This window comes from Apium graveolens, chromosome 3 (genome assembly GCF_009905375.1).
Source record: "Apium graveolens cultivar Ventura chromosome 3, ASM990537v1, whole genome shotgun sequence".
NCBI classification, from domain to species: Eukaryota; Viridiplantae; Streptophyta; class Magnoliopsida; order Apiales; family Apiaceae; genus Apium; species Apium graveolens.
In genome coordinates this window covers 214988472-215060560 of record NC_133649.1, presented here as the reverse complement: position 1 = coordinate 215060560, position 72089 = coordinate 214988472, and the positions used below count along the sequence as shown (strand labels likewise).

The following is a 72089-nucleotide window of genomic DNA, read 5'->3' as shown; positions in this document are numbered from 1 at the left end:
ATAGAAAATAATTATATTATTCCACTACTATTCAATCACCAGTTGTGATTCAATGTTCTTATACAATCCTACATAGAAGATGATCAGAGATTTAAACAATTAACCAATTATAAATATAAAAAATTACATTGTTCAACAATAATTTAAACACCAAAATGATACAATGATATAATCGTAGATTGAATATGATTAAATCTTTTAATATACATAACCGTAATTCAATTCCAAACTCGTATATCTTACAATATTTATATATTTGTTGCAACAATATTATAACAAACTATCAAAAATAAAGAAAATGTCAATAATATAAGAAATAATAATATTTTTGTAGATTAAAATTTTATATTTTTTAAAAAAAATTAAAGAGTAAAAAAAAAATTTAAAAAAAATTTGCATCGCACATGCTATAAGCTACTATAATATGATACATCTTTTCATTCCATTAAATGGTTGAGAGTTGAGTAGGTGATCGAGACTCTTGTCCCATAGTTGTTAAATACAACCCCTCTAGAGTGATACCTTTGGAACCGGAAAAAATTATCATTTTAAAGAGGTTATCACATAAGAGAGGTTTGTATTTTTTAGTGTCAAAATAATTTAATTTTAATTTTAATTACTAATATACATTATACCTCTTACATGTCTATATTCAACTAACTAGAATTATAAAAAAAAAGGATTATTCAATACATTTCTATATCCAACTAACCAGTGACTAGTAGTTTCTTAAATTTCTAAAAAAATTAATGACCATTGAATCCAATTCATGGACTTTAGTCTTTTCGATTTTAAAAATTATATGTATAAATTAGAGAATCTTATCAAAATTTATCTACTCTTATAGAAAATATACATCCTAAACAATTTTACCATATTACAATGACTGATAAAATTCATAGGGGACATGAAATATATGTATTTAATTTACATTACCACTTTATGCGAAAATTGGGACCGATATTTAATACTAAATTTTTTTTAAAAAATATTAATTATCACGATAGAGGGGTTATTAATTTTTAATACGGGTCCCGAGTCGGGACCGAAATATTTTATTAATTTAGAGAGGTTATCACTTTAGAGAGTATCACTTTATAAGGGTTCTACTGTATAGGGGTAAACGATACCCAACCGACCCGCAAAAATCAAACCAACCCAACCCTTTTTCGAGCCGAATAACCTGACCCATTCTGAACTGAAGATTGAACGGGTGAATATTTAGAAAAACCAGATTAAATTGGGTTGGGTCAGGATTTAGCAATTTTTAACCTGTGCTCAACCTAACCCGACCGGATTACATATATTAATACATATGTCCATATTTTTTGTGTTTCCTTGCTATTCTGCAATATTTATGCAGTCTTTATTCTACAATGCTAGGTAGACATTTGCAGCAAGGATAAATGGTAGAGTATTTATGGATTTTAGATATAAATAATCGTTTAGTTTAATACCATTTGATTATAGATGTTCATACATGTTGTACATATACGCCATTGGGTTACTGTTTTGGAGTGGTGTATATGTTAAACTTAGTTTGTTATCTACTTATCTTTAATCATCCTAGTTGACCTAAATGTGTATAATGTCTTTTTGCTAAAAGGTATGGCCAAATGACATGTCATTTATTAATTAAATTTAATAAAATTTAATAAATAATTATTATATTAATATACAGTAAATTTTAATATAAAATTAAAGTTAGTTGACGGTAAAAACCAAATGCCATCATAATACTCATTTATATTAATAATTTTTTAGATATTAAAATGTATGTAAATATTTTAAAATTATATTTGTTATTTCTAAATATTTCTAATATTAAAATAATTATTAAAAAATAAAAAAAAATAGTAAAAAGGCATACCGAATCATGAAAAACATGCCTAGATTAACATTATGGTATGCCCATTTTAACAGTGGCGCTGTGACATGCACTCTAATAAAGATGCGACCAATCTCCTGCCATTGAGCTTAAGGAAATTTGAGTTATATAAAAGCAGCCTGTAATGCTATATATGAAACCTATCTTACATAAACATACACTCTGCATCTTCACATTATCTCATTATGTGATTCTCTTCCAAGTTTGCATAATTATACTGCATTGCCATGATAGTAAAATATCTTTTAATGTATTTTTTTTTTAGAAAAATCTTTTAATGTGTTATTTAAGTGTTATATTGAACTTATGTTATGTTGATTCACTTGATATATAATATTTATTTTACTTCTTTTCTCCATTTAAATTTTGATAAGATTATAAAATCCAATTAATCAGACTTTATCCGACCCGGCCCGATCCGATCTGATTATATAAATAATAGGATTGGGTTCGATAAATATTTTTGTGATAACGGAATGAATGTTTTACAAATCTATCATATAAAATTGGGTCACTTTGGCGATGTAATTCATACCTTATAAATATTTTTTTTATATCTACACACACGCTCATAGTTAAATTATTGATTTTTCTGAAAAAACCAAGAACTCGACCCGCTCAACGGTCATTTTAAACAATTTTTTACGTGAAGATTGGAATAAATTGCAAGATTGAATAATTAGGCTAATTTATTTGAAATTATATTTAGCGAAATATACTTAGATTTCCTCCTACCTTTTATTGAAAAATTACATAACGAACACCAGTATAAATAAAATTCCAATCAATATATTATAATACGAAGAGGAGAAAAAGAGGAGGAAAGATAATGGCTTCTTCCAATTAATAAATTAAAAAACTTGACACACTTGTATCAAATTTTTCTTTCGATTAATAAATGTAGAATAATGTTGCATGTTTTAGAAATTAAATTTTAAATCATAATTTTATTTTAAACCAGTTGAACGAACCTGATTTTAATATAAATTTAATTTATTTCATAACATTTTTGAATTTAAGTTCAAACTTGGTTAGTGTAAAAAAAATGTTGTGTCCATTACCGATTAAAAATCAATATTTATAAGTAGTTTGCTAACACTATTTAATAAATTATCATATTATTTTATTCAATATAAAATTTTAATACACTCATACATTTGTCCTGGTTGCAGAAATCGTAACTAATTAATTTAGATATTGATTTGTGATAAAATAATCGATTTGTGATTTATCATGCAATTTTTGAAAAATTCGATTATTTATCGGTAACTTTTCAGTCATTTATGGAATCGGCTAATATTTTGAACGATTTATCAGCATTTTTTGAAAATCTGGCAATAAAGTAGATGAATTCATGAAATCGAAATTGTAATTAATTTATTAAATTAAAAAATGTACGAGTTCTCATTTATTTAACGGACTATATTTACATTCAACCATTTATGAGTTTTAAGTAAATTACCTTCTTTTTTCAACACAACTGTCCTATTTTATTGCTGAAAGAAAGAAAGTGACATTTACTTATTATTGCCGGCGAGAGAGGGAGAGAGAGAGGGAGAGAGAGAGAGAGAGAGATTTGGTCATCAGAGGCGAACGATTCAACAGCAATACTCGCACTACTACTACTTCTACTTTCGCGGCTAAATTCAGGTATCTTACATTCATTCATTCAACCCTATACTTACAACATTACTTATACTACATTTAATATAACTAATCTATCTCTCTCTTCCTTATTTCTCTCTCTACATCTTCAATTACTCTCTTCATCTACCCCCCCTCTCCCCACATTTTGCATTTTCTTGATAACCCATCTTCTCATTTCTCTTCTTAGGGTTAGGGTTTGTTTTAATTACACTTTCAATCAAGATTATTATTTTAATCTTTTTATTAGTATTCTATGTTTGCATTTCAAGAACTGAGTTTTTTGTATTTGTGAAAAAAGATTGATTGAAGTATTATCAGGTCTTCCTCAAGAAGATCTGAAGCAACAAAGATGAGTGCTTCCAGGTTCATCAAATGCGTTACGGTTGGCGATGGTGCTGTTGGCAAGACTTGCTTGTTGATTTCTTACACCAGCAATACCTTCCCCACTGTTAGTGCCATTTTTATTTATGTTTATCTGTTTTCCATTGTGGGTATTTTTATTAATCGAAAGAATATCGTGGATTGTTGTTGATCATTGCCCGTTGTCCCATTGAATTTTGAGGCGTCTATTCAAAAGATTAATTTGATGTACATTGTATTGTTTCATTCTTGGATGTATTGATTGATGACTATTTTCATAGGGTTGTTACCTTCTGACAGTTGACAATGTTCTGTCACATATGGTAAAGACTTTTTACAAGGGGTTTCCTTGTGTTTGGTGCTCTTCATAACATGCTTTCCGTATTTCTATGTTTCGGAAAACAGGATTATGTGCCGACTGTGTTTGACAATTTCAGTGCAAATGTGGTTGTCAATGGGGCCACTGTTAACCTAGGCTTGTGGGACACTGCTGGTAAATATATGAGATATATTTCAAATCTTTAGCTTTATAAATAAATCTTGATGTTGTTGCGTGCTTGAAATGATTATGTAAAACAGGACAGGAAGATTACAACAGGTTAAGACCTTTGAGTTATCGTGGAGCAGATGTTTTCATTTTGGCCTTCTCTCTCATCAGCAAGGCTAGCTATGAAAATGTTTCCAAGAAGGTGAGACTTTTGTTTTATTAAATTCATTTTTTTTAGTTTACAGTTAGGTGTCCTTGTTCGCTGTTTTGACATTAGCATTTATTCATTAACATTGTTTTGGTGCCATTTTCAGTGGATTCCTGAGCTGAAACATTATGCTCCTGGTGTTCCAATAGTACTCGTTGGAACAAAGCTTGGTGAGATTACCTTGCCCTCTTGGCAATGCTAGTAGTTGTTGATTCATTATGTGAGCCATTAAGGAAACCTTTCTTTCCTGGGGATAAATGAAGCCTCTTATTTGATTTGAGCAGGGCAGCAATAAACTGTCTGCCCTTCCAGCATTCATGTTCCATTCAATCCAGGAACCTTATTTACCAAGTGCATAATTTCACAAAGTATCATATTAAATGCATACTGGATCACCTAAACAATATATCTTGATAACATTTTCCTAGATATAGTAAAGTTTGATTACACATTTTCTTGTAATTCAATAATATGAGTAATATGAGCCGCTTGCAATATCCAAGGCACTGATTACCGCATTTCATGTTCAGTTACCTTGTTCTCAAGGCTTTTAAAAAACTGTTTTGTTGATCATTAAGTATCATGAATGTCTAAGCCATTAATGTCAATTTCAATTGGTTTCAGATCTCCGTGACGATAAACAATTCTTTGTTGACCATCCTGGTTCCGTGCCCATAACTGAAGCTCAGGTTAGAATTTGGTAGTAGATGAATGAATTTATTTGAATGTACATCTTATTATTGGCATTGTTTAATATATTGACTTGAAGGGAGAGGAGTTGATGAAGATGATAGGAGCACCTTCCTACATCGAATGTAGTTCAAAAACACAGCAGGTAACAGAGAGCACTTGATGAGGGACTTGTATTAATTATGTTCTCTTGTAGAGAAAATTGCTTATAGATTATATATTTTTGTTTACTGCTGCTGTTCTATTCCACATCTGATTGCGCTCATAAAGCTGCTGTTTTTTTCTGCTGTTGCAGAATGTAAAGGGAGTTTTTGATGCTGCCATTAAAGTTGTCCTCCAGCCTCCCAAGGCAAAGAAGAAGAAGGGAAAGGCAGCTTGCTCTATATTGTGATCACATTTAGGATCCAGAAGATAACTTCTCATCTGTTCTTGTTGCTTTTAGAAGTCTTGTCCTTTTATGTTCCCTTTGTCTCGAAGGAAGTTAGAAGGGTCATGATATGATGTTTCTCGGCTTGAAGTAATAGTGATCAAAGCGAAGAATCAGCTGGTTTTTCTCGATTGCATATTATTCTGATCGTAGACAAACACTACCTAGTACTACTACCTAGTCTGTCACTTTAAGTTTGTTTCAAGTATTAATTGACTTGTGATCCAACTAGGAAAACTGTCTTTCATGCATTCAATACTACTTTATTTCAATCCAAATAGTTGAAGATGTTTTATTATCTTTTTATAAATGTGTAGTTAGTCAAGAAACTCGGTTACTCTAAAATACATAACTGCAAGTCTGCAACTGTTTCTGTTGATTTGTCTGCCTTAATCGTATATCCAGTGTTTGTTCTTTGGTGGTCTTTGGACTCCGAAACTCTCTAAAGACGTGACTGTTATAGCTTGGCTAGTATGAACCCTACCAGTTCATACTGAATATTCTTGGAAGATTTAGCTTGTATGTGTGATCTTGAATAGCTACCGTGAGTCTGCCGTGAACTATAATATAGCCTAACCATCACGCACCTCGGTTCTGTGGTGGGGGGCTGATGGAAGATCAAAAGTAGTAAAATGGTGCTTAGGAGGTAAATTTGAAAAGGGTTTTTGCAGAACTGGAGGCCTTAAAAAGGCAAGAATATGAGAGTTCAGAAGTGGCAGAGGTTTGTGTGCGTGCGTGTGCGGTGTGTCATAGTGTTTAGTTCATTTGAAGCAATAGCAATAGGCATCTTGTAGAGTTGAGAATAACAAAGGATGGAAGCGGAGGAAATTGATGGGCATTAAAAGATGATTCTTTACATATTTGGGTAGGATGCAAATTGGCAAAAGGCATTACTTACACCATCACCATCCAAGGTAGCTAATAGTTAGTGTTCTGTTCACCATAACCCACTTTTCAGATTCCTGAGAATGGGGGGTGGCTGGAAACATGTTATGCGAGTTACGGAATACCGTATACGAAAGCAGCACTTGGGCAATTAGATACTTGAAGTTCGCACATGATTTTCGAGCACTTGAAATCTCCCAAATAGAAAGTGCTTGTAAAATTAAAGATAATGACATATCGGTCCATTTTCTACACAATTACGCTTCTCTTGCAAAGTTGTGGACACAGACGAGTTGAAAAATCTCTTCAAAAAATAGGCATTATTATGTTTTAGGCTCGATACTCGAATCACTCATCCGCGCGATCGGTTAAACGTATACTCCTTTCCAAGGCATATAAGCTTGGAAAACAAATGTTGTTTTGTCTAAAAATGCCTATGAAGTGATATGCACAGGTTCTGGAAGCTGTTTGCTCTATTCTAAATAAAATCAGTTGTAGTTTCATTGACAATTGTCAACCTTTTTGAGATGCCCATTACTTCCCATTCCTATCTTTCTTTCTATGTATCATTATCTATATTGTTCATTTTCATTTTGAACATTCTCTTCCACTCGTGGTGGTGGCATAAAACTTGCGGAATATGGTCTGTTAACCAATGACCCATTGCATCAGTCTCAAAAGTATTACATTCTATTTAGACCATGTTAATATTCTATGCCCACTTCTCCACTTATCATCATTTATCCTTCCACAATTTCTCACACTCTCTATCTCTATATATAACTCTCCATAGCACATCACATATATCATGAATTCCCGGTCTTTATATAACATATAATCGACCTACAATTTTGATCAACAATAAGCTTGTTGGAATGGCATCAAGAAGAATTCTCAAAGAGCTCAAGGACTTGCAACGAGATCCCCCGACCTCCTGCAGTGCAGGTTTATACTTAACTAGTTACTAGTTTTATCTTTTCCGATATTACTTCTTTCTTTCATCATGATTTTGCATATCTGAACCAAGGCTTATTTATATTTCTAAGAGATTTTGATATATAATGGTGAGTATAAATTTCAGGACCTGTAGCACAGGATATGTTCCATTGGCAGGCAACTATAATTGGTCCGAATGATAGCCCCTATTCTGGTGGTGTTTTCCAGGTCACCATCCATTTCCCACCTGACTATCCATTCAAACCTCCCAAGGTTAGCTTCAAATTATATAAACACAGGCAATACTTACATCAGTTACATAACTCAGTTTTTTTATCAAAATTTTATCTTCATTGGCAGGTTGCCTTCAGGACCAAAGTTTTCCACCCGAATATAAACAACAATGGAAACATCTGTCTCGATATACTTAAAGATCAATGGAGTCCTGCACTTACCATTTCAAAGGTCATTTATATTTAGTATAAACATATTTCTTGATCCCTCTTCATATCTCTCTTCCTGCAGCATTAGCAGTGATAGTACACAACTCATTATTGTTATAATTTGCATTATGCAGGTTTTACTATCAATATGTTCGCTGCTCACTGATCCTAATCCTGATGATCCTCTAGTTCCAGAAATAGCTCACATGTATAAGACAGACAAGAACAAGTATGAATCCATGGGACGCAGTTGGACTCAGAAATATGCAATGTTCTGAATGATGCTCATCAGATTTCAAAAACATACCAAGTGCGGATAATAATGCATAATTTTGTTGTAAAAAATATATGCGTTCGCTCAGCCTCATTATAATATTATCATTTTCTTTTTACTACAACTTCACACAAACTGCCAGGCTATGTAATATCTACAGAAGATACAAATCTGATGTAATTCCTTTTCTACTTGTGCCAACTAGCCAAAAGCTAAAATAGCTATCATTACATATGAATGTTTGTGTTGCTCAATAATATTTACTAGTTTGGAACAAGATGCACATCACTTAACAATGCAACCCATTTTTCAAAGCAGATTACTGAACAAGCTAGTTGGCTTTTATATCAACTTTACCTCTAAAACAGACTCAGTAAATGACTGTTTTAAAGAGTCTCATGTAAAAATAATAATTTGAATTGCGGTACTCAAAATGAAAATTTAACTACAATAACTAACCACTACCCCTCAACTATTCTCTAACAGGGTTAAAATATATATCCTCGATTCTTTACAAATATCCTGTACAAGCCAGATCAAGTACTTTATCACTGTTTCCTACAGAAGCAACTGCACTCGGTTACTTCCCTCAAAGTCAAGCGACTTGGAGACTCGCCTTATTGGGCAGTACGTGGTGTATCCATGGACCACCTACAGGACTATAACAGCTGATGGTAGTACCTCCTAACGTAGCTGGTAGCACTTGACAACTATGAAATCACTAGCAACTACAATTAAGCAGACATCAACCTTTTTCACCCATATCATATATTAAAATTGACACACTAGTGTCACTCAAGAGCATATTATGTTATATTCACATTCTATTTTTTTGGTTTTATTGCAATAGGTGTGTTAATCTGATACCTGATTGTACCTGATAAACTCAAATAAATCTCAACTATTTACTTGCCCATGGGACAGCACCATATTATCATCAATATATTCCGAAAGCCTAAGAATAGAGTAAATATTCTAGGAATGTATGTTTTTAAGAAATCTTTCGTTCATCATAAACTTATTACTTTATTCACTCAGAAAGGTAAAGGTCAACTTGATGCATTCCTTTGCAATGTATCAATTCATTTATATTAATCTTGTGAAGTCAAATTACAAAGCCCTAATGGCCTTCTGAACATACAGAACTTCTCAAATGTACAAGCACCTATCTAGAGTATTACATTGCATTTAACTTAAGATTCTTTCAAATAGGATCATGGAATATCTATAATTCCTTCACTAAAACCAACAAGGAAACAAACCCATACCTTTTAAACGAGTAAAAAATTTGTGGCTGCGAACTTAAGAATGTTCCACAATGGATCCAGTCATCAAGTAGGTTCATATCTTAATGGACTCGTATTTCTCTCCTACTGCTCCACCTTTGTCCTTTTGGAACTGAATGTACCGCATCGTGCTGGCAAAGAAAGCATCTGCAGCTGGATCTGAAGTCGTATTGTCGCTTTGCATTTCAGTTGTGATCAATTCAATTAGTCCCTGAATTGAAGCAACTGTGACCTGTGGGTTCCCTTTCTCAAAGAAATAGAGATACCTGAGATTTTATAAAAGATGTTATTTCATTTTCAATTGTAAGTGGAGAGTATCTGGAGATGTAAAGACAATAGACAAACTAATTACTTGTTCAGTATCTCGATAAAGAGCATGACCGATCCACTGCTACCTCGTGTTGCAGTAGCCATTTGTTGAACAGCATTGGCTATTCTCAATGCACGTTTTAAGCAAAACATGACCCTGGATCAGAGATATGTTTTAAAAGAGATATTTAAGTAAAAACACAAGAGATACTTGAGTCTGTCCACAGCCCAAAATGTCTTAAGAAATTTAGATACAGAAAAACAAACAATAAGAGACTTCAGAACAAAAGGATCTTGAATTTCATAAACACATCAGACCCATGACTAAAAGATCCACAAGAAATGCAGTTGATGATTGCAATGTCATGAAGATTTCAATGCTAAACAACTTCGTAATAAATGCTAAAAGGTGCTGTAATGCACCTCTCCCCATCTTTGATGCTATCTTGATCGTCAACCCAAAAGAGATGTGAGCACGCATAAACAGCTCTGCACTGCTCAGGCTTCTTCAAAAGCTTTGCAGAATACTGCCCAAGTAAAAAGAAAATCCTTATATGAAGCCTGGTTATCTGGACAAAACACAACAAAAACACCATTTTGTACACTTACCCCAGTAGCCTTGTGTGTTAGGGTATCCCTATTTTCAACACCAAAAACATGTAACCTTTGCAGAGAACCTATAATTAGGTGTATTGCTGTCACTTGTGCTTTCGAATCCTATTAAAATATGAAAAGAAAAAACAGTAAGCATAACTTGACAATTCTTTGCAGGCTTCAAAGTTGACTGTTCATGAAAAATATATCTTGACCGCATACCGATATTTCTTCCTCGTAGAGTATATATGCTTGGGTGAAAAATTCATATGCTACAGGCTCTAGGTCACAGTCATTGGCTGCCTGAGAATCAACAAAACATCACAAGAGCAGGTACAGTTAGAACAGAACATTGACATTCGGTGATGATCGAAAAGGTATAGACTGCTTGTACCTCAGCACATTGTAGGTATAATCGCAGAGCCAGTTCAGGTACAGGAATGACAGATAGAGCCTCGATCATCTGCAATACATTACCACACACATTAAGAGCATTTGTAAAATGACTGCAGCAAAATACTAGAATTTGGATAAAGAGTTTAATGCAAAAACAAAAGACTTATATAAAACGATGTTTAAATTAGAGAAAAAAGGATTGGAAATTGATACAGGGAGAAAAACATTTATACTTTTATTCGGACTACAATGATCAGGGTAGAGCTAAGGTCGACTAGATAACTAGTTAACATTCATATAGGCATGTTGAATCCCATAACCTGAGTTTCTAAAACAAAGGTATATATCTGAGTTTACCATGATGCCTCTTGTAGCACAGACTATGAGATGCCATTTCTTGATTAGTAGAGTTTACCTGGTTCAGTATCTGGAAAATTTTCTTTGGCGTCACTGCTGTATCTTCCTCTTCTTCACCAGCATTTTCATCCTGGCTCTGCAGCCGCCTAACCAGCTGCATGTAGGACAATTGAGATGTCAGCATACTGCAGATAAGAAACAGTGCAACAGAAAACATAGAATGTGGCAATTGATATTAGTTGGGAAGACCTACAAGATACTAGGGCCGATCAAAATTATTTCTATTTAGCACACAAGACACTAGAGACCCTCTTATCAATACTGAGTAACAGTTGATTTTATTTGCTGCTGCGCATTCGCAATCCATAACTTTGTTAACAACATACATTTAGGTAAAAAAATTATAAGGCAGAAGTACAGAGAGGTCGTTAACAGTCTTACCTTGAGAGAACAAAAAATGAGGGGAGGGACAGTAAAAGGAAGCCGTTTTGCTCCTCCTGCCATGATATGCTTTTTCATAGTACCTATGATCTGAAACACATAATAGAAAGAGGTCAGGCGCCAAAATCATTACAGTGACAACAGAATTTGCAATGAGAAGTTAACCAGCTCAACCGTTAGTGTGTCATGTCATCTGACATGCATATTAATTGGTACTTCAGAACATAGAGGTTAATAGGTTATATAGGATTAGATAATAGATCATGGAACACAAAAAAAATTTATAGTAAAATAAAGAAACTTGTTTCATCACCAAAAAGGGATTGATAATAGAACTAGTAACAACTGAGATATGCAACTGATGTGAAAACCATAAACGTGGAGCCAGTTCAGGCTATTCAGCTAAAACTTAAGACAAATAGGAGCTATTTATCCAGGACAGACAATATTCCAGAATACGCATATTAAATACCTAGGGTAGACACCTGATATGGAAAAATATTAAGCTAAACAAATACGAATTTAATTACAGTCACTAGCAAACACTCTCAGCTCCTACAAAGGGACTAAACATGTGTTTAGATTGTGGCATAGAAACCATACCAACCAACAAAAGGGCCTATGCAAAATAGAAACATGGGAGGACTTCAAGAAAGAACTTATGAGACAATTTGTTTGCGGAATGTGGTCTACCAGATAGGGAAAAAAACTGAACAAGATGTGATACAATTCCTTTATAAAGGTTGATATAGCTTTATTTCATAACATAGATCCTGCTATTTATTTATTTTGGCAAAAAACCATTAAGCACAAGAGTCCAGTCAATGAGTTTCAGGTGGTGCAGATTATGTATAAAGGTATGCTTCAAATTTTCAAACTGGTGACTTCACATTGTACAATTGATAATCAAATTGAGTGTTTTAATTATTCCACATCAAATTAAGTATGAGTGATATTAGTTTATACTAAGAAATGACCTAGCCGTCACTGGAGCGCCGAGGAGTCTGCACATAAAATGTACCTCAATGCAATAAAATTCTTCTCAAGTACGAAATCATAGTGTTACCTTTAACATCTCTTTTGGATCATCATTATATAGCATCTGGATAAGGCGTGCAACAGCATTCTGTTCCTCATTAAAATCTTCATCATCAACCTGAGTATGGGAGAAAAAGTTCTTAAGACATACTTACTTTCAACCAACATAAGTGATCATTATGGATTTAGTATTAACATATAGATTAAATGGAATATCTCAACTCTGCAACCAAAATGAGAAGTCCTGACTTCTATTAGACAGAATAATTAATAAAATTATAAAATGATATATAGTTATCACCTCATCAAGATTTCCATCCAAATCCTTAATAAGCCCCTTGATTAGTTCAAAAAGAGCTTCAACCTACAGAGAAACACATAACCTGTTATTTAAGAGTTAAACCTACGAGAATGGATGTATTGTGATAAACTGACCTTGTCTGCTGTGGAGATGCAAGTCTTGTTCTTCATGATAGTTTGAACGATAACATTAGCCATCACTCTATTAGTTCCTTGGTCCAGGAACTCTAACACACGGGGGTAGTTGGTAAGTTTTAATGCAATGTCTATATCATTATATTTCTCCAAAGGAGCACTTAGAAGAGCAACAATCTGCTTTGTGGCTTTACTATCTTCAAGCTTTCCAATGACAGAAAGTTTACCTACACATGCACCCTATAAAAAAACCTAATAAATTCAGCAATACAAATAAATTTAAACGTACATGTCATTATATATTTCATAGGACTACTGTGTAAAGAACTAGATCATTTGGGAGGAGAGGGGAACAGAGGCATGAAATCATGCTCAGATCCTTGCCATACTGAACTTTCTGGTTCTGAGTCAACCACTATGAAAACAAACTGATGACTCGATCGATGAATTTAACCAAGACAAGAGCCAGATCTACTGGAATTGTTGGAGCTACTACGTTTTGCTAAATGAATATTCAAGCAAGTAACATGCAGTTCTTGCTACTCAGGTTTGACTCAGCTCTGAAGAGAATACAAAAGATACACTTCCTGTGCTCAGGTCTCAACCATGGGTGAGCAATTGATTTCGAAATACTATATCTTCCGGGTCAGGATAATCATGAACCCTTGCAAGTAACATGTTTAAAGTTTAAACACGGCTTTTCTATAAATTAAAGATTAAAATTACAACACTGTAATCACCAAAGTAAAGTTGCGTTTCAGTTTTATATCTCTCTTCTTTTCTTAGTTTACAGCTATAATTCCAGATAAGGAGGGGCAGTACTGAACTAAGAGTAAACTAAACGAGCTTTAACAGATGATTGATATGACGAGCCTGGAAATGATACTTGTAAGCATCTTAGCAAAAGCTTCACAACCTTTTTGCACGACGTTCATATAACACTGTGGCTTCATGCCACATATAGAACAAAGGAACATGTCTGTTGCATATTTATTACAAAGGTCAGAAATATTTTTAATTAGATTTATCTGATTTTACGAAACTTTTATATCCATTCAACACAATATGTCTGGTAAAATATGTTGGATAGATCTTATATAATGAGTGTTAGAAGACAATACTAAAGGTTGTATAGCTAAATCAAAGATAGTCCTCCAAACAATAAATTAATTACAATGAGTATTCGCGAAGCTCTTGCAGTTATTTATCGTTAACATGAGAAAGTAGAGACTTTGCAAGAAGGCAGCTGACCCACAAAAATCATGATCTTTAATATTGATATATTCTGAAGGCAAAACCTACCAAAATTTGATCCACATAGTCAAGACGGTCATGGTGGACATGAAGAGTAAATGTCAGCAGAGAAGAGTATAATGTTACAACTCCATCAATAGGCATGTCATCTTGAGCTTCTATGACCTGCATCAACACAGAAGCTCAAACAAGATATATAACATACCTAGAAGCAAAAAGATAATGTGAAGCACTTGCACTGAGATCAAAAGTTTTTGTCAATGTCAACAGGTAATTACAATACTAGCAGACAGACAAAATTGGAAAAACATAATAATAATGATAATCAGAGACTTCTCGAACATTAAATGTTTATATAAATATTTATGAAGTCAAAAATGTAACATCATTTCGAGATATCACAAAGTTTCTAATGCGCAGAATCTTAAACTACTGAAATTACCTTTCCTATGGCGTTGCTCAGTTTTGCAAAAGCTTCCACTTGGAAGAACTCAGGTAAAACCTACAGAACAAATCATTAGGCTCTGAAATACATACGTAGTTCCTGAATTCCAAGTCAAAAGCACAAGTTACTCACCTCTGAACTTGAAGCGGCATAATTTGAAAGCCTCTCCATTAATCGAGAAAGAATAGTTTTGATATCAACGGATGGCTGAAACAAACCAGCCAGGCACAAAAATTAGATGGTTCAATAAATAATTCTTTACGATCATATATAAGATCACGGAAAATTATAGATATTTCATTCTGAAAGCAACTTCTGTTCCAATTGCAATTTAAATGCATCTAAAACCAATGCCATTTAGTATATTGATATCGTGAAGAAATCACTGAATGAACTTTTACAAATTAGGGACATGTTGTCATTACAGAAATCTTCAATACAAATCATAACTCTTTTATTATCACATGCATGCAAGTACGGCCTGTAATGTGCTTGAAGTTCAATATTTGATGATGTGCCCATATCATATTTCAGTATAAGTCTCAACAAAGAAGCTTTGTGATGCGCAAAAGAAGTCATCCAACCAACCTGAAGCTGGGGGCAGGCACCCAATATAATTTCAAGAGTTTGCAAGTGATAATCATCAGGAAACACCTGAATGATGCAATCCATCAAATAGTATTGTGCAAGCTCATCTTTACAATTCACGACCTATAAAAACATGATTGCCATACAAGATCATCAATCTATACTCCAAGAGCAACCTCGTAAATTGTACAGCTTCTAAAAATAGAAGTAATCGATAAACAGCACTTGCCTGCTCCAAGATTCTTGGAAGCACAGTATCTCTATACAAATCAAGGTCAACACCTTCAATTTGACCAAGAACATGCAAATTCTTTCCTACCTGATCAACATGGAACAGAAAAATAACCTCTAATAATTGGAAAACAGATATCAATCCTAACATGATTTTCAAGTGAAATAAACACAAGGGCTAAGATTACTGAAAATTACAAGATCACGAAGCTCGCTTCTTTCCTTCTCTCTTTTCTCCTTCTCCCGTGCAGGTCCCTGCAGACCATAGAGGTCAAAGACAAGCCTCAAATATAATCAGCTAACAGTAAGATGATTGAGAATCGCAAGAACACGTGTATAACCACAAAGAATGCTCTGGCATTTTTTTGTGCCCAGGGCAGTCATTGTGACCTCATGCAAGTCTAAATGAGAAAGCATATAGCACAATTAATAATCCAACCAACCTGATGTTGCATCCGGACCCAAAGTTTGTTCATTTCTGTGAAATTCTGAAGTACAAACTCTACAGCATCTGAAACTGTATCTGCATCACTGCAGAAATTGGGGAACAAATAGATATCAGATCGTTGACATGACTCCCCAATGGTATAAAATGTCGAGGATATAACATATTTATTGCCATAACTATGGAGTCACAACATTCAAACCCTGCTTCTATCCATCTATCTCTATCTATCAATTTTGTCAATCAATCTATGTATATAAGGATATACCTTTCAATATTCAGAAAATGTAATAGGTGACACCTGATCTACTAAATGCTGGAAGCAAGGTTATCACGGCGCCAAGTCGACCCTCGAAGCCTGAGTACCTTCGTGAAGACTAGTCGACAAGTCGTCCGACTAGTCGTAAAAAGTCGACAAAGTGTTCATTATACGTATAATTACTAGATTTAATATATAATATATTTGAACACGTTAATTTTATAATTTAGATTAAAAGTAATAGAATAATTAGTTCAAAATAAGCATGGTACATCACAATTATGGTTATGAAGCCCCCAAGTCGGGCTACGAGACTCTTGGGTGACCTTCACGTCAACTAGTCGACGACAAGTCGGGTTTGAAGACTCTTGGCGCCTGAGTACCTTCGTGTCGACTAGTCGCTGACTAGTCGTCGACTAGTCGTCTTCGTGATAACAATGGCTGGAAGAAGGTCTAATAACAGACTAAAGCATTTCATTCCAGATTCAATTAATTAGAACAATTGACAACTATAGCTGACACGTCATGGATTAGCTCCGCACAAGTGTTAAATAGATCTTGTTGAGCTTATGCAAAGGAAACTAAGTCTCAAAGCAACTATACAAGTAGGTGATGGTGATGTACCTCTAGTCAGTGCCATTATAAGAGCACGAGCATTTTGAGATGTCCTAGATTCTGCAACTTTTTTAACACCTATAAAGTCTGTCTACGTGTTAATATATGACTTACAAAACATCTATGTTACTATTATCTTTGTTTCACCTTAAAAATGCATGTGGAACACTTGTCATTTCGCACGATATGGGCAGCAAACAGCCTAATTAGGGCAAAAACATGTCAATTTTTACATGTGTTGCCAAGTCCAGCGCTTGGACACGTGTCCATATTAGACACTGAATCCAGGGAACCCACAGATTTATTTCAAATTAGACAGTTACCAAAAAGCTACACAAAAACATTTCATTAACAAATTAGTGTAGCTTGCAATCTTCAAAATCAACATTTTATTTTAGTATTCCTGTCAACCTCAGCAGAAAATGTTCTCAAGTCGGACCGTTCTCCGCAGGAGATGGAATTTTTGTGATGGTTTCTTGTTTGTGGGATAGGACTTAATTGTTCGGGTTGTAAAAATATTATTCCAATATTTAACTAGTATCTAAAATAAAACAAGAAACCAATCCGGTCTTGATACAATCACAGCAATTTCTTGAAGCATAAACATATGGATTACTCTCCCCTTATTTTGCATTGACGGATTTTATAAGAAGTTAATGTTCGTACCCTTCGTACTCGGAACCGATATCAGGTAACTTGTCCCTGCTAACTTGGGATAAATAACTCCTAAGGAAAAGCCCACGTAGCGGATGTTGTATTCCACGACACATTTCCACAAGGTCTTTTAAAACATCCTTAGCAGGAGCCTCCTTAGACCTGATGTACACAGATCCCACTGTACAGAGGAGATACCTGATGCCAGAAAAAGAAGAGACCATAAATCTATTTAGCATCAAGGTTTGACTTGTATTTAATATAATCCTATTTACTTGATAATCCAACATGCAGCTTTTGAAGGAAGCATGGTTGAACTCAATAAACTTAATATTAAAAACATAAAAAGTAAGTAAGAATATCAGCTTCTTTTAATGTATGCTATTCTGCAACTTGCTTCTTTAGAGGGGTCTAAAAAGGTAGTTTCCGGAATAAGCGGTCATTTGAGAGAAGGAAACATGCCTATTTGGGGTGGGAAAACACTTTTCTTCAACTAAGTACTGATTCTGTGGACCCCCACTCCCAACAAACATCCTCCAAAACTTATAACAATCATTAATTGGGTAAAAATGAGCTAACTATTACTACATCAACATATACAGGAAAATTGTTTCCCCTGCGCTTAAGAGTTCCAAAAATAATATAAACACGACCGTTCCAGAAGTAAGCAGAAAGGCTAATACTATTGGGAATCAACAAGTACACAAATCAGGATTCTTTGTAGTCATATAGGGATTACAAATTTAATATGAAGATTGGTTAACAAGTAAACATCGTATAAAGATTAGTGAAATATGGAGCCACTAGCAATATTTGATCAGAATGAATTATGTGAATTAAGTCGTAGTCTCAACAACAGGCCTCCATGAATTAATGCATAAAAGATTACAATGCAGTCACCATATATTGATATTTAGTTAGGAGTTAATGCGATCCATTCAAACCGCATATGTTGGCTTAAGAAATTAGCACATAGTCAAACCGCCTTTATGTAAATGGTATAACATTGCAATACAAGCTTATTGGTAGTCAAGGGAGTAAGTCTACATATTTAAAACAATGTAATCTATTTTGGAAAAGGGAATTAACTGTTTTTCCACAACTAGGCATGTAGTTGATGGGAAAAAAGGCATACAAATGCTTAAACAAGACATAAGAAGTTTGTAGATGAGTGGGCACGATATGCATCTTCAGGTCTTTACTATAACAATAAGTCGGCCTCTTGATCTTTATTATCTATTTACACTAAGTAGTCTAATATGAAGCCTGATATACAGCATTTTTGGTGTAGTACAAAAAGTGAACCCCTAAAACCAAATTTGACAAGTACAAATCATTCAGAATTCAAAGAATGATATAGTAGTATAATTACGCAATGTGAAATTAGGAAAGGTTGGGGGTAATATAACTTACAGCCTGGGTAAGATGTTACCGGCATGCTGGACAAGTTCATAGAGCTCAATAGTAGAGCAACCGCGTTTAGTCTCTTCTCTGAAAAACATCTCGAGCTTTCGGAGTTCATCAAATGCTCGCATATCTAAATTAAGTAAAGGAGATAGGAAAGTTAAAAGTAGATAGGGAGGGAGGGAGGGAGGGAGCGAGAGAGAGAGAGAGAGGAGGGAGGGAGAGGGAGAGAGAGAGAGAGAGAGAGAGAGAGAGAGAGAGAGAGAGAGAGAGAGAGAGAGAGTACAAAGTTCGTAGTATTTGTGAGGGGAGAGCCTGGAAGTGCGAAGCTCGGAGAGCATCTGAGCGGAGTATTTAAGTGCATCTTTGAGATTGTTAGAATCCTAATTGGATCCAATTCAAATGTTAATATCAGTAAAGAATTAGGGGCAAGCAAATCAATTAGTAGCAAGTAGTACACGTATAATAGAAATTAGGGGATGCATACAAGAGCACGATGCATATAGAAAGCATTTTGTTGAAGTCCGGCGATCCCAGCGGCTAGATACTTCTCTTCTTCATCTACTCCTCCGTCTGATATCATCTTCTCTCTCTCTCTATCTCTCCCAATCTCTCCTCTCTCTCTCTCTGTGATTAATCTGAATTGTTCTTATTTCCTGGTCTCCGCCTTGCCCACTCTCACGCTAACATGTACTGCCTGTGTATTGTTGATTCTACTGTCAACTCCAATGCCTTCTTTTTTATTTCTTTATTTTATCTTCTTCTTTTTTTCGAGAAATTATTTTATCTTTCAAATTCTACAGTCCTGACCTCTTTATAATAAATGAACCCAAGCCCAAACGTTACAAGTTAACTCACTCTGGCTGTCTGCATCATTTCTATCTATATAAAATTGGGCTGACAGCCCATTGTAGCATTTCAAGTCCAAAGCATGTTAAATTATTTATTCACTTCAAAAAGAAATTAGATGACAAATCTTCTCCGGCCCAGTCACCAAGGCTTCGATTTGCAGTTTGTCCCCCACCATACAGATATTTTATAACAATATTTTTGACACATCTGACTTGGTTAACATTGGTGACCACTTGAGACCGATCTTAAAAAGAGCTATATTAACAGTCAACCAACTCTTTGGTAATCCGAATGGCTATGATTCGACTCGAAGTCTAGACCACTGTCTAAACTCAACTCGGTTACTTTTTACGAGTCGAGTCGAGCTGGTTTTAGGGAGTTAATATTAAAGAATTGGCTCGTTTAATTTTATATTTAATCGAGCCAAAATCTCTATTTGAACTCGAATCGTCTATTTTCACGAGTAAAGTTGAGACAACTCGTTTAATTAAACGAGTTGAAACCTTTACTCAAACTCAACTCATTTAACGAAACAAGTCGACTCGAGTTTATTTAAACGGATTCGAGTTGGGGACTCGAACTCGAAGTCGTCCAACTCGAATTACAGTTCTAGTAATCCCTTGCATAATCTTGGGCAACCATATTCTTGATCAAGGTTCAAAATATCACGGCAGTATAGCTGAAAGTAACATGACCCCTTGAACATCCCATATGTATAATATAAGTTACATAATTTGGATTATGTAAAGTACTAATCGTTACTTGGGGAATATTCTTAACTTTTTTAGCCAACAATTTTGAAAGTAACGGGAGGAATATATGGTGTTAGTTGTTAGGTACTGAACTTAATAAATCAAGATATTTATTCTAAAATCAAACGCGCAAGAAATGCCAAGGGTTAAATATTAGTAAGTGAAACGGTAACTAAAATTGATCCAAAAGTTGTAGAAATTGATGATTAACTCAGATTATTTGGAATCAGAGAGACACCAAGTTGGTACTTAAACAAAATTTTATATATACGAGCACTGAAGCATAAACCTGTTAGATGTTCAGGTTTATGATGATTGCAGATAAACAGAAGATAAAAAGAATGCAAGTAACCGAGATTCAAGCTTTGCAGTTTGTTCAGATTTTCCAGCAGTGGCTATTTCTCAGGATTAGGTTTGTTAGGGTTTTATGTATATCTTGTTTATCTGGATAAACCTTATCTCAAACAAACCTACCACCTTATCTTATAAATCAAGTTTAAATCTCTCAAGCCTTATCTTTACTTGATTTATCTTTTTCAAACGTACTAACAGATTAGTTTCAAAGTTTCATTCAAATATTTTCAAACAAACTTATCTTCCAACCTTATCTTGTGTTTGAAAATAAATCTGTTAGAACTTTGCTTATAAATACAACTCTTCATTTCAGATTTGTAGCTAACACTTTCACGAGAATCTTTCATCATCTGAAATCATTTTCTTGTTTCATACCCGAGATATTCATATCCAGAAAAACAAGAAACCTAGTTTGAGTTGTAATCAATTTGTTTATTCTTGTACTTGTGTATTCATATCAACTTTGTGTCGGGTTGTGGCAAGCTTGATTTCAAAGTATAGCAAGGTAGCTAGAAGGCTAAGGAATAGCAGTGGGCTAGGTAGCAAGGTAGCTTGGGAAAGGGTTTCTTTCAGGTGCTATATTTGTAATCAATGAAAAGACTGTAAGTTCTTTTATTAAAGTTGATATAATACATTCTCTATGCTAGTTGGCATGGGGACTTGGATGTAGGCCATAGACTAGGTGTAGGGGCCGAACCAAGTGAAAACTTCTGGTGTTTTTACTTTTCAGTTCTCAGCATTCTGCATTTTATTTCTGTTATTTATTTTCTGCAGTGTTATTGAGACTGTCCCATACCCTGTCTCATTTGTAAAGGGACTGTCCCATTTGCATAAGAGACTGTCCCATTTTCCTTGACAGTTAGAATATTATTTTATCTATCGAGCCATCGAATTTCATTTGGTATCAGAGCAGGTGCATTTAATTCTCTTTTTAGTGTTTATTTTGCTAGCGATCCATGGCTCAACCAGATAGGTATTCAAACAATTATCCACCACTGCTTCATGGTGCTGAAAACTACAATGACTGGAAGTTTCGGATGAAAATTTTTCTCCAGCGTGATGCATTTGAATGGGATGTTGTAGAAAACGGTTTCACAATTCCTATGAAAGAAGGGAAGCCAAAATCTCTCAAGGATCTCTCTCCCGAAGAAGTGAACGCAATGAATTCCAATGCTAAAGCTATGAACTCACTTCTCAATGGCATGGTAGCTACAGAATTAAGAAAAGTTTCAGCATGTACTACTGCCAAGCAGATTTGGGATACGATCAAAGTCAGCCATGAAGGCACGTCTAAGGTACGTGAAGTAAAATTAAGTATGCTAATGAGTGACTATGAAGGTTTCAGGTTGGAAAGAGATGAAAGCGTGCGAGATGCTCAAGGGAGGTTTCTGACATTGATGAACTCCATCTCACTTCTGGAAAGGATCATTCCTCAATCTGAGATTAATAGGAAAATCCTCAGAGCAATGCCAAAGAAGTTTGCTCCAAAGGTTACCATTCTGCAGGATTCAACACTGCTTTCGACTATGGATACTCTAACACTGTTCAGTGAATTGGAAGAATTTGAAAACCAGCTACGCAGATATGATGAAGAAGATGAGGCTCCTCGTAAGAAAACTCTTGCACTTAATGCAGATGCAGACGAGTCTCCTGACGATTCTGATGAAGATATTGCTCTTCTAATAAAGAAGTTTCATAAATTTCTTGCCAAACGGAATGTTTCCAAACGACCTATGAAGTCACAGTTTCCGAAGAAGGACTTCAAATCTAATCCGAGCAAGGAGGTTAAAGTGAATCAAAGCAAGGATACTTGTTTTGAGTGTGGAAAGAAATGGCACTTCAAAAAGGACTGCTACAAGCTGAAGAACAAAAAGAAGGCATTAATTACCTGGAGTGATGATGAATCTGATGTGGAGATCGATTCAGACGATGAAGTTGCTCAACTTTGCTTTGCTGGACTAGAGGACAACTCCAGTGATAATGATGAGGTACAGAATATTAAGTATAATTCAAATATATCTTCGTCTATTTTAAATTTGCAGGTCCAGGTTAAGAAGTTGAAAGAAAAGAATGCTTATTTAAAGCAAGCTTTAAGTGAAGTTCTTAGTGAAATGGATGACCCAATGAAGGAAGAAACCCTAGTTGCTGAGAACAGATCATTGCTTGAAAGGGTTTCAAAACTTACTGAAGAAAATCAATATCTCAAAAATGAGATTGAGATGAAGGATGTATGCCTTGAAGCTTTGAAGAAAGAATCAATATCTGTTGATCCAGAAACCGTTAAAGAAGACAGTGCTCCTGATCCCTTGGTTCCTGAATTAAAGCAGAAAGTCGAACAGCTTGAAAAGGATTTAGCTAAATGTTTTCATGGAGAAGGAACTTTGAATGCTCTTCTTGGTGAACAAAAATCTTCTCTTGATAAAGGAGGTTTAGGATGTGAGTCAATCAAGAAACGTGCATTTCAAGGCGGTTATAAGCGAGCTCCTATGAAATATAAGATGCCTTATGAGAAATGTCGAGATTGTGGCAAAGCTGGACACCCTACATCTGAATCTAGATTATGTGGTATCAAGGGCCACTCCTCTAAGTCATCTTATAAATCGTCTACTAGATATAAATCTGCTAATACTTCTGTTAATATTGTTCAGATGTGGATTAAGAAATCAGATAGACATTTATATAAGATTTGTGATACTAACCAACCAGGACCCAAGGTTAAGTGGGTACCTAAGAGATAAACCAATTCTTGCAGGTTTGTTTGAAGGTCCATGTTCCGCGAAATAAATGGATCATCGACTGTGGTTGTTCTCGTCACATGAAAGGTGATAAATCCAAGTTTCTATCTCTAGTTGCCAAGGAAGGTGGCTTAGTTACTCTTGGAGATTCAAACACCGTCAGAATTGTTGGAAAAGGCACCATTGGTAATGACAGGTTTGCCATTTCTAATGTTCGTTTAGTTGATGGTTTGAAATATAATCTCATTAGTGTAAGTCAACTTACTGATACTGGTCATAAGGTTAAGTTCGATAAAGATGTATGCTATATTGGTACTCATACTAACGAGTTTGCTTTAGTTGCCAAAAGGAAAGAAAATATTTTTGTGTTAGATTTTGATGAGCAGCAAGAAGAAATTTATCTAGCTACCGTTCAAGAACAACAAGATCAGTGGCATAGGCGTCTTGGTCATGTTCATATGGATCTTCTTCGGAAGATATCTTCTCATGAGTTAGTTCGAGGTTTACCAAAGCTGAAGTACAAGAAAATAGAACCTTGTTCAGCTTGCCAGCTTGGAAAACAGGTGAAAACTTCCTTTACTGCTAAGAATAAAGTATCAACTTCTGTTCCTTTGCAGCTCCTTCATCTAGATCTTTTTGGTCCAGAAAGGTATGTAAGCTTAGGAGGTAAGAATTATGCTTTTGTTATAGTTGATGATTATTCTCGTTTCACTTGGGTATTATTTTTACGAACTAAGGATGAAGCTTTTGTTGAGTTTAAGGATCTTATTACTAACCTTGAGACTAAGTATTCATTTAAGCTCAAGACTATTCGTAGTGATCATGGAGGTGAATTCGAGAAGGATTTCATAACCTTCTGTAAATCAAGAGGAATCACTCATGAATTCTCAGCTCCTCGAACTCCTCAGCAGAACGGAGTAGTAGAACGCAAGAACAGGACTCTACAGGAAACTGCCAGAACTCTACTGCATGAGAGTAAGCTTCCAAGAAAATTTTGGGCTGAAGCGGTACACACTTCCTGTTATATTTTAAATAGAGTACTTATTCGTCCTATTTTGCTTAAAACTCCGTATGAATTGTTTAAGAAAAGGACTCCTAACATTAGTTATTTTCGAGTATTTGGTTCCAAGTGTTTTATTTTAGATACTCAAAATAATCGAGGCAAGTTCGATGCGAAATCTACAGAAGGAATCTTCTTGGGATATTCTACTACAAGCAAAGCTTATCGTGTTTATAATTCTGTCAAGAACAAAGTAGAAGAGTCCATCAATATTACATTCAATGAATCCTCAAGGAATATATCTCAAATTGATGAAGACACTGCGGATCTATCGTCTCATTCCCAAATGAGACAGTCTCATTCTGAAAAGAGTCAGTCTCATTCTGACAAATCAAACAGTCAAGACTCTCCAGGTCCATCTCAGTCTTCTGATAATTCTTCAGGATCTACTCAAGCTTCAGATGAATCTTCTGGTTCTCCAAAGACTCCCGATAGTGTTTCAAATGTGAATTCTGTTACTCCTCTGGATAAATCTTCACAAGCGGAAATGAGGCAGTCTTTTTTGAATGAGACAACTCCTATTCATTTCCAGGCAGACAATTCTAATGAGGAAGAAATGAGTAATATTCAACTTCCTAAGTCTTCTAGGACTGTGAAGAATCATCCACCAGATAATCTTCTCACTAATTTAGATAAAGGGATTTCTACTCGAAGCAGACTTCATAATCTATGTGCATTCTGTGCTTTTGTTGCTGAATTCGAACCAAAGAATGCTCAAGAAGCAGTTGCAGACGAACACTGGTCTGTTGCAATGCAGGAGGAATTGAACCGGTTCAAGCGTTGTGATGTTTGGGAACTCGTTCCACCTCCTCAGGATGCCAAGATCATTGGTACTCGTTGGGTTTTCAAGAATAAGAAAGATGAAGATGGAAATATCATTCGAAATAAAGCTCGGTTGGTTGCTCAGGGATACAACCAGCAGGAAGGAATCGATTACGACGAGACATATGCTCCAGTAGCTCGTTTAGAAGCTATTCGAATCTTAATGGCTTTTGCAACTCACAAGAAGTTCAAGCTCTATCAGATGGACGTCAAAAGCGCATTTCTAAATGGCTATCTCAAGGAAGAAGTCTACGTGAAGCAGCCTCCAGGTTTCATTCACGAGAAGTACCCTAACTATGTTTACAAGCTCAAGAAATCTGTCTATGGATTGAGACAGTCCCCTCGTTGTTGGTACGAGCGTCTCAGTCAGTTTCTTGTGAACAATGGTTTCATTCGTGGTACACTCGATCCAACTCTCTTTATTTTTCATAAACGTGATAACTTTCTTTTAGTTCAAGTTTATGTTGATGATATAGTTTTTGGATCTTCTAATGAATCTTTGTGTAAGTGGTTTTCTGATTGCATGCATAAGGAATTCGATATGAGTTTGATGGGTGAATTGCAGTACTTTCTAGGTTTACAAATTAATCAGTCTAATACAGGAATATTTATTCACCAAGGCAAGTACATAAAGGATTTACTCAAAAGATTTGCACTTGATCATGTCACACCTAAATCAACTCCGATGAGTACTTCAGTTAAGCTTACAAAGGATGAACAAGGTACACCTGTAGATGTCACTAAATTTCGAGGTATGATTGGTTCATTGTTATATTTAACTGCCTCACGACCTGACATTATGTATAGTGTATGCTTGTGTGCTCGTTTTCAATCTCAACCTAAAGAATCTCATTTGAATTCCGTTAAACGTATTTTTAAATATTTGAAAGGTACGAGTGACTTGGGATTATTTTATCCAAGCTCCTCTTCCTTTGACTTAATCGGTTTTTCAGATGCTGACTATGCAGGGTCACAGGTTGATAGAAAAAGCACAAGTGGTGCTTGTGAATTTTTAGGAGATTGTTTAGTTGCATGGCATAGTAAAAAGCAAACTTCAGTAGCTCTTTCTACCGCTGAAGGAGAGTACATTGCAGCTGGAAGTTGCTGTGCTCAAATTTTGTGGATGCAACAAACATTGCAGGATTTTGGTATTTCTTACTCAAATATTCCTATATATTGTGATAATACTTCTGCAATTAATATCTCTAAAAATCCTGTTATGCATTCTCGTACTAAGCATATTGATGTTCGTCATCATTTTCGACGAGATAATGTTTTTAAAGGTAATATTGAGCTTATTTATATTTCTACTGAGAAACAGCATGCAGATATCTTCACTAAGCCTTTAGCTGAAGATAGATTTTGTAAAATGCGTCGTGAATTAGGTATGTGTTCTCTGTAATTTATTACGTGATTTTATGTAATTTATGTGTTTAAATATGAATTATGTCATAATACTTAAATATATGTTGTGTATTTATTATTTGAGTAATTAGGTTCCTGTTTATGAATTTGTGTTTTTTTTATTTTATTTGTCCGTGTGTTTATGCGTGTATATAGCATTAGATTTTGTAAATATTTTGATTAGACTTTTCATATCCTTGAAACTCGTGCATGTATTACTCTTTCAGTACATAACTTCTGTCTTGCATCTCTTCGACTTCTTTTCAATCTCTATCTCTTCAATTCTCACTTTTTATTTAAACTCATCTTCTTAACCCTTTCAGTTTCCTATTCACCTTCTCTCTCTTAAACACAATCAAAAACCTTTCTCAATTTCTTTTCTACTTTCTCACCTCTATCCATGGCACGCAAATCTACCCCTTTCACCCGTTCTCGATCTACCGCTCAACGTACCCCAACTGATGCGGCTTCAGGTTCCAAGCGTCAACGGGTCGGTAATTTTGAACCGGAAGTATCAAGCGGAATGTCTGATAGTTCTTTTGAGCGACATGCAAAGGAGACTACTTCGACGAAAGTGATGTCAAAGTTGATTCTGAAGGAACGCCTGTGTGATCTGGATCTTCTGAAGAAAATCGGTATTGTAGGCTTGTTTGATTCAGTTGGTTGTTCGTCATTGTTGTCGCCCCCGGAGATTATTTATCCCGAGTTAGTGAAAGAATTCTACGCCAAGCTACGTATTTTGGATGGAAATATTGTGTTCTCAGAAGTCCAAGAGAATCCTGTTTGTTTTAAAGCGGATCTTCTGGCACGGTTTACTGGTGTTTCTGACAAGGGAGTTTGTCCGTCGACAACTCATCAAGCGTTTCAAGACATTCCTGGTCTCCAGTACGAGGAACAGCTCAAGGTCATTCTTGGTGACAATTTTGTTTCGGTGTCAGTCAAACCTTCGGTAAATGATTTAACCCCAGTTTCTCTTGTTTTATTTCGCTTATTTCATACGAATGTTATGCCTCGTAAATCCGGTCGTGATAGAGTCACTTTCCAAGATTGTATTCTTATGTCTGTTTTTGTTAAAAAGATTCAGTGCAATGTTGCTTCCTTGATTATATCCAATATGGGTCACTGTGCCAAGCATGGTTCTATGCACTTACCATACCCTGGCCTTTTGTCTCGAGTATTTGAATATTTTTGTGCCTTGACCCCTGCTTCTGTGTCTGATAAGATTTCCGTAATTTTTGACTTGTCAGTATTAACCTTAAATGGTTTAGTTGTTTCTGAGTCCAATGAGTTAGTTTTTGATGATGCTTCTAGGAATGTTGGTGGTATTCCTAAGTCTCCTAATTATGCCTCAGACCCCTTTGATCAACCTACCAATACTCTTCTTAATTCTCTGTTGATCAAATTAAATGAAAATTCTGTTGCTTTGGCTAATCTTAATCAGCATTTTGCTTCTGTCAAAACTCTTGGATCACTAACTTCTGAAGTTAGTATTCTAAATGCTTCTTTTGAGTTGTTTAGGAAGTATGTCTGTTCATCTTTGGATGATATCAATGCCAAACTCTCTGTATTGCATATTTCTGATGTCAAGTTGTCTAAGACCATAGACTTTGAGTTTGGGACTCTACAGGAAGGGATGGTTTCCTCTGCTAAGGCATGGGAAAAGGAATTTGTTAAGTTGTTTTTTAAGCTTGGGTCAGAGACTAAGTTTTTATCTCAGCAGTTGTCAGCCATGCAAGACAAGAGTAAGATGTATTGGCACAAGAAACGAGACTGGATTGGAGATTGTACTCTAGAAGAAATCACTGCTCCTCTGCCACTCCCTGCCATTCCTCCACCTTCAGTTTTTGGTATGACCGGAGAAGAATACAAGGCTAAGATATTTGAATGGCTTCGTGAACGGGACGGAAAGGCACCAGCTAAGGAAGCTTTTGACAAGCTATTTTCAGAGTACGGCTCAGCTCCAGTGTTTCCTTCATCCCAGAACAAGGCTTCTGGTTCAGGCAAGGGCAAAGCTCCAGTTCACGTTGATGACGATTCTGATTAGAGACCCTTTTATGATGAAGGGGGAGAAATTTAAGATGTTTGATATTTTTTTTAGATGATGATGGGTTTATTTGGTTAAGACTATGTTTCTGAATGGGTGTTTATGTTTTTGATGGATGTTTTTCGGATGACTTTGTGATGTTGGTTTATGTTTTTGATGGATATTTTTGGATGACTTTGTGATTAACTGATATTCTGGATTTGTTAGATAACTATTGCAACTGGACATCCTGGTTTAGGGATGGGGTGTTTTAAGTATTTAATGTTTGAGACTGTTTTATGCATATTGATCTAGTGTCTCATTCATTCTTTAGTTGTCTCATTCTCATATTAATTGCACATATTATAAACTGCAATATATTCTGTTATTTCTAATTTTGTTTTTCAGGCCTTTAGTGTTTTTGATAGGGGGAGCATTTATGCTTTCTTTGTCATCATCATAAAAGGGGGAGAATGTTAGATGTTCAGGTTTATGATGATTGCAGATAAACAGAAGATAAACAGAATGCAAGTAACCGAGATTCAAGCTTTGCAGTTTGTTCAGATTTTCCAGCAGTGGCTATTTCTCAGGATTAGGTTTGTTAGGGTTTTATGTATATCTTGTTTATCTGGATAAACCTTATCTCAAACAAACCTACCACCTTATCTTATAAATCAAGTTTAAATCTCTCAAGCCTTATCTTTACTTGATTTATCTTTTTCAAACGTACTAACAGATTAGTTTCAAAGTTTCATTCAAATATTTTCAAACAAACTTATCTTCCAACCTTATCTTGTGTTTGAAAATAAATCTGTTAGAACTTTGCTTATAAATACAACTCTTCATTTCAGATTTGTAGCTAACACTTTCACGAGAATCTTTCATCATCTGAAATCATTTTCTTGTTTCATACCCGAGATATTCATATCCAGAAAAACAAGAAACCTAGTTTGAGTTGTAATCAATTTGTTTATTCTTGTACTTGTGTATTCATATCAACTTTGTGTCGGGTTGTGGCAAGCTTGATTTCAAAGTATAGCAAGGTAGCTAGAAGGCTAAGGAATAGCAGTGGGCTAGGTAGCAAGGTAGCTTGGGAAAGGGTTTCTTTCAGGTGCTATATTTGTAATCAATGAAAAGACTGTAAGTTCTTTTATTAAAGTTGATATAATACATTCTCTATGCTAGTTGGCATGGGGACTTGGATGTAGGCCATAGACTAGGTGTAGGGGCCGAACCAAGTGAAAACTTCTGGTGTTTTTACTTTTCAGTTCTCAGCATTCTGCATTTTATTTCTGTTATTTATTTTCTGCAGTGTTATTGAGACTGTCCCATACCCTGTCTCATTTGTAAAGGGACTGTCCCATTTGCATAAGAGACTGTCCCATTTGCCTTGACAGTTAGAATATTATTTTATCTATCGAGCCATCGAATTTCATTTGGTATCAGAGCAGGTGCATTTAATTCTCTTTTTAGTGTTTATTTTGCTAGCGATCCATGGCTCAACCAGATAGGTATTCAAACAATTATCCACCACTGCTTCATGGTGCTGAAAACTACAATGACTGGAAGTTTCGGATGAAAATTTTTCTCCAGCGTGATGCATTTGAATGGGATGTTGTAGAAAACGGTTTCACAATTCCTATGAAAGAAGGGAAGCCAAAATCTCTCAAGGATATCTCTCCCGAAGAAGTGAACGCAATGAATTCCAATGCTAAAGCTATGAACTCACTTCTCAATGGCATGGTAGCTACAGAATTAAGAAAAGTTTCAGCATGTACTACTGCCAAGCAGATTTGGGATACGATCAAAGTCAGCCATGAAGGCACGTCTAAGGTACGTGAAGTAAAATTAAGTATGCTAATGAGTGACTATGAAGGTTTCAGGTTGGAAAGAGATGAAAGCGTGCGAGATGCTCAAGGGAGGTTTCTGACATTGATGAACTCCATCTCACTTCTGGAAAGGATCATTCCTCAATCTGAGATTAATAGGAAAATCCTCAGAGCAATGCCAAAGAAGTTTGCTCCAAAGGTTACCATTCTGCAGGATTCAACACTGCTTTCGACAGTTAGAATATTATTTTATCTATCGAGCCATCGAATTTCAAAACCATCCACTTCTAACGTGGAATCCCAATAATTGAAGTTTTACGTCAAAATAAGATGCGTAAAGTATAATTTTTCGCATCCATTATATGGGGATTAGTATGGTAGGTATGGCAATTAAGGTGAGATATGTATTGTAATTAAAGCATAAATTAATGGTGACACCAGTGTTTTCCATTGAAGGAATTGTTTCATGTGAGCATCAACAGCGAGAACAGGTGATCCAGAAAGACAAATAATAATTAAAATAATAGGGAATGATGTAAAATGCATGCATAGAAAATGTGTAGTGTAGTGTAGGTAATACAACTTTCAAGTACTAGGTGGTACAGCCACTATCGAAGAGAAGATGGTAGCAGCAGCAGCAGCAGCAGCAGCTGGTTGTGAATTGTTGACTAAACAGTGTCAACTTCCTTTCCAGACCATTACATTTTCTCTCATCTGTCTAGTTTGCGCGTGCAGAGTGCACACTCACTCTGTTTCCATAATATGATAACATAAATTCGAATCAACCAAATTTCGTAAATAAAATAAGAAATATATCACTATCCCAATAATTATTTGTCATTGTCATGTTGTATATGCTAATGATTAACGGAATTGTTTCACGAGTTGTCATGTGTGGTGTTACAAATTATATTAACTGGTTGATTTTTAATATTTTTATCTTCCTTTTTTTTGGCTAAATGATGTATGCAAGTTCCATAGGTTTTTTATCTGGTAATGCATGATGACAAGTGACAACCAACCAACCATCCACACAATATTGTTGTTTACATCTCTAATATATATGTGTTGGCCCTGTTGGTGGGTTACCCTTCGTATAAACAAATGTTAATAATGACTCGGAGGGGCACCAAACTTCGGCCAACTCTAACGGTGGCCTAAAATTCCAAATTTAAATCGATTTCAGACTAAATTCACCCAATAGTGACCTAAATTTCGGTCTAAATTTCGACCGAGATTAAAATAATAGTTTTTAATGTATTTCTTTTAGTTTATTACATAAAGTTTTGATTTCGGGTATTTATAAATGCAATTAACCGATATTAGGATATTATTATTATTTATTTAAATAATAATTTAAATTAAAAAATATTTAAACGCAATTAAATAAATATAATTGCATTTCTTGAATTCAAATTACGAATACATTCAAACATAAAAATAAAGATTACAACACATAAAACTTAATTTGAAACACAACATAAATGAAAATGTGATGAGACCTTATTAACGGTTTTATTATAAAAATTATAACTAAATGTGTTTACTATTTTTCATATATATTTGAAGTTTAATTGGAATTCTATTATTTATTTATTATTAATTTTAAAATAAAACAAGTAATTAATAATAATAATAATAAATATAAAGATAATATCTTATATCATACAAAAATAATATATTTATTATTATAAGACCTTAAAATAATTAAATAAATATTTTGAGATTTAGACCGAACTGTTGGAGTTGAAGAGGGGTTCGGTACAAATTTGGATCAAATTCTTAGAGTTGCTCAAAAACAATAGTTAACTAGTATAATACCGGTGGTAAAATTAAGAATATTATCAAAATTCTTCTTCTACGTTTCTCATCTCTTTCTATTTGCGCTTGCTCGCCTGCATGTCGAGTCTCTACAATTTTACATGGGTACATCATGTTTATTAATTAAATTACAAATTATTATAACCATCCTTTCTTTATCTAAAAGGACAAACTTCAAATAAGCATTTTGAATACCAAATTATACAAGCAATCTAATTTTTTTTAAATGTAATACTACAAGTAATAAAGGTATAAAAAAAATTGTTATGATTTGACGTCACATATTATGTGATAGTATAGAATAATTTATTGAAATTATTAATATTAATGTCACTTTATCATATTTTTAAAAAAAATTATAAATTTTGTAACGCTAATATTTTAAATTTCATATATCAAAATATACAATAAAACAAAGGTTCTTTAATTAAACACAAAACTAGATATGGACAAGTTTTATAAGAGGTTCTGGGGGAGCCACCGTGCCCTGGTCCCGTCAAAAATTTGTCACTCAACATGCAACAAACAAAACATAAAAAAAAATGGTGAGTATAAAAAATGGTGAGTATATTCACAGATATTTTTGGTGGTGTCTAGATGAATCAACGATTAATATTTAAGCTAGAAAAAAACACACACATAACGTCATATACAGCCGAATCCTCCTAAATATACAATTATTTAAGTTAGTTGAGTACAATTTTTTTTTTAATATGAATATACTAGTAATATGAGTGATATCTCAGTAATTATATGATTTAATTAAAAATTTATTAATTATATTATTAAAATATATTATGTACTCGTATAATTTCCGATACGTATTTAGCGACAGTTTCCTCTTTGTATAATTTAAATGTTAATTAGTGCGAAATTATCTTGTTGTCCTTTGAAAGAAAAAGACCTGCAACTAATAACGATAAAACATTCCATTCAGAACGAAATAGCAAGCTGACATTTTATCTTATTTGGACCTATACTAACTGCCTAACTATATATATTTTATTCTTATGAAGCAATAATTTAATTTAAGAACATGCATAATACTGGAAAAACATGGAAAATGGGGTTTACAAGTTTTATGATTGGAAAATAAGATTTAAGTTTGATGGTGTTCTTTCTCTCCATATTCATGTGAGAGTTTTGAGTTTCTCTCCATATTCATAAATCATTATTGAATATTGTGGGAGCTTAAGGGTCGAAAGAAACATGACAACAAGATAAGACATTGGCGAGAGAATGGCGAATTTAGCCATCGAGGAAGAGGAGAATGATAGATTTGTACTGGAAGGAGATATTGATGAGAGTGTTAACAGGTTTAAGTTATGTCTTGTGGGGAGATTACTGACGGAGAAGAATGTAAATACACGAGCCATGAAAACGAAGATTGCAGATGTTTGGAGGCCAACAATGGGGCTAAATATCAAGGAACTGGATAATGATCTCTTTCTGTTTTAGTTTTACAGGAAGGAGGATATGCAGTGGGTGTTAAAGGGAGGGCCATGGTCATTCGACAATGCGATGTTGGCATCGGAACAAGTAGCAGCAGGAGAAAACCCCGCAAAAGTGAAACCATGGTTTATAAACATTTGGATTCAATTGCATAATTTACCAGTGGGATACATGATAGAGACGGTGGTGAAGGGTTTTTAGCACATAAACGCAGCGAAAACGTAAACTTAAATCTTAAAAAAAACAAAATCCTCCGCAGGATCCATGCGAAAAATAATATTTAATTCGTAATTCAGTATGTTTATCTTAAGAAACTTTACGTTATTGGAAATATGGAGGTCTTTAATGGCGATCCAAAAATGATGAACGGAGATCCTTAGCAGCTGCTCCTCAAGTGTGAAACACTCCACCGGTATCCACCAAGAAAAAACGATTTAATTCTTTTTCTAAACTCTTTATAAATAATTCTCTCACTTGATTTAATTTTCAAAAATTAAATTCTTAATTAATAATATTAAGAACCTTTTCTTAATTAATTTATAATCAATTAAATCTCATTTAATTAATTATTAAATTTGCCAATTAATTATTTATTTCATAAATAAATAATTATCAGTCATTATTAATTAATTCCTCCACTATTAAATCATTCTCTTTTATGGTGTGACCCTGTAGGTTCAATATTAAGCCGATAGTAGAAATAAATAATAATAAAACTATTTTATCATTATTTATATAAATTCTCTAATTCATTAATATGATTAATTAATTAATCATATTTATTCTACATCGTGAGGGATACTTCTCAGCATATCGCGACTATCCGGATAATACGAATTCACTGCTTAGAATACCAAGAACATATTCAGTGAGTAGTTACCGTACAATTAATTCCTTCTACCCTACAATGTCACGATTAAATACAAGGTATGTAACTTGTGTCAAGCCTATCTTATTTAATCACTTGCTTTCCCATTCACTATGCTTAGTTCTGTTTAATGTAAATTAGAAACTCCTTTCTAATTTCATTCACTCTGGCCAGAGATTCCTGAACTAACATAAGTGGATCAGCATTGAACATTCTCTTCCTACACTGGAAGGGGTAGATCCTTTATTGATCATACACCATCATCGTGTACAAATTCCTATACCCAGTAGAGCCCTTATAATTGTCCCTTCAGACTAAAAACTAAACCAAAGCATAGTTCAGTGTACACAAGATGACTATGTTGACCTCAAGTCTAAGGATACTTGTACAACTATCACTATGTGAACAACTGCTGACACGTGAGTGAACTCCATCAGTTGTTCAGCTGTGTGAGTCATGTTCAGTGAACTTATTCTATAATAAGCACCTACATATTAGCTATAGTGTCACCACACAAATATCTATGAGAACAGACATCCTTCATAATGAAGCAAGCATAGTATGTACCGATCTTTGCGGATTATTAATTACCAGTTAGTAATCCTACGACCAGGAACTATTTAAGTTTAGAGTTATCATCTTTTAGGTCTCATTATTATGATCTCATCACAATCCATAAAAAACTTTACTCTAAACTGTGGTATATCTTATTTAAACATTTAAATAGATAGAGCCCGCAATAAAAATAAAACAAGTCTTTTATTAATACCAATGAAATCAAAACATATTACATAAAAGTTATTCCTAAATCCTCATACATGATTGGACTTAGGACATATCTCTTTCAATCTCCCACTTGTACTAAAGCCAATCACTCTGGTATCTAATGCACATCTTGTCTTTATGATGATCAAAGTGACTCTGAGAAAGTGGCTTTGTGAGTGGGTCTGCTACGTTGTTATGTGTGTCAAGTCTCTCGACGTTGACATCTCCTCTATTTTCAACTCAGATTCACCACCAAAAATAAGAAAAATGACATGGGTCCTTCGCAAGTACTTAAGGATGTTTTTCACTGCTTTCCAGTGGTCTTCACCTGGATTGGCCTGATATCTGCTCGTCACACTAATTGAATAAGCAACATCAGGCCTTGTACACAACATCGCGTACATGATAGATCTTTTTACTGAAGCATAAGGAATCTTACTCATACGCTCTCCTTCCTCAGGTGTCTTAGGAGACATTTTTCGGAAATGGACACTCCATGGCTCATCGGTATGAGACCTCTTTTGGAGTTTTCCATGCTAAACCTTTTAAGCACTTTCTGGATGTATGTACCCTGGGTAAGACCTATCATTCTTCTAGATCTATCTCTATAGATCTTCATACCGAGAATGTAGGTTGCTTCTCCCAAGTCCTTCATGGTGAAGTTCTTTGATAGCCATACTTTGACTGATTGTAGCATCGGTATATCATTTCCTATAAGAAGTATGCCATCCACATACAATACAAGAAATGTTACCGCGCTCCCACTAACCTTCTTGTAGACACATGGTTCATCTATGTTTTTCATAAAACCAAACTCTTTGATTGTCTCATCAAAACGGATGTTCCATCTACGAGAAGTTTTCCTTAAACCATATATGGTTCACAGCAGCTTACACACTAGGTGTTCATTTCCCTTGGAAAGAAAACCCTCTGGCTGTGTCATATACACTTCCTCCTCAAGTTCCCCATTGAGGAAGGTCGTTTTCACGTCCATTTGCCAGATCTCATAGTCGTAGTAAGCAGCAATCGCAAGCAAAATCCGAATTGATTTTAACAGGGCTACAGGCGAAAAAAGTTTCATCAAAGTCAATCCATTGCCTTTGTTTGAATCATTTTGCCACGAGCCTGGCCTTATAGGTCTCCACCTGGCCATCTGCTCCAATCTTTCTTTTGTATACCCACTTGCACCCAATGGGCTTAACACCTTCAGGCGCCTCAACCAGAGTCCATACTTGGTTGGTATACATAGATTCCATTTCGGATTTCATGGCACTATGCCATTTCTCTGAGTCAACACTACTCATAGCCTCATTATAGGTCACAGGGTCGTCATCGTCAATGATTGACAACTCATTTTAATTCTTAATGACAAGTCCATAATACCTCTTAGGTTGGCGAGACACTCTCCCTGTCCTACGAATGGGTTGTTCCACAGAAGGTTGTTCAGTCTGAACAGGTGTTTCCACCTGATCCGTAGTAGTTTGTGCTTCTTGAACTTCATCAAGTTCAATTTTGCTCCCACTGTTTCCTTCAAAGATAAACTCCTTTTCCAAGAAGGTAGTATGTCTGGAGACAAACACCCGATGATCGGTGTAAAAGTAATACCCCAAAGTCTCTTTAGGATATCCCACAAAATTACATTTTACGGATCGAGATTCCAGCTTATCTGGGTCAACTTTCTTGACATAAGCTGCACATCCCCAAATCTTAACGTGTTTAAGACTCGGTTTCCTTTCTTTCCATATCTCATATGGTGTTTGAGGAACAGATTTGGAAGGCACCTTATTCAGTAAATATGCTGAGGTTTCCAATGCATAACCCCATAGGAATACTGGAAGATTCGCATAGCTCATCATGGACCGAACCATGTCTAACAAAGTTCGATTTCTCCTTTCAGATACCCCATTCAACTGTGGAGTATATGGAGGAGTCCACTGGAAGACTATACCATTTTCTTTGAGATAATCTAGAAACTCTCCATTCAAGTATTCACCACTTCGATCTGATCGAAGAGTTATAATACTGTGTTTGGTTTGTTTCTCCACTTCATGTTTATATTCTTTGAACTTTTCAAAGGCTTCAGACTTGTGTTTCGTCAAATACACATATCTGAATCTAGATCTATCATCTATGAAAGTAATGAAGTATGAAAATCCACCCATGGCTTGCGTAGACATTGGTCCACATACATCTGTGTGTACCAATCCTAGCAAATATGTAGCCCTCTCTCCATGTCCATTAAATGAAGATTTGGTCATTTTATCAAATAGACAAGACTCGCATGTAGGATATGATTCAAAATCAAAGGGGTCAAGTAACCCTTCCTTATGCAATGTACGCAGTCTATTTTCACTAATATGACCTAGCCTACAGTGCCATAAATAGGTTAGATTTTCATCATCTCGTTTTCTTTTATTAGTTTGTTCAATTTGAAGTAAATTATGCTCTACGTCACATACATACAGACCATTATTTAAAATGCCACGTCCAAAAAGAACATTATCTCTAAGGATAGAACATTCATTATTCTTAATAATAAATGAAAAACCATCCACATCCAACATAGAAATAGAAATAATATTCCTCACAATAGAGGGAACGTAATAACAATTATTCAAAATAACAGTTTTCCCGTAGGCATATGTAAACTAAATGATCCTACAGATATGGCCGCAACCCTTGCTCCATTGCCCATACGTAGAATCACCTCATCTTTTTCAAGAGTCCTACTTCCCTGTAGTCCTTGCAACGAATTGCAAATATGAGAATCACAGGCGGTATCTAATATCCAAGTAGAAATTTGACCTAGTGACATATTAACTTCGATCATGAACATGCCTGAATCAGAAGCGGTAGTCTTATTACCCTTCTTCTTCTTCAATTCTGCAAGGTAAACCTTGCAGTTCCTCTTCCAGTGCCCCAACTTGTTACAGTGAAAACAAACAGCTAAATTAGGACCAGTCAACTTGTGAGCATCTAGTATGCTTCGGAGTGATAGTGCAGAAGACATGAAGAATATAGTAAATCTGTAAATGATAAACACATAACAACACTTAACAAATATTCAATTTCATTTCAAAACACTATATGAATCGGGTCTTTATTCATAAGTGTCTCCCACTAGTTTATCTAATTTATTCAACCCCCTAAGTGAAAATTAAGCATTCATAATGCTAGTGGGAATAGGGATCCTACATTCCATCACACAACCTCGGCTGTAGCACGAAACGTCATGTGATGTTCAATAGGCAGACAACTCTTGTCAATTACATCTTATGTTATTCCCTAATATAACTTTAGCCTCTTGAATAATTGAGTCACGGCTATGGCACGACAAACTCAATATTCTAAGTCAAGTCTAACCCAACATTTCGTACAATTGAATCAGTCTCCAACGGCCCACGGCTGTGGCACGTACCGACCTTTAGATTCTAATTCAATATACACATCTCTATGTAATAGATAAGTATTTCTTATTTTGAAATCATAGCCCTCGGCTGTAGCACGAAACGACAATGATTCAAAAATAAGAACTACTTTCTACCATGTTGGAAGGCTTTGCCGACACAAGCCCGTTGTGTCATTGGCCAATTACTGCTTGATATTATTTAATATTAGAGGGATTATATTACGTTACAATCATAATCATATTATAAAGAGATTCTTCCTTTTAAATTAAATATTTCAAATCAATAATCGATAATCAGATGATTCCCAAATCGCGGGGAGCATTGTCAAGAGGCGTCACTTAATAACCCTTTCTTACAGATAGAAATCTGTTATTGACAGAATCATCCTTTCTCTCAATATTAAAAATTTCATATTCAATTACGTGTTTCATAAATATAAGAATCTCATGATCGATAGTATTCATAATATTTATTGTTAAGGCAAGAAACGATTCATATTCTAGATTTTCTAGAGCACGCCTTATATTGATTTAAGTTCACCTAAATCTATCATCGCATGGTAAACATAGGCATATATCTCATATATAAAATTAAATAAACAAGTAAATGTAAAGTGCAATAAAGTAAATGTGTTTGGTTATGGCCCCATCCCATGTGATCTTTATCAAGCTCATGATAAAGATCAAGGTCAATCTAATATGGTGATGGAAATAAATACAACTACTTATTATATAAGTCTTCTTCTTTGTTTAGACTTCTTGTATGCCTCATCTTCTTCTTTGTATCACCTCCATTGGATAGCCTTCTTGAGTCTTCAATTACATTACATTACATGATTGAAAGTAAAACTAATCTAATGAACTTACAAGAATAACTCGAGTTACATTCGAGATTTATGATTACAAATATTGATGACATGCAAGTTGTATTTAAAACCAAAACAAAAACCATTACACTAAGGTCGAAAGGCCATAACCATCCACCATGCTCATACAACACATAAAAAGCATGTTAAAACACATAATCTGATCTTAACATATCATATTATCCATGATCTAATCATAAAAAGAAAATATGACAAAAATCAGAAAAATTAGAATCAAATCAGAAAAATAAGAATCACTGTTTACGGGCAGTAAACAACGTCAAACGCCTTAAAGACGAGTCGTTGATAGCTTTATCTATCAGTTTTGTTCAGACACTCGTTTACCTATGGAATAGGGTATTTGTTTGCGTAAATCAGACACCAGACCTAGATTTCAGCAAATCTGCAGCAGCCAATTCAGAATCCGTATCTAATATGATTCTCATAATTAAAACAAACATAAATCATGTATATATCAGTATATATACATATTACATAATCATCTTATGATTATACAACTCACATGAATATCATATATTCAAAACCATACATATATAAGCATATTATATCAACATCAAATCATGGCGAATCACGTACATGCTCATATATCGAAAACAGTTAAACACATAAACGAATTAAAAAAATTTCGCAAGTAGCTCTGATGTCATTGAAGGGTTTTTAGCACATAAACGCAGCGAAAACGTAAACTTAAATCTTAAAAAAAAAAACAAAACCCTCCGCAGGATCCATGCGAAAAATAATATTTAATTCGTAGTACTGTATGTTTACCTTAAGAAGCTTTACGTTAATGGAAAGATGGAGGTCTTTAATGGCGATCCAAAAACGATGAACGGAGATCCTTAGCAGCTGCTCCTCAAATGTGAAGCACTCCACCGGTATCCACCAAGAAAACGATGTAATGAAGGAGGAGAATATGGAGAGAATTAGGGTTTGGTAAATCTTTTTGGTTTAGGAAAAAATAGGGTTTATAATAGTATATTTATAGGCAAAATTTTCAGCTCAAATTTTCCCCGTAAAATATTATTATTATTAACCCTTTATTATTCTCACTAATAATTAAAACACCTTTTAATTATTAATCCTTTTTCTAAACTCTTTAGAAATAATTCTCTCACTTAATTTAATTTCCAAAAATTAAATTCTTAATTAATAATATTAAGAACCTTATCTTAATTAATTTATAATCAATTAAATCTCATTTAATCAATTATTAAATTTTCCAATTAATTATTCATTTCATAAATAAATAATTATAAGCCATTATTAATTAATTTCTCCACCATTAAATCATTTTCTTTTGTGGTGTGACCCTGTAGGTTCAATATTACACCGGTAGTAGAAATAAATAATAATGAAACTATTTTATCATTATTTATATAAATTCTCTAATTCATTAAATATGATTAATTAATTAATCATATTTATTCTACATCGTGAGTGATACTTCTCAGCATATCGCGACTATCCGGATAATACGAATTCACTGCTTTATAATACCAAGAACATATTCAGTGAGTAGTTACCGTACAATTAATTCCTTCTACCCTGCAATGTCACGATTAAATACAAGGCATGTAACTTGTGTCAAGCCTATCTTATTTAATCACTTGCTTTCCCATTCACTATGCTTAGTTCTATTTAATGTAAATTAGAAACTCCTTTCTAATTTCATTCACTCTGGCGAGAGATTCCTGAACTAACATAAGTGGATCAGCATTGAACATTCTCTTCCTACATTGGAAGGGGTAGATCATTTATTGATCATACACTATCTTCGTGTACAAATTCCTATACCCAGTAGAGCCCTTATAATTGTCCCTTGAGACTAAAAACTAAACCAAAGCATAGTTCAGTGTACACAAGATGACTATGATGACCTCAAGTCTAAGGATACTTGTACAACTATCACTATGTGAACAACTGCTGACACGTGAGTGAACTCCATCAGTTGTTCAGCTGTGTGAGTCATGTTCAGTGAACTTATTCTATAATAAGCACCTACATACTAGCTATAGTGTCACCACACAAATGTCTATGAGAACAGACATCCTTCATAATGAAGCAAGCATAGTATGTACCGATCTTTGCGGATTATTAATTACCAGTTAGTAATCCTATGACCAGGAACTATTTAAGTTTAGAGTTATCATCTTTTAGGTCTCATTATTATGATCTCATCACAATCCATAAAAAGCTTTACTCTAAACTGTGGTATATCTTATTTACACATTTAAATAGATAGAGCCCGCAATAAAAATAAAACAAGTCTTTTATTAATACCAATGAAATCAAAACAGATTACATAAAAGTTATTCCTAAATCCTCATACATGATTGGACTTAGGACATATCTCTTTCAGGTGGGAAAGCAACTTGGTAATTTCTTTGGTGAATTTTTGGAATATGATGCTAAGAATAATACGTCGATTTGGAGGGAGTGCATGAGGGTGAGGATCAAGGTTGATACAAGAAAACCACTGAAACGGAAGAAAAAGATAGTAAAGAAGGATGGCACGGAGATCATATTAGACTGTAAGTATGAAAGATTGGGAGAATTTTGTTTCACATGTGGGTTGGTTAGTCATAATGATAGATTCTGCAGGATCGCTATTGATAAAGGAGAGGAGGTAGTAGAAAAGGATTGGGGAAGTTGGCTCTGAGCACCGCCGAGTAGGGTGGCAAACCAAGTTTAGAGCAAATGGCTTAGGGATGAAAACGATGACACGTGGGAGGCTAAGATTGGAGGAGCAAAAAATCAGCAGCATTTTTCGGGGGGAAATTTTCAAAATCAAGGAAGGGTTGAGAGTACGGGAAGTGATAGTAGTTTGTTGTTATTAACAGACTCCCGAAATAGTGGTAAAAAAACAATTTCAGCAAATGTAGCAAAATTTAAGGGATTTACATCCACGTCAAATCTACTATATGATTCAAATGAGGATGAGGTGGATAACATTCAACTATAAGACCGTAAAAGAAGGAGAGGTACAACAGATGGGTTGGGCCATATGGATATTGATTTGGGCCAAAAATCGCATGTTTTACAGATAGAGCATCATCATCAAGGAGCTGATATTTCTAATGTGGATTTGTCAGGTTCTAAAAATTTAAGTCCGGCTGAGCTTGCAAGGCAAGCCAGCCATCCATTATGAATGCTATAGGATGGAACTGTCGAGGTGTAGGCTCATCTCGCACAGTTCAAGTTCTGAAGGAGATGATTAAATCTCATAAGCCTGATTTTTTATTTTTGTCTGAAACCTTAGCAGATAGTAAGAAGATTGAATCTTTATCTTCTAAGTTAGGTTTTATTAATTTCTTTTCAGTAGATAAGCAAGGTCGTGAGGGTGGATTAGCAGTTTTTTGGAAGAATAATATGATGTGTAATGTATTCGACTATTCGAATAATCATGTTCATATCATCATTAAAGAGAGAAATGTAGGAGATTGGAGGTTGACTTGCTTTTACGGTTTTCCTGAAAGAGAACGTAGGAAAGCCTCATGGGACTTTTTACGTTTTTTATCTTCAACATCTCAGCTGCCATGGTGTGTGTTTGGTGATTTTAATGACTTGCTATACAGTGGAGATAAGAAGGGTAAGCATAAACATCCTCAGAATCTTATGGATGGTTTTCGAAGTGCAGTGGAGGATAGTTCGTTAATTGAAGTAGAGCTTAAGGATGGGGAATTTATGTGGGAAAAAGTAAGGGAACGGCCAACTGGGTTCGAGAAAAACTGGATAGGTGTTTTGCTACCAGTTCTTGGTGGAGTAAATTTCCATTGTGCACATTAAAAGTTTTTCATGTCATAGTTTATGACCATGATCCCATCAAGATTGAAATGGTTAACACGTATATCCCTAAAAAGCAGTTCAGGTTTAGATTTGAAAATACGTGGTTAAAAGAGCCTAGCTTTCACTCTGAGGTTTCGAAGTATTGGCAGAATCTCCCAACAATGCATCTTCTTCCTAAATTGTCAGAACTCTCTTCTTATATGGCAAAGTGGGGAAGGGAGTTTTTCAATAAATTTAGGGAGAAAGTAGTGAAACAGAAGCAGATTATTGAAGCTCTTAGAAATAGGGAGGATGATGATGGAGTTCAGGATTATTTTGATGCAAAAGACAGATTAAATGAGTTGCTAACTCATGAAGAAGCTTACTGGCAACAGAGAGCTAAAAATTTCTGGCTTAAGGATGGGGACACGAACTCTAAGTTTTTTCACGCAGCAGCATCTAGTAGGAAAAAGTTGAATCATATATCCGGTCTCAAAGCAGAAGATGGAACTATGGTTACCGGCCATGAAGAAATGTGCAGCTTGCTGGAAAATTATTTCCATAGAGTCTTTCTGGAGTCTGGGAGCGGTCATGTTCAAAATATGGATGAGGAAGATTCAAGGATTAATGGTCGTCAGAATGAGATGTTAGTAGCAGATTTGTCTTTCTCTGAGTTTACTCAGGCAGTGAAGAGTATGAATCCAGATAAAGCAAGTGGACGGGATGGATTGAACCCGGCATTTTTCAACATTTTTGGGATTTACTTGGCAAAGAAGTGTTCAAATGCTGTCAGCAGTGGCTTATAGAGGGTAAGTTTCCTAATGAAGTAAATGATACTACTTTAGTCCTTATTCCTAAAAAAGACCATGTTGATGATCCTAAGTATTTAAGACCAATTGTTTTATGCAATGTTCTATATAAGATTTTGGCGAAAGTCTTAGCCAACGGATTGCAGAAAATTCTACCAGGGGTTATATCTGAAGAGCATTCGGCATTTGTTCCTGGTCGGAATATCACTGATAATGTGATTGTGGCTTTCGAGTTACTACATTATATGAAACGTAAAAACAGTGGCCAGGATGGGTTGGTGGCTCTAAAACTTGACTTAGCAAAGCATACGATCGTGTGAGCTGGAGGTATCTGCAAGACAGGATGAGTATTATGGGTTTTTCAGAAAAATGGATCAAGTGGGTGATGCTTTGTGTCATAACTGTTTCATACAACATCTCTTTCCAAGGTTCTAAGATGGGTCCTATCAATCCAACTCATGGGCTCAGACAGGGGGATCCCCCTTCACCCTATTTATTTTTTTTATGTGTTGAAGGTCTATCAAAGTCTCTTAATGCAGCAGCTGAGAGTGGTAACATAAATGGCTGTCAAATTTGTCATTCAGCCCCTGCAATAACTCACTTGTTATTTGCAGATGATAGCTTTTTGTTCTTTAAAGCTACTACAGAGGAAGCAGCAGAGGTGAAAAGAATTATGAATGAGTATGAAGTCAAATCAGGGCAAGCAATTAATTATCATAAATCAACTATTTTTTTAGTTTGAATGTGAGAAGGGACAAGCAGGAAGGAATTAAGCAAGAACTTGGGGTGCAAAAGGGTATAGGGGATAGTAAATATTTAGGTTTGCCATCGTTGATTGGACGTTCAAAGAAAACTGTGTTCAGATATATGAAAGAGAAAGTTATTCAGAAAATCAAAGGTTGGAGTTCAAGGTTACTGTCTCGTGCTGGGAAATTAGTGATGTTAAAGAATGTGGTTCAGGCTATACCAACTTATGCAATGTCTTGTTTTTTGATCCCTAAATCTATATGCCAGGAAATTCAAACGGTTATGAATGCTTTCTAGTGGCAATCACAATCATCTAATGCTAAAGGTATTCGTTGGCTAGGATGGAACAGGATGTGCATGTCAAAAAAAAGTGGAAGACTGAGATTCAGAGACATCCAGGGGTTCAATTTAGCTTTATTGGGCAAGCAATGCTGGAGGTTAGTTCATGAGCCCAATGCTTTAATATCGAGGGTCCTAAAGGCGAGATACTACCCTAACACTCACTTCTTGCATGCTGGTAGATCAGGGGGAGTGAGCTATATTTGGTCAGATATATGGGAAGCAAAAGAACAGTTGAAGAAGGGAATGAGGTGGGTGCTCGGTGATGGCAAGTAAATAAACATAGCTACTGATAGATGGTTGAGATTAAAAGATGATTTTTGCATAAACAAGGATCAAGTTAGTAGTGAGGCGTTGCAGCTAAAAGCCTGTGATTTTATGCAGGAAGATACAAAGACCTGGGATGAGGATAAAGTTAGATTGCACTTTATCAGTGAAGATATAGATGCTATTTTAAGGACTCGTATTCCACAAAGTGATACTAGAGAGAGGGTTGCCTAGATCCATTCGAGTAATGGGAAGTATACGGTGAAGACGGGGTACTATCGGTGGTGTCAGGAGCATCTTACGATCGAAGGAGTGCAACAATCAGATGGTTGGAGTAAAATATGGAAATTGGAGATTTCTCACAAGATTAGGCTGTTTTTGTGGAGGTTCTGTCGCAACACTTTACCAGTTAGAATTCGATTAAGAGGAAGGGGTGTTCGAGTACCAATTGGTTGTTCAATATGTACAGGTGATGTGGAACATTTGAGACATCTGTTCTTTGAATGTAATTTTGCCAGAGAATGTTGGCAACACATAGGGTTAAGAAGTGAGTTGTGGGATATAGAGAACAGCCATGAATGGTTACTGAATATGATGAGCACTAGTTCTAATGCAGACTTGATTAAGATTTCTACAGTTCTTTGGGGAATCTGGTTTGCTAGAAATAAGAACATCTTTGAGAGCAAGAAAATGATTTCAAAAGCAGCACTGGATGTGAGTGCTAAACAAGTTGCAGAGTGGAAGGGAGCAAACAACAAACCTGAAAGTGCAGAAAGGGTAAGTGATAGCAGGCCAACAAATGAGTCAAGGTGGCAACATCCAGTTCCAGGTAATTTGAAATTAAATGTTGATGCTTCAGTAATAGCAGGGCATAATTCGTATACTCTGGGAATGGTTATCAGAAATCATCAAGGGGAGTACATTAGTGGGAAGGTAATGAGATGTGCAGGTAGGGTGTCAGTTCTTGAAGCAGAGCTAGAAGATATTGCAGAAGCTTTATCGTGGGCTCAGAATGTGACAGAGGGTGAAGTGGTGATCGAGAGTGACTCTCTAGCCAGTGTTAATGCAGTGCAAAAGGGCCAGGAGAATCTACTTGAACTTAGTGACCTAGTGCAATATTGTCAAGACATGTTGAGAGCTAATGAGCGTTTTATGATTAGTTTTGTTAGAAGACAAGCAAATAGAGTTTCACATGAAGTCGCTAGAATTTCATGTGAGCTTAATAACTTCGTTGTAATCTCGTCTCCTCCGAGTTATTTGTTGAAGACACTCTTATCCGAAAGTTTGCAATTTTAATGAAGATTTAAATTCTCAAAAAAAATAACTGCCTAACTATATTTTTCTAGTAAAGACTAGTCTAAAATTTTATTCGGGTCATGTGCATGTTTTCTTCTTTTGCCCGTTTTATTAGACATTTACGCAAAAGAATATATATAAAGCAAACATCCTCCAAATCATTCTAAAACTATAGCCCTTTTTGAAAATAACAACTATAGCCCTTATGAATTTTAGTGTAAAGAGGTCACCCGTTCAATTTTCTTTTTAAAACAGAAAATTTTATATTATCATCTCTGCAGTTTGCACAATGTCTGATCTGAGTCTGAGATTAAACATCAAATATCTATCAATAAAAAGTAAAATTAACCTGAAACCGTTCATACGTTGACATATGATTAGTTCTACCTTAAGCCATTAATTGCATATGATAGCTATTCATCATGTAGATTTGGAAGTTACCGGGCAGATAATTAGTTACATTAAAAAGAAAGGCGAGTAAATTAGCGAAACAGTTAAAGTATTAATCATGGGAAAGGCAGAAGACAGTTTCACGTTGAGTGAATAATGGTGTCGGACATGTGAAAAGTGAAATTCAATCCTTACTCCCTTTCTTCCATTCATTTTTATATCATTTTTTAGATTCATTTATTTCTATATATTTCAAACTTACCAAAAATAGTAAAAAATTAATAATATAAAAATTAACCGCATCCAATACTTTCCTCTACTACACTCATTTTATTCATTAAATATTGATTGGTATAACCACTTTACCCAACTTTATACATTTTTTTCACTAAATTACAATATTTGTTTTCTCTCATCTCACTACCTTATCAAAACTGATATTATTTTAATGAATTTCTTATGCTCTATGTCCAAACCATTTATATAGAAATGGTTGGGACGGAGGCCGTATGTTTTTTCATACATCCTTACGTTAAATTTGCTAGCATTCTTCCTACTTTTACTTTTACCACAAGGAAAGAACTATAGATATACGTGTTTGAATGCGTTTTTGGAACTTTAATTTAATGGAGTTGAGTTCTTCTGTACGCGAGGGTTTTTTGCGAACTTGTTCAAGTCGAGAGACTTCAACTTTTATGAAATAAAACGTTTCACCCGATATATAAAAACATCTATTTATTTATATTATTATATTAAAAATAAAATAATAAAAATTTGATTGTTAGTCGGTCTAATCACCTCTAATTATAATAATATTTAAAATAAAACACTTTTATAAATAGATAAATATTCACAAAAAAATTATAATAAGTTTAATGATTTTCGTTAAAATAAAATAATATATAAAATTCACTCGACCGAGCTATACAAATTTATATTATTTATCCAATTTTAAATAAAAAAAATTAAAAACTACATATAGTTAGTTGAATTTGAAGAATTGGGCTAAAATAAAATAATAAAGATTATTGATCCCGCTAAAAATATTATATTATTGAACGGACAATAACAAAATAAAAATTTGAAAAGGAATTTGTGGGATCGATATTATTCATTCGGTATAAAATAAAATAATAATCACCCTCTCCTAAAATAAATTATAAAAAAATAGTAAGTATAATTAGCAGGATTTATTTGATATAACCACAGCCGTGCATGAGGGCGTGCGAGGTGTTCGACGGAATAGGGCCCTCAATCACTCTAGGGCACATTTTTTCATGTAGGTGTATATATAGGTAAAAATAAAAAAAAAATAGAATTAAAATTTTTAATGTTAAAAAATGTAAATGTAAAGAAAACGTTTGAGATATAGTATTATACACGTACATGATTTTAATTGCTTCCTTGAATAAGTCAATTGAATTCTAGAAACAATAATATAAAAATTCATATTAATATAAATAAATATTTATATCAAAAATTGTTATGAGTGCCCTTCGAACACTTCTAACAATGATAAACTTCCCATTTACCAATTTTATTGATTTGATTAAAGTTAGTAATTTAACTATGTATACTATCTCACTTTTTTTCTCCCTTGCTTAATCATTCAAGTAATGATTATATTTTAAATATAAAATAAATAAAAGAATGGATTTATATAAATTTAAACAGCTGTGCATATAAATTTAAATTTACATATATAAATATATTATTTTTAGATAAATTTCCAATTTCTAAACTTTAATAGTTTGCGAGAAATTGTTGATTATTAAATTATTAATAGCATGTGTTTCAAAAAAAATGCTAGAACCTAAAATGACGATTTTATGATAATTTATATCATATATTTACTTGTTTTATTATTTTACAATTTTGTTAATTTTCATTATATAATATAGTGAATTTATGCACTTTAATTTTTATATTACTTTTATAATTTACATGTTTTTTATTATTTTATGTATATTTTAAAATAAATAAATTATTAGGGAACTCTTTTAAATCTTTTAAAATCTTGCACAGGGCCCTCTAAATCTCAGGCACGGCTCTGGATATAACGGAATTCAAGCTAACATATTTTTTTCCTGTTGACACATAAAATTTTACCTTTGATTATAGGTTAAGCATATTAAACTAACATAAATTTGAATATAGTTAATTGGATTTGGCCGGTTAACAAACTAATGACAATTCGTATACTATTGATCTCAATTTTTAATAAAATATAATATTCTTTCGTAAACACCTATAAATATCAATAAAAATATAAATTTCAATCATCATATTATTTTTTTAATTGTAGTATCACTAACTTATACACCCATGTGTATATTAATAAATATTATCAAATTATATTATTAAAATTTCAAATAAATAAGTTTCATAATTTAGATTTTTTACTTTAAATTAAATTAAAAAAAAATCATGTAATATTTAAAATAATTCGTGCATCGCACAAGTTTTAAGTTTGTATTCATTTAAAAGTAAGAGACATATTTCAAATTTCTTATTAAAAATATTATTATTTTATCAAAATATTTAAAATATATATTGCAATCATATTCTGCAAATAAAATTTTATAAAATGTATTATTCTATAAAAAATATATTGCAGTAAAGCCTAATGATGTGCACGAGATACTTCAGTATCGGGGGGGAGTGCTATCTGTCGTTCCCGAATTTGATATCGAACGTCGCGCGAGCCCGCCTCTCTTATCCGATCCTCGCCCCGAATGGGAAATAACGGTTTCCAATGGGATTTGGGAAAATTTATTTTTATTAAAAAGATAAATTTTATATTATGTAATCTGTTTTAATTAATAAAAAATTATACTAATTAATGAATAAGTACATTGCTATTATCTCATACTTTTAACCTCAAATCATATTAAAATTGATTAATAATATAAATAACTACAAATTTAAAATTATAAAAATAAAATATATTATAATATAAAAATTGATCAATGGAATTATAGAATTTATAAAATTTTCGCCGTTTCCCGACCGATCTCAAAATATTCCCGGAACTCTCAACTCGAATGGGGTGGGAGATTTAATCGGGGGTCAGGAAGGGTGGGGTTAATGTCCATCTCCGGTGAAGTCCTGAACATCCGATCGCTTTATGAGAAATCCTAAAATTTAATTTTGAGTTTAGGTGTTGTCATCATCTTTTTGGTCAATGATAAGCCCCTCTTTTATTTTTTTATTTTGACTTTGTGTTGTTTTTAAATAAATTTCTCTCGTTATTGAAATTTTAATACCCCGGTCATGGGGTTTTTTATTTATATATTGGGTTTATTTTGCTCTCCGTGAGAGTTTTTTTTGTGTTTGCTTCAGTTTCCGGGATCTTGGATCTGTAAAATATATCGGTTCATTAATTTGAATTGCACGGGATCACAATTATGATTGTTTGTTCAAGTACGTATTGGGAAGTTAGGTGCATGTGTTATTTTCGAATATAACTGATTGTTAAATTATCTCTCCAAAAACGTTTTATAATTAATGTGAGCGCAGGATGTGGCACAATTAAAAATATGATAAATAATTGTAATTTTGATGAAGAAAAGTTTGATTTAATCTATTCTAACACGTTTTTGTTTAATTTGATTATTTTTCTAGATGTCGTATGATATTTAATCAATGAATTTTTTATTTTTTTTAAAAAGCTTATAGAATATATGTCATATGTTCTTTTTACAAAACACAAAACATATGCGATTTTTAAATTTTTAATGAAATAATATCTTTAATAAAAATAAACTTTACAAAATATAAGTTTTATAATGTTTTTATTGTAAAATATTTGTGACCTATAAATTTTATAGTGTGTCAACGGAATGGACACATAAGCCGAACTTCTAAACTTCATTAACTATGATCAAAATGTCGACATAATTAAGATTAAGGAGATATTTTGGATATTAATTATGATTTGAAATTATTGCATAATTTGTTTTTATCTCAATATTTATATTCAATCTAAACATTTTATTAAAATGTTCGGATTAAGGGAAATAACAACCCGATCCGGTTAACACTTTGTTAACCTGAATAGTAAGCAAGCTGCAATAACAAATAGATCCGATTTTTAGTGAGGTTTCTTACAATTTCACTTTTCACGGTGGTTGTCGGTCACACTGTTTATTTAAAGATTAATATATTTTTTTTCTTTTCTCAGAAATACAGCAAGTTAATACTTCCTCCGTTAATTTACTTTTCGGCACGTTTTTTAATATTAGTTTAAAGTATAGTTTTATAATATTTTTTATTTTTTTTCAAAATAAAAGTTTAATATTTAAATTTTTATTCAAAAAAAATTTTAAAAAAATATTATGAAACTATACTTTATAAAATTCTCGAAATACGTGCAAATAATGAACATAAACATTCTAGTATGACAAAGAGAGTACTATTTTAAAGTTAAGTTTCGAGCATTTATTTTTGTTTTTGTTTTTAAATATCGGGTGCAGCTGATCTTTGAAGAAAAAAGGAGGGACACGTGGTCGTAATATTCATATCAGCTAAGTGGAGCCCATGGGACAGTTGCAATAGATTAGAGAATGAATGAATGCCTCTCCTATTTGTATTTTAGTTCCAAATGACCAATATGTCCCTTTACTCCATCTCCGGGGGACTCTCTTTCTCCGCCATACATTTCTTCCTAAAAAGTACCAGGATCAAGTCCTAAAAACTTAGCTGACTTTCGAAGGTAAAAATCTTCGACTTTCGGCATAAAAAAATAATTTTTTTTATCACTCAACTTATTGTATATTTAGAAACTTACCATTCAATTATAATTTTCTTTTTTACTCACTAATGTTTTATTCGGATTTTTTTAGTCAGTAACGTTAGATTCGGATTTGATTATTAGTATTTTGTCATTTTCTATAGCATTATTAAAATATAATGATAACTAGTATAAAAAATGTCATATGTGTCTTATAAGAAAGTTTATATGTGTTTGAGTTTGCTAGATGTATACGGGGGAGTCGTACAATGTCTAAATTATATACCTATGTTATAGGAAGGACTTGTATTGTTTTAAATATCTTGTCAGAACAGATGTATACATTGTAAACAGACGCATAAAATCGGTTCATATATGTCTGTTACTTTTTAGGTAGGGTACTAAACTCAAAACCAAAATTATTAGGAAGATGCATCCCAATCCGTACTAAAATTATTAGGAAATAAAAAAAAATCAATATAATCAAATTAGAAGACTGATCATAAAGTACTAAAAACATTAAAAAATTAAATATAAATATTTTACCAAACGACACTTTCAAAAACCCAATGAAATCACTAGTCACAACTCCTTCATGCAACTCTTACCGACCCAAAATCATAACTATTTTTTTTGAACAGCATAAGCATATATTAGAAATAATGAGTCAAACCCATATCATCCTTACAAGCCCATTAAACAGGCCAACCCAAACAAATATCACATCCAAACTAACATCATTCCAAATAAACTACTAATTAACCAAACATAAAGTAAAATAACAAAATACTAGAATAAATAAGGCCCAAAAGAACCATTCCAACTCTTCATCTTCCTAACTGCAGTGCTGCATCAGAGCTCTGTCTCCTCATCATCCTGGGCATCACCTGGAACTTCATGCTCTGCCAGACCAGCCGGAAGCCCAATCACTACCTGAAACCCTTCACCATCCAGAGCATCTGCCTCCCCCTGAGGAACTTCAAGACCAGCTTCAACACCCTCCTCTGCAACATTAACTACATCTGCAAGCAACCCATCATCATGAGGATCCAGAATTTCTTCAGCCAAAACATCAGGCTCCAACTCCCCTTGTCTCATAGGCCCAAACCTAGGCTCAATACTCCCCAGGCCCATATCAAGATACCACAGCTCCTCAATCCTGCCAAAACCTTCCTCCACAATGACCATTCGATCCCAATGATGGGCACCATACTGAGCCAAGTAAGCCGCCATTGCATTAGCTTCCTGATCTGTCAACCTTAATTCACACTGATAGTTACGATCCGCCCTTCTATGATTAAGCTGCCACAAAACATGCACATGCTCCAGCCTAGCACCAAGTTCCATGGAATTAAAAAGCTCCCAAAAAGCCTCCTCATGCTCTGTTTCCAGAATAATCTTCTTGAACTTCTTGTAATAGGCCTCTTTCATCCCTTCTAGAAGAGCATGCAACTTATTTAACCTAGCATCTTCAAAACCTAGTGATCCTGCAGTCATGTGCAAGATCACCCCACTTCTATTCCTAAAAACAACTCCAATCCCATAACGACGCCCATTAACAAGTGGTTCCTGAGAAAAGAAGCTGTGAACATTGCATTTCACAACTCCCTTTCCAGACATACGCCACCTCGCATTAACGTTAACCAACTGGACCTCCATTGCCAACTACTTCAAAATCCTAACTATTTCCTCTCAGAAAAATACTCTCAAATGATCCCAAGGGGTGCCTGAAGAGTGGTATTTATACAACAGTGAAGAGACTTTTGAGAGCACATTATGACCCTAAAAACTCTAGATACACGCTTCCAAGCAAACTATTAGATTTCCCAGGCACTTTATGGGATCTTTTCACCTCCCCAAGAAGTCATAATGACAATATATAGCTTGTCTAATAATGCCTAATCCCCTAATAACTTTAAAACAATCAGAGATATGAAAGATTCCCTCCCAAAATAAATAAATATTAATAATAATCCGAATGAACCTCTAAATTTATACTCAAAAAAATTCCAGACTGCTTAAATATGTACCCCTCGTTGCATTAAAATTGGCAACTTCATTTTTGAACCTCATAACATGCCTAACTTGCACATCAAGAACTATCTCATTCCACAACTTATAGTGAATCTCACTCACGTCCAATTGCATTACTAGCTGCTTGCAATATGATAATATCAAGATTTTTTCCTTTTGCCAACTGCTATCTCTAACAACATTGAGTAGAGTTTCTAGAGTAAATCATTCCACTTCAAAAGCATTGGTGGCTAGAGAAGGCCCAACAAAATTGAACAAAACATGCCCTGATTTATTATAAACCACTCCACCAATTCCAAAAACCCTTAATCCTTTCCTTTCCAAGATGAAGCTACCATCTATAAAAGCTACAATCTCATGATCTCCATTAGAGATTATCATCCACCAAAAATCTTTATCACTTGCAGCAATCACCCCAACATGATTGATTACCCACCACTGCTTTCTATTCAAACTTATCATACCATTTGCTACTCCCCATTCCAATGCCCTATGTTGTATCAAAAAAATTACCTTTTCTAAACTACTCGAAGCATTCTGGAAAACCCTTTGATTCCTATGAAGCCACATTGTCCATACAGTAGAACTGATCACCGTGATCCACACTTGCTTAATGCTCTCCTTATGAAAAAGAAGCCTAATTCTCCACATGTTCTCCAAGTTTGCCATACAAGCTTTATTAACAATTCCCCACCAGTTAAGAACAAACCCCCATACCTTCTTAGCAAACTCACAATCCTAAAACAGATGTTCTAATGACTCTTCCTCCAAATTATACAAAGAACAAATTGTATTTTCACTAAAACCTCTAATTTTATTTTCCAACCACACCTTAGTAGGAATAACCTTGGACTGAAGTTTCAATAAAAATAACTTCACATTCTCTGGTACCTTACTCCTCCATATAACTTCCCAATAAGGCTCTGCTTGAACTGGTTGCCCTAAGAAAAGTTTATAGGCTTCCTTACAGTTGAAACTATCACCCAGAGGAATCCAAATTAAGGTATCAGCCCCACTTTTCAATTGCACAAGACTCAGTATCTTATCCAATTCCTTTAAATTCTCTCACTCCCAATTTCTGAGTTTTCTTGACCAGAAGACCTCACCTTCTTTATCATAGCATTCCCATAACACTTTAAAAGTACTAATATCCATAAACTTTAATTTAGATAAGCTATAAAGCTTCTTAAACTTCTCACACAAAGGCTTGTCTTGACTCCAAAAATCTTCCCAAAATAAAGCTGTCTCCCCATCACCTAACTCCCACTTAAGAGAATCTGGCCCCAAGGAGCACATCTTAGATAATGAAGCAACTGCTGACAGAACATCCTTCACAGTTGTTGAACAAGATCTAAAAGAGTTTCTGTGATCAAGCTTGCTCCAGAATAACTTACCATATTTTTCTTTGAACCAGACATTCCACTTAAGTTGTCTCTGTGCATTCCATTTAAACCACCACTTACACAGTAAAATTAAATTCCTCTGTTTCAAAGTGCTTAGACCGAGCCACCTAAATGTTTAGACTTACAAACTTTATCCCAGGCCAAAAGATGCATCTTTTTGACCTTTACCTCCCCCTCCTCAACATCATTCCCCCAAAAAAAATCCCTCCTTATTTTTTCCAAAAGATTATACACTTTAACAGGGACCTTATGTAGAGAAAACCAGTAAATGGGCAAACTATCCAAGGTAGACTTAATCAGAGTCAGTTTACCAGCCAGATTGAGACTATCTCTTTTCCAGTTGGCTAATTTATTCTTGAATTTCTCAACTAATGGTTTCTAGAACATAAATTTTCTTGAACTAACACCAATCTGACTTCCCAAATAAATCAAAGGCCACTTCCCCACCTTACAACCCAGGAAATCTGCAAACAGTTTTAACTCATGTTCTGGTAAATGACAGGAGTATAAGTTACTCTTCTGAAAGTTAATTTTTAACCCAGATAACAACAAGAAGCATTGCAGGATTCTCTTAACACCTTTGATATACTTCAGACTTCCTTCAAGGAATATAATTGTATCATTTGCAAACTGCAAATGAGTTATAACCCCATTACCTCTACTGAATGGCAAACCCTTAATAATACCCAGTTCAGTTGCTTTGATAAGCATTTGATTTAAGACTTATCCTGCCAAATTGAACAACATTGGAGAAAGAGGATCCCCCTGCCTTAATCCATTAGAAATGTTGAATTCCTTAGTGGGCAACCATTGACCAAAACAGATATTCTAATAGTATTAAAAAAATCTTTCATCCAGTCAATCCACTTATTACCAAAGCCCAAACATTCCATGGTTTTCAGCAGAAAATTCCAATTAACACTATTAAAAGCTTTCTCATAATCCAGCTTTAAAATCAAACCATGGCCCTTAGAAGACTTCATAATATGAAATACCTTATTGACTACCATAATGCTCTCTGAAGCTTGTATGCCCTTAACAAAAAAAAACTGACTAACATCTGTTAGTTTATCAAGATACTTACTAAGCCTTAATGCCAACACCTTAGTAAGCAATTTGGTTACACTATTAATTAGACTGATTGGCTTGAAGTCCTTCAATACGACTGGATTCCTTAATTTAGGAACAAGTGCTATGGAAGAGGAGTCAACCTGGAGGAAGTACTCCAGAACTAGCAAAAAGGGTGACCCCTTCCAGAATTTAGTCTTTCAAATACAACCAAAATTCTTTAATGTACCTCATATTAATCCCATCAGGACCAGGAGCCTTATCACTGTTAAAAGTCTTCAAAGCAAATTCCAATTCTTCTATGCAAAACTCCCTTTCCAACTGACTGGCTTCTACATCACTTAGTTTCTTACTCAACAAGGAATTTATTTGAAAAAAGTCCATTTGCTCTTTATTATAAATACCTTTAAAGTAACTGTAGAAAGTCTTTTGAATCTCCTCCTGCTTAACAAGCCAAACATTCCCTGCTGATATTTTATCAATCTTAATGGAACACCTTCTCCTCTGTATGACTTTATGGAAGAACTTTGTTTTTCTGTCTCCTTCAGCACACCAAAGAGCTCTAGCCTTTTGCCTTAGCATTGAGTCTCTTGCTATTAGGCACGAAGCGAGCTTTGTGTTACAGTCCACTAATTCACTATCAAAGATATGATTTCTATCCAAATAATCTATTTTGGACTTTAATGCATCAATTTCCAAATCCAAATTATCCTTGGCCCCCTGACTCCACTTCTTCAATCCTAACTTAAATTTCTTGAGCATAACTTGAATGTTATCCCTTGATCCAAATTATTGGGAATGGCTCCAAAATTTATTCATGTCATCTCTTATTCTTTCATCCTTTAACCACCAATTAAAAGCCTTGAAAGGAACTGTACCACCTTTACATTTTTTGAAGTATAAAACCAATGGTTTATGATCAAAAAGCAATCTATGCAGAGCCTTGACCTCCCAGAGGCCATCTGAGAATCAGAGATCATTTAACAGATATCTATCCAATCTACTGCACTTGCCTTGTGGACCAAACAAAGTAAATGAGTCATTAATCAATCCTACATCACACAGATTATTACTTTTAATAAAAGAATCAAACCCCTGCACATCCAATCTTCTGTAGCTGCAATTAGCACTCTCATTATTACTTTTAATACTGTTGAAGTCCCCCACTAAACATACCATCTCATTATTTACCAAGGAAATTATATCAGATAGCTCCTTCCAAATTTGCCTTTTACCATGCATGCTCAGAGGATCATAGACATTGATAACATGAAATATGATCTTAGAAGATTGAATTTGAAACTGCACCCACTGCTAATTTCTACACGAAGCCATTCCCAAACTCTGAATATATATTTCATCCCAAGCCATTAGCAGACCTCTTGAAAGCCCTTCTGAGTTCTGAACTAACCAACCCACCTGATCACTGGACCAAATTGAGTTTTCCCAGTATTTGTTCCAATACAAACTTTTAGTTTCCTACAAGCACAAGATATTAACCTTTTCATGGTTGATTAAATCCTTTATCAACCTCCTAGTTAAATTATTATTGATACCCCTACAATTCCAAGAGATTACTTTTGTATTATCCGTAAATATTTGAATTCAAAAATTTCAAGCCCCTACTCAAAGGATGTCCAAAAATTATAAATCACCCCTCTTCAATTTATCTACCACCTTTCCTAAAACACTCTCCACATCACCAACCAGCTGCAACCCTAATAGCTCTGCACAATCAATGATGTCCTTAGCAGCCTCCTCAACCTCACCATCAACCTTTCCCTTAATCGCATCTGATTTTGGATTAGAGCTAAAGTAAGAACCAAGCCTCTTTCTTCTGGAAGATTTTCTACTGCAACCTAGTCCATATTTGAGTTTAAAGTCAAAAGGATTTCTGACCTTACTACTACCCTTTCTAGGCCTACCAGCTCCTTTGACTTTCAGTTTAACAAGACCATTGCATAATGTCTTATGAGAATCAACCAAAGTTCCTTCAGTCTCCCTACTAACAGATTTATTACTCTCCCTTTCATAAATTGGGGATGAAGAACTCTGCTCCTGGCTCCTCCTATAATTAAGGACAACTAGATCTTTAGGGTCCTCCACTTTTTTATGTTCCTCAAGAGAAGTTGCCTCTATAGACTGAGAATCAGAGGCCTTATCTCCAACATCCTTGTCCTTGTAAGTCACCAGATGACCTACAAATTGATTTTGAAGATAGTTGTTTATGACTAATTCATCCTTATCCATTTGCTTACTTCCATTACTTGCTAATGAGACATCAACACTCTTGACATTATCCTCCACACTAACAGACTCCTTAAGATTAGAGACATTCTACACACTCTCCTCCTGCATAACAGAATTAAAACCAACACCGGATACACACATAGGCTCAATTTTCCCCTTCAAGACATTCAGATCCACAATTTCCTCAAACTTCACAGGAAAAGTTTTACCAGAAACTATGATATTCATTTTTTCAAAAATCTTTTCCTGTCTAGTTGTAGAAACACATATGATTGGGTCAAAAAATTCACTCTCCCCCATCTTTTTGACAGGACCACATAACCCAGTCACCCATCCACTTTGTGTACCCTTTTAGATTCTCCTCAACCCAAGCATTCATAGGAATACCCGAGGATTGTAGCCAAACCGTTCTAGGAATTATCAAATCCTTATCCTTAAAATTCCTAAGGTGGCTAAACCATTTTTTGAAGATCTCATCTCCCAAATCCTCCCAACTCTTTTCACCCAAATTGGCTAATAAGAACTTCCGAGTACTTAAATCAATTACATTTACCTGAAGGATACCTTCTGCCTGAATTTTTGACTGCAAAGACCGTGCTGATTCATCCACTTTAGCAAAAGCAACCTTAGTAGAGAAAATCCATTCCTCAACCTCCTTGTCCACCACTGCTTCAATATACTCAAACATTTCAACTCCTAAACTATCATCCCCCTTCAACTTATCTGGACTATTACTAATCTTCTCTTTATTGCTAAACTCAACACTCCTAGCTGTAAGATACCCAAGCCCAGTAAGTTTATCTTTACCCCCAGAATTCAACATCGTCTTCCTTATGCCATCATTAGAGCCCTGATACTTACTATTAATACTCATTCTAATCTTAGAACAAACCCCCCTTGCTCTTTAACATTTAATATTATTGTGTCGGCTTCCAATTCAGAAGAGGTCTTCACAAAACCAATCCTCTTGCCTTTCCTATCTCTTTTCCTGGGTAAAATTATATCCAATATCTTACCCGCTGACTTAAAGCTTTCCCAAATAGCCTTTGATTCAAGATAATCTGGAATATTGTACAGAAAAATAGTGAAATACTCCTTAGAAACCCCTTTTTGCTTATTCCTCTTACCCTGAACTAATTGCGATTTCCCACCCTGTTCTAACTGCGCTTGCTCCATATTAGGAGCCGATACTTGTGCATAAGTCCGGACAACCTTCTCAACATCCGAGACATCCTTATGAGCAACTAGAACCTTCATTTTCTCCTTCCAATTCATACCTCCCCCATCACGCAAACTCCTCCAATAAATTTGATTCAAAGCTTCTATAATTGCTTGTTTATTGCCTCTGAAGAAGTCCTCGCTGATTTTTGGATCCACTAAATCTTTATGCGCCCATACTAAGTCTCTAAGAATTTGCTCACCATCCTCGTAGCTTGCCCTCGACGACCCAGCTTTAGTAGAAGACCTCCCCTTCCTCTTTGCATCGAAATCCTTGTCCTGAGCTGACTGCTTCCTGCCTCCATTTGAAAAAATTGAAGAGCCGTTGAGAGTACCGTTGAGAGCAACCATAGTTGACTTGAATTATGAATAAAATGCTGATTAGATATCTTAAAATCATAACTATAAACTCATCCATTCTAATAGTATTGTAAAACAAGTATATATATAAACACAAAAATAGGATAATATTGTAATAATGTGAATTTGGTATTAAATCAAAATACTTTCACAAGATATTTTTCTTACAAACATAGTTTTATTCTTATTTTTAAGATTTTTTTGTATAGAAAAATTTAAACGTTAAATTATTATTCAGAAAAAAATAATAATTCATTAAACATCTTTTGGGAGCCTTCAAATGCTTGTCAAACTCTAAAGATATGGAGTACTATATATAAAGATATAGACATATCTAAATTTTTTAAAATATTATAGACTACCACCATATTTTTAAAATGTAACAAAAAATTGACATAATGCTAATAATCAAATCCGAATCTAACATTAGTGACTAAAAATCAATATGAACCTAACATTAGTGAGTAGAAGAAAAAAAAATAGTTGAATGGTAAGTTACTAAAAACATGATAAGTTGGGTGACGAAAAAATCCATTTCCCCTAAAATTTAACGATTTTTATCTCATTGTCTTATTTTCATTTTTATTTTATGACGAATTTATTTTGATTTTTTTTAGCAAAGTGAATTGGCAGGAAATAGATCATTAAAATATTTCTTGCTTGAAAATTTTAAGCAGATAATTAGATTATAACCCGTGTTGTACGAGTTTTAGTTATTTTGTTTTTTAATTTAAATCGGTTCTATATTATTCCACCCATTCCATCCAATTTTTAAAGTTAAGAAAAATTGTAAATTAGGGAAGAAAGGTTAAAAAATGAGTAAACTAGTGAAAGCGATTAACATTTAATCTTTAATATATAAACTTAGTATAATATAAAGTAGTGGATATAATTAATTTATATATTATAAAAATTTGTTACTTAGGAAATAGAATGTGAAGAATTGATAGAAAAATCCAAATAAAATAGATTGAGGGGGTAACGAAATACTTATTTATAGCCGTTGTGATTGCACGAATAACCTCACAAATAACTTTTATGTCCACAAGTTTTTAAATACATATTTTTATTTAAAATTATTCATACTTTAATATAGGTTTTTTCAATAGATGTAAAATAAATAAAAAATTATAAGTCATAATAATATATGTTTTATGGTATAATGAATCCCGATTCAAAATAGATTATAAAAATTCTAAATATAATATATTTTTAATGAGACTCGAACCCTGAACCCTGAACCTATATAAATAATTTAGAAATAAAAGTATACAAATAAAAAATATAAATTTTTTAATGTTGACGAGATTCGAACCGTTACCATTTGAGGGTGTTTCATAAATAAATATAAAGAATATTATTTTAGTATTATATCTAACAATTCTTATCTACCTAACAACTACTATTATTTAGTGTAATGAAATTTGAAAAACTGCACTGAACAACCAATAAAAAATTACAAAATGGAGTATATTTTGCTTATAATAATCTATCTATCTATACTATTATATTAAAGACGAAACAATGAAAATTTGGTTATTAGTCGGTATGGTCATTATAATATTAGTAATATTTAGAATAAAACACACTCACAAATAGATAAATTTATAATATACCTAACGGTTTCCTTAATATATATATATAATTCATCTGGATATATTGTCATCAAACTACCTGTCGGCCTAAACAAAATTATTCTATTCATCCAATTTTAAATAAAGAAATTAAAAAAACTACAAATAGTTAGTTGGATTTGAAGAATCAAGCTAAAATAAAATAATAAGTATTATCAAATCTTATTATTAAAATTTCAAAAAATTAAATTTCATAACTTAAAAAAATTTCAGATTAAATTCAAAAAAATTATATAATATTAAAAATAATCCGTGTATCGCACGGGTTTTAAGCTAGTATAATATAAGTATAATGTTTATAATTTTTACTCCTCAATTAAGATGCTAAACTTAATGATTTAAATATTTAGATATAATGTTTCAAAATTTTGTTAACGTATTCAAATTTGGGTTCAACTTACTTTATTCCATAAAACCTGTTTTTTGTATTAAGATTCGAGTGAGTATGAAATATATGAGACAAAAATCATATTCGAAATAAATAAAGGATTTTGATGTATTCTTCTCTTTTCTTTATATGATTACAACACAAGTCATGGTTATATATACAGGCTACCAGGTTCACTATAATGTCTAGGTACAATTCTAAATATTTATCGAGATACTATTGCTGATATGATTTGCTGATTTTCCTACCGTTATGTCGCATCTTCCTTCTTTCCATCTATATGCTTAATACGCCCCCGCAAGATTGAGGCTCCATCTGAGACTCCAATCTTGGAGGGAAGAGAATTAAATTGTTGGCGGGGTAATGCTTTTGTAAGCACATCTGCAAGTTGATCTCTTGTGGAGATATGGAGCACTTGGAGAGTACCATTGGCAACACATTCTCTTACAAAGTGATAGTCCAGTGATATGTGCTTCATACGCGAATGAAATACTGGATTTGCACATAGATAAGTAGCGCCTGTATTGTCGCAGAACAATACCGGTGGCTGAGACAGATTAATTCTTATTTCAATAAGCAAGTTTTGTATCCATAGAATTTCAGCAGTAGTGTTGGCAATGGCTTTGTATTCAGCTTCCGATGAAGATCTTGATACAAATTTTTGACAACTGGATTTCCAGGAGATGGCATTAGAGCCGATATAAAGCACATATCCTGTAGTTGAGCGACTGTCATCGCGGTTACCACCCCAATCAGAATCGCTAAAAGCCTTCAATTGTAGGGATGTGCCTTTACGAAGGAAGAGGCCATGAAAAATAGTGTTTTTCAAGTATCGAAGAACACATTTTATTGCTGTCCAATGTAACTCAGTAGGAGAGTGCATGAATTGAGAAAGGCGATTCACCGCAAATGAGACATCCGGGCGTGTCAAAGACAAGTACTGAAGCCCACCTACTAATTTCCTATAAGGTGTTGGATCTATTGGACTTGATCCATCTTTAAGCAATAGAGGTGAGGTATGACACATCGGTGTAGTGACTTCTTTAGCACCTTCCATAGAAAATATTTCAAGAAGATCGGTTATATGTCGATGTTGAGATAGGAAGAGACCAGTAGTGGTATGTATTACTTCAACACCTAAAAAGTGATGGAGAGTTCCTAGATCTTTTAAAGAGAATCTGCAACCAAGCTCAACAACAAAAGATTCGAGAAACTTATCATTATTACCGGTAAGTACTATGTCATCGACATAAACCAAAAAATATAAGCATATGCCATTTTTGTTATAGATGAATAAGGAGGAGTCAGCCACTGAATTCACAAAACCAAAAGTGATGAGATAGGATTTTAATTCTTGGTACCAAACTCGAGAGGCTTGCCTTAAACCGTAAATACCTTTCCGTAGTTTGCAAACATAATTGGGCAACGAGGGATGAATGAAACCGGGAGGCTGAACCATACATCATCAGAGAGTGTACCTTGAAGAAAGGCGTTGTTGACGTCTAGTTGTCGAAGCTTCCAACCAAAATTAAGAGCAAGGCCAAGAACCAAATGGATAGTTGTGGGTTTCAAGGCAGGACTGAATATTTCTGAATAATCTAATCCAGGTCGCTGATGATAGCCTTTAGCCACAAGGTGAGCTTTGTACCTTGCAATTGTGCCATCTGGATTATGTTTGATGCGAAAGATCCAACGACATCCTACCACATTGGTTGCAGCTTCTGGTGGAACAAGATCCCAAGTCCCGTTACGCATAAGTGCATCAAATTCCTCTGACATTGCTGTACGCCATTTTTCATCTTTTACAGCTTCAGAGAAATTTTTTGGCTCAAGTAATGTAGGCAATGGATGCATGGTTGTCTGATTTACAAAAGCAGAATTATAATATTTTGGATTTTGTCTCCTATCACGAGTGGGATGGGTGTTATGTGGCGATGGTGGGGTGGGTGTAGCAGGGGTAGAGTTTACTAAAGATGGTGATATTGGTGAGTTTGGTGGTGTGGATGTGGTTTCTGAAATAGGCAAGGGTGGATTGGTTTGGATGATATGTGTGGAGGAGAACGGTACATGATTTGGTGTTGACTCAATGGTGGTAGTAATTGGGGTGGAAGCTGTAGATAGGGAAGGAACATCTGTATTTGGATCTACTGAGTTGCTCTGCGTAACTTGCGGGGATGTTATTAGATGTTTATTTGTTGCCTGCATAGGAAATATATGCTCAATAAATTTAACATGACGAGAGATGTAAGTCTTTTTGGATATGGGATCAAAACATTTATATGCTTGGCTTGTGGAGTAGCCAACAAATATGCAAGCAGTTGAACGTGGTTGAAGTTTAGAAGTTGTATATGGTCGTAACCAAGGATAACATAAGCACCCAAATACTTTTAGACGCAAATAATTTGGTGCTTTGTTAAATAATACATTAAATGGAGATTTGAAGTTGAGTATCGGAGTTGGAAGGCGGTTAATAAGGTATACAGCGGTTTGAAATGCATGCGGCCAGTAAGTGAGAGGAAGAGATGCAGTTTGAAGGAGGGTCAGACCTGTCTCAACAACATGACGATGCCGTCTTTCTGATGTTCCATTATGTTCGGGTGTGTGAGGAGGTGTTTTAAAATGAGAGATGCCATGAGAATTTAGAATCGGTGCTAAGGCAATGTACTCACCACCATTATCTGTGTATATAGTGATAAGTGGACGCTGGAAGAATTTTTCAACAAGTAACTTGAATTATGGAAATAGTATTGTAACCTCTGATTTTTTTCTCATAGAATATAACCAAACATATTTACTGAAGTGATCGACAAATATAAGATAATATCGATAACCATCAAAGGATAAGTCTGTAGGTCCCCAAACATCAGAGTAAATTAATTCAAGAGGAGTATTACTTTGAAGAGAATTTTCACCAAATGGTAGTTTATGACTCTTATTGCAATCACAAGCATTACAATGAAACCTAGTACTTGAGGAAGAGTTCATTCTTAAGTTACATGTTTGAAAAACGGATCGAATCACAGGAAGAGATGGGTGACCCAGACGTTGATTCCATGTTGTGAGTTGAGTTTTTGTTGTGTGATTGACTCGAGGATTTATTGAGCTAGGAATACAATAGACATCGTTAATGTTTTCCCCGCGAAGTAGTAGCGCCCCCGTGCGTAGATCCTTCACAATAAAATGAAAGGGAAAAAATTCGAGTGAGACATTGTTTGATTGGCAAAATTTTGAAACAGATACTAGATTACTCGTAATGGAGGGTGCACACAAAATGTTATCTAAAACAAATGACTTATCCTGATGAACAAGTGTACTGTTACCAATATGCGATATTTTCAAACCTGTACCATCACCAATATTAATTTCATCAGGGCCACCGTAGTCGGAAAAATGCTGCAGATTATTTATGTCACCTGTAACATGATGAGAGGCACCGGAATCAAACAGCCATGGTTGAGCAGCAGACATGTTAAGAGAGGCTGTGTTGGCGATAGGCTGGGAGTTATAAGCCTGCGATGTTGAGTTGACTTGTACATTATTGGTTTTGAGAAATCGCATCAGTTTTCGACATTCATTGGTGTGGTGTCCAGGTATTTCACAAAAGTTACAGAATAAAGCAGGTGAACTGAAAGACCGATTTGTGTTTGGACGAGATGAGTTCCAATTGGACCTATTGTTGTTAAAAGCACGCCCGTTATTTTGAGTGTTTGGTAAAAATCGGCTATGATCTCGATTTGTCCGATTGCTCAAAGAACGATTTTGATTACCATGATGATGGTTCGTATAATTTGCTTTCGCCAAGGAAAGAGGTGAGTTGACATGCTCTACCCTTTTAATTCGACGCTCAGAATCTTCTAACTTGTCACATAACTCGTCAAACGTAATTGGCGTGTCTCGAATACGAACGACTTCTGTGACATGATTAAATTCATTACCCACAACTTTGAGGGCATGAATGATTAAGTCTTCTTCAGCGAGGGGAGCATCAACGATAGCTAATGCATCAGCAGTGGCTCGTACATCTCGCATGTATTCCGAAATGGAGCGTGTGCCACGTGGATTATCATGGAGTTTTTCTTTGAGAGACATTATGCGAGATCGTGATTTATTTGTAAAAAGTGCACAGAGACGATCCCACGCTTCTTTGGAAGAATTAACAGTTGATATATGAGTCTGAATTTCTGGAGAACAACTTCCCAGTATTGCATTTAGGATGAGCTGATCTTGCCTGTACCAGATGAGAAATTCTGGGTTTGGAATTGTTTTTGCACTATCTTCTGAATCAGTAATTGTTGCAGGCTTGACGTTATGATTGTTGATATGGTGAAGGAGATCGAATCCAATAAGAGCCGAGTGGAGTTGGGTCCTCCAAACAGAGAAATTTGTTGGCGTAAGTTTGGTTGGCAGATGAGAGAGAGCATTGAAGGAGATGATCTGGTTCGTAAGAACGGAAAAGGCCATGGATCTTTTAATTGAGCTTTTAAGCAATTAGCGCTCTGATACCATAAAGGATTTTGATGTATTCTTCTCTTTTCTTTATATGATTACAACACAAGTCATGGTTATATATACAGGCTACCAGGTTCACTATAATGTTTAGGTACAATTCTAAATATTTATCGAGATACTATTGCTGATATGATTTGCTGATTTTCCTCCCGTTATGTCGCATCTTCCTTCTTTCCATCTATATGCTTAATAATAAATATGTTATAAGGCGAGATTTCAATTTGAGTACATATAACTCTGTAAGTGCTCTGTGCTCAGGATCATTTGCCTAAAAAGAGTGCGCAGGGTCATTAGATTCTTACCATTTATTCTTAATATTAACCTTATTCTTAACCTTTTAGTTCCCGGTTAAAAAAATATTCTTATATAATTATTCTTATTTTTATTGTAAAGAATCCGCAACCGTTATTTTTCGGGATTTTTATATAATTATTTATCGTTCATAATATAATTTAATTAATTTATATCTCAATTTTCTAATTTTATATGTGCATGTGATTTGTATAAATTTTTAAAAATCTCTTACAATTTATTCGGTTCCAAATTAAAAATATAACCAATTAAATAAAAAATTAGAAATTATATTCTCTATGTTTATATCTCAATTTTTCACTTTGCATGCATATGTATCATATATTAAATCATAATTTTGACTTTGTAATATATTATCTCTCATATTAAAAATACTAAAAAATACAATTATATATTATAATGTACATAAATAAAAACTTTTAATGGTTAACCTAAATTTTAAAGCACACTAGATTTTGTTTATCTTATTCATAACTATTAATTTTTAATTATTTTATGATATAAGTTTGAATTTAATAAATAACACCAAAATTTTTATTAGTAGTTTCGACTATTGTAAAAAAAAATCTTATAATTTGAATATTTTGTTTAATATATAAATTTTAGAATATTTTAAAATTTATTGATATAAACAATTTATGAACGATATTAATGCATAAATATCATAATAGGTAATTTATTTTAAATAAATATTAGTTTAATTTAGCTCACAACTAATTTTTTATAACTTTTCCATTAAGCCTGTTTACTTGAAAATTTAGTAAAAATTATATATTACGTAACAATTAACTTAATAATGTTTGATAGTGAGCAAAATCCAATGTAATATCCTATATTTTCAAATATTATTAGTATTATTATTTTAAATTGTTTATGTGAATTTATGTGGATTTTAGTGAATTATATGATAATTGGAATTGATGCTTGAATGTTAATATGTGATATTTTTTGATAATTTTAATTTTTAATATGTCTAGAATAAAATATTGATAATTGTGATATTTTTCTGGTAATTTTTGGACTGTTATATGATTTTATAATAATTTATGTATTTATTAAGTATTTTCTAAATAATTATTAAACTATTTTATAAAGCCGAGAATCGTCCAACTTCAACTATTTTTACGTTTATATAACCCGAAACTCTTTCGAAAACTCCTTCCTAACCTAATCTGATAATTTCAGACATTTTCCGTATTTTAACCTTTTCGATCCGGATTACGGTTTGACCCGTGCGCGTCCCCGCGCAATATTTTCGATACGACAATCATTTTGATAAATCAACAAAACCCGTATTCTCGAGAGACGGGATATTTTTACATTATTTTCTTGTAGGGTATTTTATAAGAAGCTCGGTTTTGATGATTATCCAAATCTGATATGAAATTGTATCATTTTATAGTTCCCTAGCGGCTAAGTAATCTATTTTTGGATCCGATATGATCCAATAGGATACTTGTTACGTGTTTAAGATGCATTTATATGAATCAATCAGTAATTTAGACGTCTGTTTGTTAGCATCTTTTTCGAGGTGTTCGTTTTATCTCGGTTATTTGTATCTGAATGTATTTTATGTGTTTTCGGGACTTTCTGTTTATTAGGAATCGTCTCCTATTTTTAAAAAAATCAACGGACCCGGACCCCACTGGGATGTTAAAGACCACACAATTCGTGTTTTTACTTTTATAAAATCAATCATATTTCAAATACCCAGTATTTCTGCATCTTTACATTATTCGCAAATTTCTAGAAATTTCGATACAAATTTTATATTTTATCGTTTTTAAAATTATTTCCCGTAATTATTATTTTGGGCTTAATTATTTTAATTAAGGGATAAAAACACCCTTATTTGATTTTTTGGGTAATTATTTTTCAGTTAATCTAAATACCAGCAGATTTAATTATTTTATTCATTTTTTTAAATAAAAATTTCAGAAAATCAAGAACATTTTGGGGGTGAAATTTTCTGCATAAACTTTAATTCATGATATTGATCGATCCAGGAAACCAAATCAAGTGTTCTAGTAATCAAAATCATCCTCTTAATGAGAGCTTTTGTTGTGCAAGACATGCCTGTATCATAACAAGACTAAGTCATACTGACAACCCTAAGATTAGTTGTATTGTAACCTTAATCTGTAATTCATACTTGTAACACTTAATGTTTGTAAAATATAAATGGAGCAGACTGGAGAATTTTTCTCTGAACACTGTCAAGCCTAAGAATTCTATCTGGAAGAAGATCAAGAAGATCATGCCTCAGAAGAATTATGAAGAAGCTTGGAGTTGAATAAATCTGTTTGGTGTAAAACATTCTAAGTCAAGATCTCTACAAGTCACAAAATTAGTGTTATAGAGAAATCATTCGAGAACTCCAGAATGACTTATCGAGAAGTCATAAAAACTCCAGAGAGTACCGACGGATGAGAAACATCTACCCGACGGATGAGCAACATCTACTCGACGGATGAGGAATGTCTACTCTGTTAGATATATTTGATAAATGTCATGGCTATTATGATTTATGTTTAGTTTTCAGATCTTACTTAAACAGGATAAATCAGTACTTACTGAAAGTCAGGACTTAAGGATATCAGTACTTACATTATCAGGAGATAATCATCAGAAGATGGATATCAGAACTTAAGTACTGAAGGACGTTCAGATAAGGACAACAGCTGATTAAAGGAAAGAAGATCAAGACAAACATAAGAAGAGATATGCATGAAGAAGGAATTCTATGAAGAATAGAATACTTGGAAGAAAAGATATCTGATTGATATATTTTAGGAAGCAGAATTATATTCCATATCAATTAGCGATTATCTTGTAACTGTGTAGTATATAAACACATACATAGGGTTTACACTATAAGTGTTATCATATTCGAGAAGATTATTCATTGTAACCCTAACAACTCTCGTGATATTTGTTCATCACTGAGAGGTAACAGTTCCATACTGTAACAGAGTTTATTGTTTCAATAAAGTTTGTTTTCTGTTACTTGAGTGATAAAAGTTCGATTTGATTGTATTATACACTGTATTCACCCCCTCTATAGTGTGTGTGTGGCCTAGCAAGTGGTATCAGAGCCTGTCTGTTAACACACAAACAGTTTAAGATCCAAACACAATCATGTCTGACACAGAAACTCCAACTAAGCCCACCAAAACTGAAGAACCTCCAAAGACACAAATTCAAAGTCGGTATGAGACCATCTGAATATGCCATATGGAAGGTGAGGATGACCATGTTTCTGGAATCTACAGATCCAGAATATCTTGATAGAATCAAGGAAGGACCTCACAAACCAACCAAGCTCGCTGTTGCAGTTGCAGGTGAAGCAGCAAAGACTGTACCAAAGGAGAAGAGTGATTACACTGCTGAAGATATCGCATCAATTGCTAAGGATGCTAAGGTACGACACTTACTGCATAGTGCCATTGATAATGTAATGTCAAACAGGGTAATAAACTGCAAGACTGCAAAGAAGATATGAGATGCTCTGGAAATAAGGTGTCAGGGAACTGATACGATTAAGAAGAACATGAAGACAATACTCACTCAAGAGTATGAACACTTTGACTCAAAGGCTAATGAGTCATTGACTAATTTATATGATAGATTTGTCAAACTCTAGAATGATCTGTCACTGGTTGATAAGGAGTATGATCTTGAAGATTCAAACCTTAAATTCCTGTTAGCTCTTCCTGAATGCTGGGATTTGAAGACAACAACAATAAGAGACAACTACAATCTTGATGAAACAACTCTTGATGAAATTTATGGAATGCTCAAGACTCATGAACTTGAGATGGAACAAAGAAGCAAGAGGAAAGGTGGAAAGTCAAGGACGGTTGCTCTTAAGGCTGAAGAAGAATCCCCCAAGGCAGCTACCTCAAGGAAAGACAAGGGTAAAGCTCTTTTCACATAGTCTGATACTGAGTCATCAAGTTCTGAAAGTGATGATGACTCAGAATCTGAAAGTTTGACTGAGACGAATGCTGATGAGGAGATGATGAAGCTGTATGCTTTTATGGTGAAAGGGATCACAAAGATTGCATACAGAAAGTTCAGGAAGGGAAAGAAGTTTTCCAGAAAAGGCACAAGTTCTGATAAGAAGAATTTCAGAAGATCTGAGAGCAGAGGAGGAAAGTCTGACAGAGGAGATTATGCAAATGTCAAATGCTACAACTGTGGTGAAAAAGGCCACATATCTCCTAATTGCAAGAAAGTGAAGAGTAACAAAGGCAAGGCTCTTGTCACAAAGAAGAAAAGCTGGACAGACACCTCAGATTCCGAAAGTGAGGAGAATTATGCCTTGATGGCAAATGCTGACAAGGCAAGTGCTGAAAGTAGTTCTGAAGCTGCTGAATCAAAGGTACCTCAAACTACTTATGCCTTTCATACTGATGATATTAATGAGTTGAGAAGATATCTTAAAACCATATTTGTTAGTTATAGAGATCAAACTTTAACATGTGAAAGATTAACTTCTGAAAATCTTGCATTTAAGAAAAGAAATGATTTCTTAGA

At 34.3% G+C, this 72089-nt stretch overlaps 5 protein-coding genes across 6 annotated transcripts; 4 read left to right on the top strand and 1 right to left on the bottom strand.

Moving 5' to 3' along the window:
- Nucleotides 1-3379: 3379 nt before the first annotated feature.
- On the top strand, nt 3380-5985 carry LOC141713088 (rac-like GTP-binding protein RHO1). 2 transcript variants are annotated; one of them, XM_074516326.1, is made up of 8 exons: nt 3380-3538; nt 3854-3983; nt 4301-4388; nt 4475-4584; nt 4697-4760; nt 5215-5279; nt 5360-5425; nt 5576-5985. In XM_074516326.1, exons 2-8 carry the CDS (start codon nt 3885-3887, stop codon nt 5669-5671), a joined length of 588 nt encoding a protein of 195 aa, XP_074372427.1. In that variant the 5' UTR covers nt 3380-3538; nt 3854-3884; the 3' UTR covers nt 5672-5985. The 2 variants fall into 2 exon arrangements, with proteins under 2 accessions (XP_074372427.1, XP_074372426.1); XM_074516325.1 differs by having other exon boundaries at nt 3397-3538; nt 3834-3983.
- Nucleotides 5986-7379: 1394 nt separating this feature from the next.
- On the top strand, nt 7380-8502 carry LOC141713090 (SUMO-conjugating enzyme UBC9-like). Its single transcript, XM_074516327.1, has 4 exons — nt 7380-7537; nt 7674-7801; nt 7889-7993; nt 8106-8502. The coding sequence occupies exons 1-4, from the start codon at nt 7468-7470 to the stop codon at nt 8247-8249; spliced, it is 447 nt and encodes a 148-aa protein (XP_074372428.1). The 5' UTR covers nt 7380-7467; the 3' UTR covers nt 8250-8502.
- Nucleotides 8503-9288: 786 nt separating this feature from the next.
- Nucleotides 9289-19733, bottom strand: LOC141713087 (vacuolar protein sorting-associated protein 35A-like). Its single transcript, XM_074516324.1, has 22 exons — nt 19484-19733; nt 19283-19379; nt 19006-19129; nt 17605-17790; nt 16063-16150; nt 15818-15874; nt 15618-15707; nt 15389-15511; nt 14933-15007; nt 14798-14857; nt 14404-14520; nt 13102-13341; nt 12968-13030; nt 12695-12784; nt 11629-11718; nt 11246-11341; nt 10829-10897; nt 10657-10737; nt 10450-10557; nt 10264-10367; nt 9884-9997; nt 9289-9797 (listed from the first exon to the last, which is right to left on the bottom strand). Exons 1-22 carry the CDS (start codon nt 19577-19579, stop codon nt 9587-9589), a joined length of 2379 nt encoding a protein of 792 aa, XP_074372425.1. The 5' UTR covers nt 19580-19733; the 3' UTR covers nt 9289-9586.
- A 23440-nt stretch (nt 19734-43173) lies between these two features.
- On the top strand, nt 43174-43815 carry LOC141714808 (uncharacterized). Its single transcript, XM_074518305.1, has one exon. The coding sequence runs from the start codon at nt 43174-43176 to the stop codon at nt 43813-43815; it is 642 nt and encodes a 213-aa protein (XP_074374406.1).
- A 47-nt stretch (nt 43816-43862) lies between these two features.
- On the top strand, nt 43863-47252 carry LOC141714807 (uncharacterized). The gene is made up of 7 exons (XM_074518304.1): nt 43863-44582; nt 44717-44877; nt 45341-45583; nt 45676-45787; nt 45872-45940; nt 46023-46103; nt 46248-47252. The coding sequence occupies exons 1-7, from the start codon at nt 43863-43865 to the stop codon at nt 47250-47252; spliced, it is 2391 nt and encodes a 796-aa protein (XP_074374405.1).
- The last annotated feature ends 24837 nt before the right edge of the window (nt 47253-72089 follow it).

Coding starts and splice junctions, on each gene's coding strand:
- LOC141714807 (XM_074518304.1), top strand. CDS start 43,863: ATGGTTAACACGTATATCCCTAAAAAGCAGTTCAGGTTTAGATTTGAA. Junction 45,584..45,675: donor GCTATACCAACTTATGCAAT/GTCTTGTTTTTT, acceptor CTAATGCTAAAG/GTATTCGTTGGCTAGGATGG. Junction 45,788..45,871: donor TTGGGCAAGCAATGCTGGAG/GTTAGTTCATGA, acceptor GCATGCTGGTAG/ATCAGGGGGAGTGAGCTATA.
- LOC141714808 (XM_074518305.1), top strand. CDS start 43,174: ATGAATGCTATAGGATGGAACTGTCGAGGTGTAGGCTCATCTCGCACA.
- LOC141713090 (XM_074516327.1), top strand. CDS start 7,468: ATGGCATCAAGAAGAATTCTCAAAGAGCTCAAGGACTTGCAACGAGAT. Junction 7,538..7,673: donor CCCGACCTCCTGCAGTGCAG/GTTTATACTTAA, acceptor TATAAATTTCAG/GACCTGTAGCACAGGATATG. Junction 7,802..7,888: donor ATCCATTCAAACCTCCCAAG/GTTAGCTTCAAA, acceptor CTTCATTGGCAG/GTTGCCTTCAGGACCAAAGT.
- LOC141713088 (XM_074516326.1), top strand. CDS start 3,885: ATGAGTGCTTCCAGGTTCATCAAATGCGTTACGGTTGGCGATGGTGCT. Junction 4,389..4,474: donor AGGCTTGTGGGACACTGCTG/GTAAATATATGA, acceptor TATGTAAAACAG/GACAGGAAGATTACAACAGG. Junction 5,280..5,359: donor TGCCCATAACTGAAGCTCAG/GTTAGAATTTGG, acceptor ATTGACTTGAAG/GGAGAGGAGTTGATGAAGAT.
- LOC141713087 (XM_074516324.1), bottom strand. CDS start 19,579: ATGATATCAGACGGAGGAGTAGATGAAGAAGAGAAGTATCTAGCCGCT. Junction 14,521..14,797: donor TGAGCAACGCCATAGGAAAG/GTAATTTCAGTA, acceptor GTGTTGATGCAG/GTCATAGAAGCTCAAGATGA. Junction 10,368..10,449: donor TAACACACAAGGCTACTGGG/GTAAGTGTACAA, acceptor TTACTTGGGCAG/TATTCTGCAAAGCTTTTGAA.